The sequence below is a fragment of the Vigna umbellata genome, chromosome 6 (assembly GCF_029865625.1).
Source record: "Vigna umbellata cultivar VRB3 chromosome 6, Vumbellata_1.0, whole genome shotgun sequence".
NCBI lineage: Eukaryota > Viridiplantae > Streptophyta > Magnoliopsida > Fabales > Fabaceae > Vigna > Vigna umbellata.
In genome coordinates this window covers 11,144,097-11,206,625 of record NC_142170.1, presented here as the reverse complement: position 1 = coordinate 11,206,625, position 62,529 = coordinate 11,144,097, and the positions used below count along the sequence as shown (strand labels likewise).

The 62,529-nt window shown below is 32.2% G+C and overlaps 6 protein-coding genes and 1 long non-coding RNA gene across 9 annotated transcripts; 5 read left to right on the top strand and 2 right to left on the bottom strand.

Moving 5' to 3' along the window:
• Window positions 1–1,830: 1,830 nt before the first annotated feature.
• LOC124842690 (high affinity nitrate transporter 2.4-like) lies at window positions 1,831–3,991 on the top strand. The gene is made up of 3 exons (XM_047319231.2): window positions 1,831–2,682; window positions 2,795–2,910; window positions 3,003–3,991. Exons 1-3 carry the CDS (start codon window positions 1,873–1,875, stop codon window positions 3,667–3,669), a joined length of 1,593 nt encoding a protein of 530 aa, XP_047175187.1. The 5' UTR covers window positions 1,831–1,872; the 3' UTR covers window positions 3,670–3,991.
• An 11,237-nt stretch (window positions 3,992–15,228) lies between these two features.
• ABCG3 (ABC-2 type transporter family protein) lies at window positions 15,229–21,222 on the top strand. Its single transcript, XM_047319232.2, has 12 exons — window positions 15,229–15,491; window positions 16,251–16,886; window positions 16,990–17,069; window positions 17,169–17,455; window positions 17,571–17,742; window positions 17,982–18,095; window positions 18,200–18,328; window positions 18,928–19,119; window positions 19,246–19,332; window positions 20,216–20,488; window positions 20,609–20,716; window positions 20,839–21,222. The coding sequence occupies exons 2-12, from the start codon at window positions 16,415–16,417 to the stop codon at window positions 21,097–21,099; spliced, it is 2,175 nt and encodes a 724-aa protein (XP_047175188.2). The 5' UTR covers window positions 15,229–15,491; window positions 16,251–16,414; the 3' UTR covers window positions 21,100–21,222.
• Window positions 21,223–21,658: 436 nt separating this feature from the next.
• LOC124842686 (phosphatidate cytidylyltransferase family protein) lies at window positions 21,659–29,514 on the top strand. 3 transcript variants are annotated; one of them, XM_047319226.2, is made up of 14 exons: window positions 21,665–22,083; window positions 22,151–22,263; window positions 22,376–22,564; window positions 22,777–22,881; window positions 23,324–23,394; window positions 23,490–23,570; window positions 23,645–23,856; window positions 24,505–24,694; window positions 25,579–25,644; window positions 26,855–26,943; window positions 27,053–27,167; window positions 28,229–28,280; window positions 28,359–28,459; window positions 29,126–29,514. In XM_047319226.2, exons 1-14 carry the CDS (start codon window positions 21,848–21,850, stop codon window positions 29,237–29,239), a joined length of 1,734 nt encoding a protein of 577 aa, XP_047175182.1. In that variant the 5' UTR covers window positions 21,665–21,847; the 3' UTR covers window positions 29,240–29,514. The 3 variants fall into 3 exon arrangements, with proteins under 3 accessions (XP_087949230.1, XP_047175182.1, XP_087949229.1); XM_088093103.1 differs by having other exon boundaries at window positions 21,847–22,083; window positions 22,156–22,263; XM_088093104.1 differs by lacking the exons at window positions 28,229–28,280; window positions 29,126–29,514 and having other exon boundaries at window positions 21,659–22,083; window positions 28,314–28,455.
• A 10,202-nt stretch (window positions 29,515–39,716) lies between these two features.
• Window positions 39,717–40,281, top strand: LOC124842693 (SAUR-like auxin-responsive protein family). Its single transcript, XM_047319234.2, has one exon. The coding sequence runs from the start codon at window positions 39,753–39,755 to the stop codon at window positions 40,158–40,160; it is 408 nt and encodes a 135-aa protein (XP_047175190.1). The 5' UTR covers window positions 39,717–39,752; the 3' UTR covers window positions 40,161–40,281.
• Window positions 40,282–43,441: 3,160 nt separating this feature from the next.
• On the bottom strand, window positions 43,442–47,909 carry LOC124842683 (ABC transporter F family member 1-like). Its single transcript, XM_047319223.2, has 6 exons — window positions 47,675–47,909; window positions 47,353–47,571; window positions 46,185–46,258; window positions 45,876–46,086; window positions 45,550–45,784; window positions 43,442–44,880 (listed from the first exon to the last, which is right to left on the bottom strand). The coding sequence occupies exons 2-6, from the start codon at window positions 47,560–47,562 to the stop codon at window positions 43,823–43,825; spliced, it is 1,788 nt and encodes a 595-aa protein (XP_047175179.1). The 5' UTR covers window positions 47,563–47,571; window positions 47,675–47,909; the 3' UTR covers window positions 43,442–43,822.
• A 940-nt stretch (window positions 47,910–48,849) lies between these two features.
• On the bottom strand, window positions 48,850–50,688 carry LOC124842694 (uncharacterized). Its single transcript, XM_088093380.1, has 4 exons — window positions 50,423–50,688; window positions 50,113–50,282; window positions 49,891–49,984; window positions 48,850–49,811 (listed from the first exon to the last, which is right to left on the bottom strand). Exons 1-4 carry the CDS (start codon window positions 50,592–50,594, stop codon window positions 49,267–49,269), a joined length of 981 nt encoding a protein of 326 aa, XP_087949506.1. The 5' UTR covers window positions 50,595–50,688; the 3' UTR covers window positions 48,850–49,266.
• A 10,208-nt stretch (window positions 50,689–60,896) lies between these two features.
• On the top strand, window positions 60,897–61,790 carry LOC148196789 (uncharacterized). The gene is made up of 2 exons (XR_015780417.1): window positions 60,897–61,376; window positions 61,534–61,790. It is a non-coding gene; the product is annotated as an uncharacterized LOC148196789 (long non-coding RNA).
• The last annotated feature ends 739 nt before the right edge of the window (window positions 61,791–62,529 follow it).

Below are 62,529 nucleotides of genomic sequence, written 5' to 3'. Positions count from 1 at the left end.
AGACCAGACGGGAGATCCAAACCAAAATCAGAGATCCAAACCAAAAATAAAAAATCAGAGATCCATTTTGACATTCACCTGCAAAGAAACAGAACCAAAAACCAAAAATCAAAAACCAAAAAACGCAGAAAAGGGTTTCCACCATTGCAACCGCCGTCGCGGGCTGTCTCGCCGCACCGTCGTGGGCTCCCGCCGCACCGTCGTGGGCTCTCGCCGCACCGTCGCGAGCTCCCTCGCCGCGCCGTCGAGATCTCTCTCGCCTCGCCGCGCCGTCGAGATCTCTCTCGCCTCGCCGCGCTGTCGGAGCTCTCTCGCCTCGCCGCACCGTCGCGAGCCGTCTCGCCTGGCCGCACCGTCTCGCCTCGCCGCACCGTCGCGAGATGTGTCCTCGTCGCACTGTCTCGTCTCGTCATCGTCAACGCCTCGTCTCGTCAGATCTCGTCTCGTCTCGCCTCGCCGCACCGTCGCCGCACCGTCGCCGCACCGTCTCGTCTCGTCACCGTCTCGTCTCGTCTCGCCTCGCCGCACCGTCGCCGCATCGTCCTGGGGATGCAGAGGGAGAAGTCATCTGGTGAGAGAATGATGGAGTTGAGGGAGAGGGGACTGGAGAATGGGAGGGGTTGGAGGAGAGGAGGGAGGGGATGAGGGAAAGTGAAACGTGAAATGGGAAATGGAAAATGAAACATTTAGAGCAGAAGTGGCTCACTGAAAAGGTGCAACACATTACGCCTCGATTCTGTTATTAACCGAGACCGTAGCTCTTTCTGCCCTGCTTTACTGGAAAACGTGCAAGTTCTTGTGCCTCGGTCCTGTATCAACCGAAGCAGTATCAGATCCTTATGCCTCGGTCCTTCATCAACCGGTGTTGTAAACGTTTTATGCCTCGGTTCTTTGTATACCCGAAACATATAACTTCATCTTAATTTCCAAACTGCCACCGCGTGTTTAAATGCTTCGGTTTCTACAAAACCGGGACATATATCACGAGTTAAAAAGGTGTTTTTTTACTAGTGATAGTTGTATTCTTCTCACCCTTAAATTATCTTTGCGTCAATCATTTTATGACACACTAGGGATTGTTTTTAATTTCCATATTTTTGGGTAAAAATATCTTTGTTCCAACTACTTTTGTATAACATTATAAACTAATTTGATAGTAAAAGTTTCGGTATCGTATCTGTTCCATTCTCATGTGTCTTATTCTTGATTTGATGGTATAAATTGTGAAATTTCTTGGTTAAAATCATTAATCCCATTTAATTCCTCCTCAATCTACTCCTCCTCTATATAAAATTTCTTTCCCACATCTTATTATTCAACTGCTCATCCGTGAAACTAAAGCTTGCCTAGCATTTGAATTATTATACATTTTAGATAATTTGTGTACCAAAATGTTAACGAATGAAAACTTTTTTACAATTTTTTTTATGTATAATTCGTAATTGGTTCATTTTAAATATACGAAATAAAATACTTGTGTAATTTTACCGACCTCAGTTGTTACCTCATCATATTTACGTTCATGCATCCCAATGAAAACATGCAGAGGCGTGTAGCAGCAGGAAAGTGGTATGTTTTGTTTATTTATCTATTCATTCAGTATCAACATGAGATTCTTTACCTTTGGGATATACCATGAGGCATTTTCGCGTTACACGATGCAGATGTTTGCGGCGAAATGGATCACTGAATAAATATTACTTTTTTTAAGAGTTCCACTCTCCTTGGGAATCCACTTGCCACGTAGCATACTCTTACACAGTCAACTCCTTCCTCACTATAAAGCCACACCACACTCCTTCCTTCTTCTTCACAGCATCAACACTTCAATTCCTATTCTACCTCTTCATCCGCCATTGTTGTCAATATCAAATGGCTGAGATTGAGGGCTCTCCTGGAAGCTCCATGCATGGAGTCACAGGAAGAGAGCAAACTTTTGTAGCCTCAGTTGCTTCTCCAATGGTCCCCACCGACACCACAGCAAAGTTTGCTCTCCCTGTAGATTCTGAACACAAGGCCAAGGTTTTCAAACTCTTCTCCCTCGCCAATCCTCACATGAGAACCTTCCACCTTTCTTGGATCTCCTTCTTCACCTGCTTTGTCTCCACCTTCGCAGCAGCCCCTCTTGTTCCCATCATCCGCGACAACCTCAATCTCACCAAAAGCGACGTTGGAAACGCCGGCGTTGCTTCAGTGTCCGGAAGCATTTTCTCTAGGCTCGCAATGGGTGCAGTGTGCGACCTCTTGGGTCCTCGTTATGGCTGCGCCTTCCTCATCATGCTCTCCGCCCCTACCGTGTTTTGCATGGCCTTTGTGCAAGATGCTTCTGGGTATATAGCGGTTCGGTTTTTGATAGGGTTCTCCTTGGCCACGTTCGTGTCGTGCCAGTACTGGATGAGCACCATGTTCAACAGCAAGATCATAGGACTTGCAAATGGAACTGCGGCAGGGTGGGGTAACATGGGTGGTGGAGCCACTCAGCTCATAATGCCTTTGGTGTATGAACTTATCAGAAGAGCTGGGGCTACTCCCTTCACTGCTTGGAGGATTGCCTTCTTTGTTCCTGGTTGGTTGCATGTCATCATGGGGATCTTGGTCCTAACTTTAGGTCAGGACTTGCCTGATGGAAACCTTGGAGCCTTGCAGAAAAAGGGTGATGTAGCCAGAGATAAGTTTTCTAAGGTTAGTGATCCAAAAAGATATTTTCAACATCCTTATAGGAAAAATTATAAAGTTATGATTGGTGATATGGCATAACAAATTATGAAGTAACGAATTTCAACTATTTGTTCAGGTGCTATGGTATGCCATAACAAATTACAGAACATGGATTTTTGCTCTTCTCTATGGGTACTCAATGGGAGTTGAATTGACAACAGACAATGTCATTGCCGAGTATTTCTATGATAGGTTAGTTCATTCATGCATCAGTTTAATTGCTGTTCTGCAACAAATTGGTGTTTGAACCTTACATGATGAACTAATCAATTAATATGAAACAGATTTAATCTGAAGCTGCACACTGCTGGAATCATCGCTGCCTCGTTTGGAATGGCAAACCTAGTTGCTCGACCCTTTGGTGGGTATGCTTCCGATGTTGCAGCGAGGATGTTTGGAATGAGGGGAAGATTGTGGACGCTTTGGATACTCCAAACCTTAGGAGGGGTTTTCTGTATTTGGCTCGGGCGTGCGAATTCTCTTCCTATTGCTGTCTTGGCTATGATATTGTTCTCTATAGGAGCTCAAGCTGCATGTGGTGCAACTTTTGGTATCATTCCTTTCATCTCAAGAAGATCTTTGGGGATCATATCAGGTCTTACTGGTGCGGGTGGAAACTTTGGGTCTGGCCTCACCCAATTGATTTTCTTTTCAACCTCGAAATTCTCCACTTCCGCAGGTCTCTCGTTAATGGGAGCTATGATAGTGGCTTGCACTCTTCCTGTGACTCTTGTTCACTTCCCACAGTGGGGTAGCATGTTCCTACCTCCCTCAAAAGATGTCAACAAATCCACTGAAGAATTCTATTACACCTCTGAATGGAATGAAGAGGAGAGGCAGAAGGGCTTGCACCAGCCAAGTCTCAAGTTCGCTGAGAATAGCCGATCTGAGAGAGGAAAACGCGTCGCATCAGCCCCAACACCTCCAAATACAACTCCCACCCATGTCTAACTTAAATTGAAACTTCATCAAAGACAATTCCAGAACAGTATTGAGACTTCAAATTCCAATATAAGTGAAGCTTTTTCTAATAAAAGACCTTGTGCTTAGTTGTTCTTAGTTGTGCTTAGTGCCATACCATAATCAATATATCTTGATGCAGAGTATTAATAGTATCATTTGAATATTCCAGAGTTGAAATGGAATCAATCAGAAACAAAGTTGATACTATATATCATATTATGCAACTCAATTATTGTTCAGTTTTTTAGGACAAATTGACCTGTCTTATTTGGTGAAGCATAGAATATATATGCCACGAAATATTTAATAGCAGCCAAAATTTATGTCAAGAAAATAATGTAAAACTCTCTTGTAGAGCTTTCTATTATTCTCTTTACTTGGTTTGTACGGTAAGTAATAATAATTTTCATATGAGCATAATATAGAAATTATTTATTCAAGTCAGAGGTGACTCATCTTTGCTGATGGGTGAGGAAAAAGAATGGTGGCCAACTAACAAATCTTTTGCTATAATTATCGATATAATTATGGAAGATACTTTGATATATATAAATTTTTTACATTCGACATTATTTTTTTATTATTTTACTTTTTTGTAATATATATAAAATGAATGTAAACATGTGTAATCTTAATATTATTTTATAATACCTGGTCATTCAGAATAAACATATTCATATTTCAAATATTAAAATTAAAAATTTGACAAAGTTAGAAATATGTATTTAAGTTAATGTATTGGCTGATCCAAGCCCAAGTTTGAACAGACATTATTGGCCCAAAATGATCCCCGGCCCAAAGAAAGAAAGCCTACATTCCTATAGTACAACACATAGATAGGTAATGGTGATTCATTCTAGATTTTTTAAAAGAAAAAAGGGATTTAATCTAAATATAGATATAATAATAAATTGATTTAAGTATGGTAATAGTAAATCACTAAAAAAGCATTTCCATGGTTAATGCATTCTAGTCAAATTCATTAATAAGAAAACCATAAAAAGCTATTATATAATAGTTTCATAAACATATACATCTATACGAGTATTATATATATACTATGACTTAATTTTTTGAATTGATTTCGTTTTTATTTTTGAAATTACCTTTTACGAATTACATTGAATGGATTGGAATCATGAGAACTACTCAAGAAACAACTTTCTGAAATAACGTGAGGAAGTAAACAAAAACAACACGTCAGTTGAAAAATTTAATAAAACATGTCTCTACACAACAACATCTCTAATTGTAGTGGTTGTGATTAAATAGCAATGCTACAAAACGCAGCATTAATTCCAGTTAAACTATGTTGAATTTACTTTGGTTATATGAAGGCTTGAACTATTACGCCATAAAGATAGCAGTGAATTTGCAAGGTGCTTCACCCAACACAACAGAACAACCTTCAAAAAATTACACCCATCTAACCAATCCCCTATTATTTATTACGTTGCGTTTACAATGATTTGTTTGGCATACCTATCGCATATCTACTCAATAGGAATTTTTAATTTAATGATGAAATCAATAAAATTATATTTGTATAAAAAAATTATTCAAGGAAGAGTAAACTCGTTTGAGTAATTTTTTTAAGATGTAGATTGCTACCATTTTACCTTGGTTAATATAAATAAATCAAACCACACACCTTTAAAAGACTATATACTAAGCATTTCACAAGGATGGCCTATATATAACAATTGTTTAATTTTGCAATTTCTAAAAAATAATACGCTCTTTAAAGAAATTTTACAATTTTCATATAAATATTGAAACAAGTATTTATTATAATATATATCATAAAGTATTTATATATTTTGTTGCGCATTTATATTTACTTGTTCATTTTGTATTCATAAAGCTTAAATTAATAAAATTATTTATTGAAAAGTTCAAGTGTGAATCTATGACATTGAGAAAAATGATGAGAATATTTAGTGGATGAAGACTCATAAATATATTGTACTAAATTTTTTGGTTGAAAATAATGTTAATCCTCTTAACTGGGTTATGCTCTTACTAATGAATTATGACTTATCACTGTTTGAGTTTGTCCTTTTTTATATTTAATTGCAAACTTTTAACCATAGTTTAAAATACACAACTAAGATTATAAATAATCTTTTCATCCAAAAAAAATATCTAAAATCTTGAAAAAAATGTTAACTTGATTAATTTTTTTATTGGAATTAACTTTATTTTTATAAAAGAGTCTACCTCAATTAGATATAAATTTAATTTAATATAAATCCTACTTTACAAATTAATCTTATAAAAATGAATTAAATTAAAATTTACTTTTTAAATGATATCATAATAATTTGATTAAATTTACTGTGATACTTACTTTTCATATGAATATTTAAAGATTCACTGTTAAAAATATAATAAATTAATTTTATAAGATTAAATTAAACTTAAAATTCACGTAACAATATTTTAAAACAATTTGATATTACACACGAAATCTTTCATATATTTGTTTGTATATCAATTGTTTGACTTTTAGTTTTATACCATATTTACATGTAAGTTAAATAGATACTTAACTAATGTAGAAGAAAGCAATGAAGAAAGAGCATTGATTAATATTTAAAAATATTGATTAACCGTATCAAAAGAATAGGCCATGTGTATCATGTTGCCCGTGAAATCTATTCCCACAATTCCACCAGACCACTTAATGACTATTATAATGTTTTACGAACTATCATGTTTTTTCAGTTGGCGCATGCTTTTGAGCTTTTCTGAATTATTCGTGAAAGAAGAAAAATTCACCCTCCAAAAACATGTAAGACATTTTTTTTTTCACCAAGGAGTGTCAATAAATATCAATAGGTAGAAGAAAGGAAAAGGAAAAAAAAAAGTGTAATTAAAACATGACAAAGATTCGCTGAGGTTATTAGATTCGGAGCGGGAAGCAGTGACATGTTTCGCGTGAGGAAAGTAAATTTGGGCTCTGCATATTTCTGAACCATTTGTCGCTTTAACGCAATAACCAACCCGTGGGGGTGCCCATTTCTCAATAAATATGTAACCTATAGCAATATTTTTTTCAAATTTTATATAATCTTTTTCTATATTTAATAAATAAAGTCTGAAGTATTTTTTTAGGGATGCTTTCTTCTTAAGTTAAATTATAAATTTATTATAAATTAGATAAAGGTTTTCTTCGAATATTTGACATATTGAAATTACTTATCAAGTTAAAATAGGCTTGTATGCACTCGATCGAGGATTTGTCATTGAAGCACCCTCACGTGGAAATTGAATCTCTTTCATCCATTTAATGGTTGAGAAATTTATTGAGTTTGCGAATTATAAATAAGAAAGTATACGTGGAGGACCATGTATGTATAAGGTTCTGTAAATGCTTCTGGTAGAATCTTAATTCCATTTCTTTTCAGTTTTGGATAAAGGAGTAAAAGTGCAGGAGCAGGACACGACCATGTCTATTACATTTCGAACCAAACATCACCAATTGTTCCCACTGTTGTTAATATGAAAGTTGGATATTTCATTTAGGAGGGTGAGAATCATGGGAAGCTGGACTTTGATTTTCACCACATATATTTTTTCTTCACATCATTAAATATAGCCAATTTATTTTGCTGTTAGGTTGGACATTCCTTCGTTCGTGCAAAATATATTTTGTCATAGTGATTATTTATATTTATTATAATTTATCATGTATAAAAAGTAACGTGATAACAGTAAACAAAATAATATTTTTTATACTAGTTATAGAATATAATACATATAAAAGTGGATGCAGTGATATTTTGTAATAAAAATAAATTTTTTTACGTGAGTTCAAGTTTAATTGATATAGAAAATTGATGGAGTAGCATTTTGTAATATATAAGAAACTTTTCTATACTGGTTTTAATTATAACTAGTAGAAAGGGAATGTGGTAACATTTTTATAATAAATGAAAAACTTTTTTATATCAATTATAGTTGGTATAAAAGGTAATTTTTTTATTTTATTCTTAATTAGGATACATTAAATTTAGGTATTTTTAGTTAAGTCTATATTCAATTTTTTTCGTCTATTATTGAGTATTTAAAAGTTTTAATTTTTTTTAACGGAGTCTTTTTTGTTTACATTTTATGTTAGTCAAGTGATGTGGTTGTTACGTTATTCTGTCATTTTATTATTTTTGTCTCTATATTCATAATACAAAATGATATTAGAATTAATATAAAATGGTGAATAACTTTTATTATTCTTATTGAAAAAGGTTATTGGTAATGATGTGGTATAATAAAAGAATATAACGATCTCATTATCCAACATAATTTAAAAAAAAAACTAAAAATTAATAATATCATTAGGACCTCATGTCTTTAAAACAGAATAAGGAAAAATAACAATCATGGATTCTTTAATAGAAAAATAGAAAACTCAACTAAAAAAAATATGAACACTCAATAAATTAATAAAATTTATTAAAAACTCAATTGAAAATTAAGTATATAATATATAACCACACAACACTCATTTTATAAGAGAATATTGTGAGTATAAATTAATCCTAAAATCGTTTCTAATAGTTATTTTTAAAATTCACCTAAACTTTACTTTTAAAAATAACATTAAAGTTAATTTTAATTAACAATCTTATTTTTATTAAAATACTTTTCTGGATGATATGTTAATAACTTTTTTAACAATTTTTTGATAATAGATTATGTGTTATTATTTTATTGGTTTGTATATTTAAAATAAATCAAGAACCGGTTGTAAAAAAATTGTCAAAAAAAGTAGTTAAAAAATATTTTCTTATTTTTTTTTTCATTTCAGTGATTTGAGTCTATTGAAAATTAAAGGAAAATATTTTTTTAACAATTTTTTTTGACAAATTTTTTACAATAATCTATGTGATATCTTATGATTGGTCTGTTTCAAATATACAGACTATACATAATCTGTTTTTAAAAAATTGTTAAAATATCATCGTACAAAATTAAATGAACATATATCAAGGATGTGAGAGAATAAAATTTTGTAAACATCATGCAGTTTTCCATATCTTTACTAACAGGATTATTTATTCAGAATTTGTTTGTGGTAGGGGGCAAAGCAACCAACCCTAAAGAAGATTGTTTTGGTTTTCTTATTATACACCAACCAATTTAATGTGAGCTACGACTAACTTTCTTAATTGTCTTCAATTCTTACTGTGACTCATCAACCGCCATGAAGAAAAAACGCAAGAAACTTTTAACTACACCATTACGCAGCCATTAATGTTCCTTAAATGCCTTCTCCAATTGCTTGACAAAAACCTCTATTATTTTACTGCCACAAGATTTTTATCATCTCATACACATTAGAAGTTTATAAATTTATAACAATGGTTTGGTGCAATAAGATGAACTCACGAGCTTCCTCACTTGCTGCACAGACCAAAGGTGCACCCACCTCGCCAACTCATCACAGCCCCGAATAATAGCGTACCAATGACCTATTCACGTGCCTATTTAAGGCCCTTAGATTGCAACCCTTTGCACCATAAATAAAACCTCTTCTTTCTTCATAGTCTGAAATCAAAGAGTGAGAATCAAGCTACAACTTCAAAAAAATTTAAATGTCTACTACAAAGTTTTCCCTTCTTGCCATTATTTACCTTCTCCTTTCACTGAACTCTCTTGGCACAACCATGGCTGGAAGAATCATTCCTCCCAGTGCTCCAAGCACAGTTACAAGGCCACTGGTTTCCTCGGAAGTTGAGAACTACGTGAAGCCGCAACTGAATCACAAGCAGAAAGCCCTGCAAGGAAGAGAAGTGAAGGGTTGCTTGCCTAAAGGTTCAAGGCATAACTCTGCTCCCAGCAGATTCGTCAACTACAAGACTCTGGGCTCTACTGGCTGTTCCAGAATGCATTCTGGGAAACCTTGAATTCATGATTCTTGATGAGTATTGGAAGAACAGTTCTGTATATATATGGTTTTCAATGTGGTTCAAACATGAAAGGTGAGATGTGAAAATCACTTCTGATGAGGGTTGCAATTTTGAACGATGTTATTATATATTGTATACATTCATGAGACATTACTCAAACATCGAAGAAAGAATTATGATGTTTGTTTTGAGATGCTTAGGATGTAATGCTGAGTGATCTGTTTCTAGGATTCGGACCATCGAATGAAACTCCGAGATAGCTGGTTATGGTAGTGTTGTAGTTTTGTAGAAATATAAACACCCACGTTTAGTGTGATCTGTAGTTCAATTTTGTATTATGAGTGGGATATATATTATGTTTGTTTTCAGAAAACATTTGCCGCTTTCATTGTTCTCACAGACAACTAAAAAAAGTTTACGTTATTTTAACGTTGTTTCTTGTTTTTAGAATTTTATATGGAAATGATAAAATGAACAATTTGAAAACGGGAAACAAAGTGAAAAAGGTGAAATTTTGTAATTATTATCACTGTAAAAGGTTTTCTCAAACCAGACAAGCCCTGTAGTTTTCTCAAACAGAAAACGATTTTTAAAGTAATCAATGTAATTTGGACTTCCATCCTTAAGGTAAAGTTTAGGTTATAGAAGATACAAGAAAGAGTAAGTAAATGATTTGAAGAGATTTAAAAATATTAGCTTTTGAGTAAATTGAAGTTTGTAAAATTTTATCTTATTTGTATGGTAGATTAAAAAAAATATTTTAATAAATAAAATTATACAATTATTATTTTATCTTTAAAACTAAATATAATATAAATTTAAATATAAAAAGTGAAAATGATATTAAAAATAATTACAATTTAATTTAATCTACGAATGTCCCTAGTAAAAGTAAAATTAAAATTTTATTTATAATTTTTAAATTAAATTTTATTAAAATTAAAATTTTATTTAATTTATATTATATTATATATTTTTTATAATTTTATTTAGATTTTATTTTAAAAATCTTTAAATTATTGTTTCTTTAAAATATTACCAGTATCCATATATACGTACAAATTTTAAAATTTTACAAGTATTTTTTATAGGAGTATTTAATATATAACATCAAACTTTCGTTATGGATCGAGTAATAGGTAAACACTACTATATATGCCTAACCTAATATGTTATTATTCCTAATCACACCACTGCCGTCGTCCCATTTTCATATAACTGCTGTCGCAGATAAAGAAGAAGAAAGAAAAAATGTTATATAAAAAGAAAAAGAAAAAAGAAAATGCTAAACAAAACTTATTTCAAAAAGCTTTTTCCAAAATATCTTCTTGTGTCCAGAACACATTTCATGTGTGAGTGTTCCAGAAAATTCATTTATGGAAGAATTATATACATTCATTCCAAAAACTTTTGAAATACATTTAATATATTTTGAAAATTTTGTTCAAAATATCTTATTTTCAAATTCTGTTTTAAGAACTTTATATAAGAAATCTTATTCCGAAAATTCTATTTTTATTTTTAAGTTTTCAAAATATAATATTCAAAAGTCACTTTCACATAAAATAAAATAGTTATTTTGAAAATTTGAGGTGAGCCCGAAGAAATTGGGGATGCAGAAGTAAAAGCCCTCCGTGGATCAGCAAGTGGTCAATAAGCCCAAAAAACACCGGAAAAAAAAAAGAAGGTTCGGCTGAATACAAATAATTAAAAAAGGTTATACCATAATACCATAACAAAAAAGATTTATTTAAATTGCAATATGTTTAAATGTTGTGCTACAAAAGAATATGTTTAAATGCATAAACAGTTCCTTAATGTTATATATATAATAAAAATAGTAATTTTATATTTTAGAAAACTAAAAATAAAAGAAATGTCAACAAAATTAAAAATAAAAATAAGTAATGGTGAAAATATATTTAAACCATTTAAATTCCGCGTACATTTAGTTATGATAAGTCAGTGCTATCATGCACTGCAATGATTGCTTGTCATAATTTTGCTTAAAATATAAGTTTGTTGCCATAAAAGCTTAGCGAATAAGGGTTGGAATACTTTACGAAAAGAAAAAAGAAATAAACTCGTCCAATAAATTATGATTATCAATTAAGATAATGAATCGCGGATATAATTAACGTGTCATATGTCACGGATTGAATGGTTTTTTTCTTAATTAATACATATACTTTATATAGAAAATTTTCTCCCGAACAACTTTTGAGAAAATATATATTTATAAATTAAAATTACTTTAGATAAATACTAAAATAAAATTTTAAAATTTATATGAGAAATTTCGATAAATTAGTTTATACATGAACAGACTCTAACTAAAGAAAAGTTATTTGCATCTTTTTTGTTTTATATTTCTTTAGCAAATCTTTATAAAAGAATTTATTTGAATATGTTTGAATCTGCCTGATTTTTCAGAATGACATCTATGTAAAACAATATAAAGAAAGATTATCTATTTATTTTTCATCAATTGAAACAAGCTTATTTATAAATTAAAAAAACTAGATAAATTATACAAAAAAGTTAGTTAGTATATAAATTACTTTTAACTTATGAAAAAAACATGAAAGAAAAATTATTCACTTTATATTATTAACAGTGTAAAAACACCTTATAACGTCAGGCGTTCAACATCCCACTGAATAATCAACGTTAAAAATGAAAATGAACAGTGACATTTTTTGTAAATAAATGCAATTACTAGACCTCGTTTATAATTGTAATTCGACGTCAATTTGTTATAATTGGGTAAATTTTGCGAAAATGTTTGGCGCGAAAGTGAAAATGTATTTACTTATGAAGTCGAATTCCCTAGAATTAGACGTCAAAAGGATGTAAAACGTCGAATGGCCCAGCCTTAAACGTTAAAAGGTTAATGAATTCAATAAAAAATTGTCCAAGAGATTGAAAATTCATTCACTCTATCTTAGCGCACGATACTCTCTTCTCTGCTCAAACTTTTATGGAACGAAGTTTGGCGACCATCACATGTAATTTTTTTTCATTTGTTACAAATGCATATTAATTAACTACTTTATGTATGCTTTTCGTTTGTTTTGATTGATTACTTTTGTGTTTTTATCCTTCATAGGCGCATTCTGCTTTCTCTCTCACCGGTGACAACACTTTATTTCGACAAACCCACCTTTCGAAGGTTAGTTTTTGTTCGTTTTGAAGAACTTATTTGTTGAACTTGTTTGTTATTTTTTTTGTTAAACTTGATTGTTGTTGTTGTTTGGTTGAACCTATTTGTTGTTGTTGTTTGATTGAACTTGTTTATTATTTGTTATTGTTGTTTGTTGTTCATAATTCATGCTTTATAAATACCAAAAACTGTTTTTCTGCTTTTATGTTGGAAGTTCCACATCGACTAGAGATAAGGTCAATTCATAGTTTATAAGCGGGTGCAAACCTTATCCTACAAGCCGATTTTGTTGGGTTAAGTTAGGTTTTAAACCCACTTTCTAATATTTCAGATATGGGTTATAAAAAATGATCACAATTAATTAAAAATAAAATATAAAAAATTGATTAATGCCGAATATTGACAAAATTATACAGTATTTTTGTACCAGTGATACTTGCCCTTTCTAGACCCTTCAATATGTTTTCACACAAAACATTTTCAATAAGATATAATATATATATATATATATATATATATATATATATATATATATATATTATATATACATATATTGTCTAAAGACGACATTAATTTTTCTGTACATATTCCTTTTAAAAATAATTTTCTCTTTATTTACTCTCAATAGGTAAAAACAAATAATTGTAGTTTGTTTCATTTTTTTCATGAAAAAGTTAGTTAATGTAATTACATATATTTTTCCTGTTTAGTTCAACAAAATTTAAAGAAAGGAAAGACACTTTAACTTTTTGCACCTCATACTTCTTTTTAAGGTATATCCAAAATGTATAAGTAAAATTTGTTTCTGTCTGCCCTTTTTATAAATTCTATTTATTTGTAATTCGCATATTTTTTTTATAACAGTTATTGCTATTAGTAGATGGTAGATATGAATCTTAGAACAATGATCCTTCGGGTAGAGAGAGATGGACTAAATTATAAAGTTGTAGTTTTTTTCTTTATTTGTTGCTGAATGTAATTTCATAATTTTTTAAACGAAATGTTTCAGTTTGTGGGTCAAGATTAACAATTTTCTTTTCGACTTTAATCATATGTTATTATTTGCCATTCATTTCATTTTTTTTACTGATGGGAGTTTATTTAGTATTTTGATATCAAAATCAATATATACTTAATATTTAAATATGTATATTAAATGCAATCAATTATTAGAATATTTTTAATTTATATTTATAAATTTTAAAGTAAATTTTGAATTAACATCAACCTACCTAACTTGTAATGATGATGTTTTTTATTTAATATAACCATTTTTAATTCTAAACCATATTTAAAGTCTTACAAACAAAACCATTCAATTCTTAATTCATATCATACACGAGTGAAAGATAGTTTTACTCTAATAAATAAACATATTTTTTTGTTGTGAATAAATTAACAATAACAGGTACAGAAAATCTCTTATTTCAGACAACTAATAACGTTGAATTTATTTGAAAACAGAAAAGAATAACATCTCATTATTGCGCTAAGGAACAAAACGGGCACCATAAATGCCTAGATTTTGAATGTTTTATCTATTTATTAATATTTTATTTTATTTTTCATTATTAGTATTCATATAATATTGTTAGAGTTAATGATAGCATCCAACGCGTTGGTGGGTTTGGAACTAGTTGGTTTTGTTACAATTTTACTTTCAAAGGTATTAAACAAATGAAATGTTTTAATTGCAGTAATAAGAAAAATTATCGTCTACATAGATGCATGTATAAATGGGTGGGCTAGTTGGTATGATATTTGTGTATTATAAATAGTTACTTGCACCTTTTATTGTTTATTTAATTATAAAGTGGATGACAACATAAACCCTACAACATACGACAGTGATCCATTAAATAAAAAAAAATTGTATAAAAACAAAAGGTACGAACGAGGGGTTTTATATTTTAGTATTATTCTTTAATGAAGCCAAATAGGCTACAGTTTCATTTGCCTCATCAAATATGGGACTCGAAGTATAATATTATTGTACAATATTAGAATAAAATCTAATCAATATAAAAATAACATTAAGAGTTACGAAGTACGATGTTTTTTTATTAGTACTCTAATAAATTTATTTCAGTTAGAATAGAGAAATTTGGAAAAGTGAGGGAAAAAAATAGATTTTGTTTGTAATGTTCAGGTAATTAATGTGATTAACTACAATTAAGGTTGAAAAAAAAGAATAATAAGTTTACTTAAATTTGTAATGGATGAGGAGACTCTTAACACGGAGGCAAAGTCTAACGTGGATTCATAGTAACGATGTTATTATTACCGAATCTGTAGTAATAGGGCGGAGTTAACAGGTGGCACGCACTTATTGGCTGTTAACAAAGTGGTAACCTAGAATTGTAGTGCTGGCACTTGGAAGCGAACATCATTACACACAACACTTGTCTTAACAAAAAGGAAAAAGAAACACCATAAAAGAAAAGACAAGAAGGGAGAAAAATAGTAAAAAGAAAAAGAAAAATTAGAAATGAACGAAGATAAAAGGAAGAGTGTGTGTGTGAGAGAGAGAGGGTGCGGGACACTGAGATGCGAAATACAAAGGAAAGAAAGAAGCAAAGCAAACAATACAAAAACAAAACCGGGTTCGGCGGGTCAAACTATATTCTTTCTCTCATTCTCGCATAAGCTACAAGGAGTGTTGTAGTTCATTCCGTTTCTTCACTCTCTTTCTCTTTCACATTCACTCTCTCACCACATGCTTTGCCTAGATCCGGGTATGTACAATGTTGTTTGTTCTCTATCTGTTTTTTTAAGCAAGTTTGGGCTTGTTGGTCTCCATTAAGGTTGAAGCTTTTCTGGGGTTTTCTTGGTTGGTCGATGTATCTTAGTAGTAAGTGAGGGGTCTTTCTTTCTTTTTTTTTCTCTTACCTTCTTTGTTTTTTTTTGCTTTTTATATGTTTAGTGTGTCATGTGAAGTTTGTTTTTTGTGTGCTAAATGGTAAGTGAGTAATGTGAAAGAGGTGTCTGTGCTGGGAGGAGGGGTTTGTCTTGAAAGAAATACAGAGTAAAAAAGGTTTGATTTTGAAGTTTCTTGTTTCAATTTTCGTGGAGAATAGATATGGGTTTTTTGTTTATGGAGAAGAGGTTTAGGGCATGCTTTCATTCTTTGCATTCCTCATTAACCCTTTTACTTGTTATGGTTCTGTCATTTTTTCTATTAGGATTGTTTTTAATCTCATTTTTCCTGTTTCCCCCTACTATTTTATTTTCCTTGAATTATTAGTAACTTTATCCCATTTTTCCTGTTCTGTTTTCCTATTGCTTCTTTTTGTCTTGCATTATTAATCATTATAGCGAGTTTCTATTCCATGAAAATAGCCAGACACTTTCGTTCATTGCATTATCCAGGCTGTCATTGTGGTGGTGTCTGCTTTGTTTATTCCATAGAGATTAGACTAGAATTGGGATTTGCCCTTAAATTTTGTCCATTTTTTTTTTCTCCATATAACTTTTATTTGTGAATTGCAAAGCAGGTTGCTGGTAGACAGTGTTCCGTGTGTGCAGAAAATGTTGTGCATGAGAGATGTGTATTGCTAGCAGCTTGAATGCACAGTTGAATGAGTATGACACTAAGAGAATTCTGCTGCTTTGTGAATTATGTTTAAATTTTGATTTGAGGTAAAAGTAACTGGAAATTATGGAAGAAATACAGTCTCAATCAGATAATTATAGATCTTCATCGTCATCGGCGAGCAGCCCCGCGAGTAGGGTGCCATCAAGCAACTTCTTCTACCTGCGTAAGCCTGGTTCACTCAGGCAGCCCATCTCCTTTGAGGATTCACCCGAGTGGGATGATACTGATATTGATGTTAGAGTTGAGGAAGGAGTTGACTCTATTAATGTTGCAACTACACCAGCTTCTCCTTCTCTTTCAAAGCTCAACAGTGGGTCCCTGCCATCGCCACGTCTACCGGAGGGTGCAGTAATTCCACGGAAAATTGCCGGCGCTTCTGTTGCCTGGAAAGATTTGACCATTACAATAAAGGGTAAACGGAAGTACTCTGATAAGGTTATTAAGAGTTCAACTGGTTATGCCCTACCTGGGACTATGACTGTAATTATGGGGCCTGCTAAATCAGGGAAGTCTACCTTATTGCGAGCCATTGCAGGTCTTGAAGCACGCTTCCTTTGTCCTTTTTCATGAAGCATTTCATGATTGTACACTGAATATCTGAATTGCCCTAGCTAAAATGGATTTTCTCTTTACTTCAGGAAGATTGAACTCTTCTTCCAGGATGTATGGTGAAGTGTTCGTGAATGGAGCAAAATCACAAATGCCCTATGGGTCTTATGTGAGTTCAGTATCTCATTGACTGTTTAATATAGGATCTCCATTGTGTTTATGGTAGTCAATTTGGTTGACCTTATCTGCCTATCCACTTTCCTTTCAGGGTTATGTGGAGAGAGAAACCACTCTGATTGGATCCCTCACTGTGCGGGAGTTTCTGTATTATGCAGCCCTTCTTCAGCTTCCCGGTTTCTTTTGTCAGAAAAAAAGTGTGGTAGAGGATGCTATACATGCAATGTCTTTAGGTGATCATGCAAATAAACTCATAGGTGGACATTGTTATATGAAAGGGCTTCCTAGTGGGGAGAGAAGGCTTGTTAGCATTGCCAGAGAGCTTGTAATGCGACCACGAATTTTATTTATAGACGAACCTCTATATCATTTGGACAGGTGTTTATCTTAATTCATTTGATTCTTTTACTGTAATAATTCTCAGTTGCTTGATTGTGTTCTATATATTAAAGCCATTTTTATTAACTTTTGCTGTTTGTCTATGTTTTTTAAGTGTCTCGGCACTTTTAATGATGGTTACATTGAAGAGACTTGCAAGCACTGGTTACACACTTATCTTGACCATATATCAAAGCAGTACAGAAGTATTTGGCCTTTTTGACCGTATATGTCTACTTTCAAATGGAAATACACTCTTCTTCGGAGAAACGCTAGCTTGCTTGCAGGTAATTTCTATACATTCTCAAATCTTGCTCGTGTAATTTGATTAGTTGAGTTAGTAATCCTTTTTGTACCAAAAAATATTTAAGGGCCTTTGTTTTTATGTCTTATATTTTGTATAGATACTAATTTATTAATGAAATTTGATCGAAGATTGTCAAAATCTGTTTTTTTTTTCTAATCTTCTTTCAGTACATGAAATGCATATCTTGTTACTGACTTTTTTAATTTTATGTTGATGAAGCACTTCTCAAATGCTGGATTTCCTTGCCCAATCATGCAAAGTCCTTCTGATCACTTTCTACGTGCAATTAATACAGATTTTGACAGGATAATCGCAATGTGTAAAAACTGGCAGGTGAATATTTTTGGTGAATTAATGATTGATGTGCCCAATGCATTTTGGAAGTTTCATTTGGATTTCTTATGATGCTTTATTAACATTTTCACATCATATAATAGGATGACAATGGGGATTTTTCTTCTGTAAACATGGACACTGCTGTTGCAATACGCACCCTTGAAGCAACGTATAAGTCATCAGCAGATGCAGCTGCTGTTGAAACTATGATTCTGAAACTCACTGAGAAGGTATATTGTAACTGCTGAAATAGAAACATTATACAAGTTAGATCTTCTGTTAATTTGGGCTTGGAGTTTCACCATAGCTCTCTTCCTTTATACATATAGTACAAATTGCCAATTTATTGATTTTAGTACATTATTTATGCGTATAATCTGAACAATCGTTAGAGGTGGTTTGAAGTTTCAGATGCAATTAGTTAAAATAAGGAAATAGATTTTTGACAGAGTGAATGAAAGATTTACAGTTTAGGCAAATATCGTCAATTTGGAACTAATAGAGAAGGAAACCGAGCTTCCATTGTGGGGCATTTTTACAACAAATATTTAAGCCTTTAGAAATATGTAATCTGAGGCTTTCTGCGTATTCTAATGGATAACTGGAGATTATGTTTCATTGAAGACCATTTAAAAGGGCTTGTTTTGGCAGATGGTTTTGTTGAAGTATGGAATTTTGCTTTTCTTATGATAGCCTAATTTTATTTATTCTGAACAGCCGGCATAATTAAATTCTTTTTCAGGCTTTATTCAGCACTACTGCATACAAAGAGCAGTTGTTGCTGGATGTTGAGTTTTGGAATCATTTTAAAGCTTGTTTGATTTTGCAGGAAGGTCCAGTTCTCAAAAGCAAGGGTAAAGCTAGCAATGCCACTCGGATAGCAGTTTTGACATGGAGATCTTTATTAGTTGTGTCAAGGGAGTGGAAATATTACTGGCTCCATCTTATTCTTTACATGCTTCTCACACTGTGTATTGGCACTGTATTTTCTGGTCTTGGGCATTCTCTATCTTCTGTTGTGGTGAGGCTTGACATGACTATTGAATTTTTTTTTTCATTGTGCCCCTCTTAGAATTTATATCTGCCAGAAGTTCTAGACAAAGTTATGACACATTGGAACTAAGTTTTAACATCTGTCAAATTGCAGACAAGAGTTGCGGCAATTTTTGTATTTGTATCATTCTGTTCCCTTCTAAGCATTGCTAGGGTGCCTGCACTAATGAAAGAAATAAAGGTAATTTTGTGCTTGTTTCACTTTACTTCAATTCATTAGTTTCTTTGATGTGCTTAAATTTACTATGCATACAATAATGATTGTATTGGTCTATACTAACTGGTGAGAAGTTTATATATATAAAATCACTGGCTTAAATGTCATGGTAGAAACATCGTAGATCTTCTACATCATAAACCATGCAGAGTGTAGTATTTGCATGATTGTGAGAATATTGTACTGATCGATTGTATTATAGTAAGTTGTGCATTTTTCCTAGTAGTACAGTTGATTGCTAGTATTAGTAGTATCTCTTTGTATGTTTAATAAATCAAGCACTTCATACTCCCCGTAACTTCAACTTTAACTAAGTAAAATCAAGAAAACATTGTAAGCAATACGAACATGTTTGGGATAGCTTAAATTATTCATTTCAGCTACTTCTGTTGGAAAATAAAAAACTAACCTCAAATTTCCCAACAACCTTTTTCTCTTTCAGCTTCGTACAGACCCATTTTTGTAATTTACTATGTAAAAGCTGATTTTTGTGTTGTATCTAAATGAAATTAATTATCTTAAAGTGCTTTTCAGGAAATTTATTCAAACAAAAACTAATTCTGATTACAAATGATTATTGAAATAATCCAACTTTTGCAGTTATCTCAAAGCACATCCTAAGTAGTAAGAATTGGAACAAATTTTTGAAGTAAAATTAGGTGCTACTATTTATGTTGTCCCTTCAGTGTGTTTGGCAGAACTAACTCTTCGCAGTAGACTCCAAAGAGAAAAAGGTGAAAAAGAAGATACAATTTACATGACTATTTGTTGGTCGACAAGACATGTCTGCTTTAAGGATTGAAATATGGATTCTTTACAGTTTCACTCAGTAATTCTTTTTTTGCAGATATATTCCTGTGAAGAATCAAACCAACACTCCAGTACACTGGTTTTTTTACTTGCGCAGCTCTTGTCCAGCATTCCGTTTCTTTTTCTCATCTCCATTTCATCAAGTCTAGTCTTCTACTTCTTGGTTGGGCTGGAAGATCAATTTAGCTTGTTAATGTACTTTGTGCTCAATTTTTTCATGACTTTGCTTCTGAACGAAGGAATTATGTTAGTTGTGGCTACCTTGTGGCAAGATGTATTTGGGAGTGTCTTGACACTGTTGTGCATTCATGTGAGTTCCATTGTCTTTTATTATGTAAAGCAATAGTTACATGCTACTCAAGGTCATGATTACACAAGAACTTTGGCCGTTTCCTGAACTAGCTACTGATGCATATGTTTGCCATTTCAGGTGGTCATGATGCTTTCAGCAGGCTATTTTAGAATTCGAAATGCCTTGCCTGGACCAGTGTGGATGTATCCAATGTCGTATATATCCTTTCACACATACTCTATTCAGGTAAAAAAAATTCTGGGTTTCAACTTCTAGAACTAGGAGGGTAAACCAGAATATGACATTCAAAAGATCCAATCTTTTTCCTTATATGGGTATTTATTGAAATTCTTGTGACTATTTGGCAGGGGCTATTGGAGAACGAGTACCTAGGCACCTCCTTTGCAGTGGGGCAGGTAAGGACCATATCTGGGTTTCAAGCTCTCCAAAGTGCGTACAATATCTCCCAAGACAGTAATTCGAAGTGGAAAAATTTGTTAGTTTTGTTTCTTATGGCAATTGGTTATCGTATTTTTGTGTTCATTTTATTATGTTTCTTCGTTGGGAGAAAAATATCCCTGCGTAAATGTTTCAAGTGTAATAGGGATACAACAGATCATACAAGTTGATGGGAACGGAACGATGTTCAGCCATTTACATTGTATAATTCCTTTTGATCCAGTTCTGCTTGTCAACTCTAGTTTTGTGAATTTACCTTTGACTAATGAAGAGAAAATGTGGTATTATTATTACCCTGGTCTTTAACTCTAGTAATACGGTATTTTCGTAGCTTTTGCTTTTATGTTTTTCTCTTTAGTGTTATAACATTAGAGCATACGATGTTTATTATGGGTTTCAGCGGAGGCCACCAATTCAGATGTTACGTTATCCTAAAGGTTTTATTTATTTATTTATTTTTTATACAAAAATAAAACTTGCGAATTTTACAATTTGATAAGGATAAAATAGAAAATTTCTTATTTAAAAGGTGCAGAAGAAAAATACGGGGTGCAAAAAGGAATCCTTTTTTATGAATGATTATAGCGGGTCAGGTGATTTAGGGCCTCCAAAAGCCCACGAGCCCACCATGACTGATCGACCCAAAGCCGAATAATCCAAAATCCCAGTAAGTTCCTAAATGGTAATCTAATCTATGGGAACAACAAAAATAAATTGCAACCTAACATTTGAAAATTAGAAAGTTGGTTGGTTTTAACGGACGATTAATGAATTAGGAATATGCATTATCATATTTGAAACCGCGTAAATTGACCGTGACGAATTAATGCGTTTTGAAGAGAGAAGAGAAAAGGAATAGGAATCAGGATTGGGAATTTTGCTTCTGCGTGGGTTTTGTTTGTTTCATTCTTCTCCTGTATGCGTGATCTCATTCTCTTCCCGCGTAAAACCCGATTCTGGTGGCGTCCTTCCATGACGACGTCGTTTCTGAACGGCGAGAGAGCGGTAGCGGTGTTTTTCATCGGCATACTCGTCTATTCCCTCCCTCTCTCTCTCCTCTTCCATGGCGTCGCTCTCTCTCTCCTCACCCTCGCCTCCTTCTCCCTCGAAATCTCTTTCGACTCTTCCAATGCCCCTTCTCTTTTCCCCACCAGGTAACCTTCCTGTCCCTAATTCTTGTATCTCTCTCTTCATTCACCGGTTAATTAATTCCCTTTTCAGGCCAGGTGCTTCGTCCGGAATTTTGCTTGGCGCCGTCACTCTCCCTTCTCTTCTTCTCTCTAAATTGGTACAGCTGTCGCGGGGATTCTCACTTGCTCAACTTCAAATTCAAGGTCTTCATCCTAATTTCTTTATCATGATCCATCCCTGTTGCTTACATATTTTGTCACTACTAGGTAGGAGTTGCAATTTGCAATTTCGTGATGTGTAAATTTTAATTTATAGAGATTCAATATCTGACATTGCAATACTGGGCCACCTCTGCCAGCGCCTGTGGCGTCGTTTTGTTCCTTGCCTTTGCAAGACGCCGTTCTCCAGTTTCCCCTTCACGTTGGGGTTCGAGCCTTAGCTTATGCTCCATTTCCCTTCAAGTTCTCGTTTCTGTTGCTGCCCTTGCTACCACATCTCAAATTGGTATGTCATTGTTTGGAACTGCGAAATCAATATTCCTGTTAGCAACTAGCGTCGGGGAGTAAAATAATTTTATTTGTTGACGAGGAAATTAACAGTTTATATTACACGCACATGTTAAACAAATGAGATTTTTTTTTTACTTGGAGTAGCCAATTCATTATAGATTACGAATGCACTTTCTGCTTAAACTTTAATTGCCTTTTACTTTTCAGGGATGCATCCAGCACTGAAGCTGGCTTGGGTCTTTTGTCATGGATTGGCGTCTGTGAAGCTAATTCAGCATTTCCTCAGAACTTTTCCCTCTTGTGCTTCCATTGGTATTTTTATTTTACACTGACGGCCTTAGTCACCTTTTCTTCTTGGTGTTTAGGATTTTACTTTCGTCACAACACAACTAATATGATATTTAAAGCTTCATCAAAAGATGAAGATGAAACACCTAAATTTGCAATTGATCTCTTTTTATGTTGATTCTTTCATGTAACTATGGAAGTTTTTTGCCACATATGATCCATGTAGACCTTGTATATCAATCGAAATTGGAAAATAATCATTACAAGTAAACAGGTTAATGCAAATGTTAGTCTGATCTTTGTTTTGTTTGTCCTTTGTTCAATAGCTGGGTTTATGTGGGATATGTATAATGTTTCATTACTGTGAGTAGGTGTTCGCATCTCACCATAATTGCATAGTTGATTAGAAAAAAGTGTGTTAAATTTTTCTGCTCTTTTAATAATCATATTTTCCCCTTATTACCAGGAGAAGCATTTTTGGTGACTTCCGGTATTGTGCTCTACTTTTGTGACATGTTGTTACTTACTACTAAAAAGGTCAGTGCTTCTTAGCGTGATAAGTTCCTAGATGAACAACACACGCATGTATATATGTATGTGCATAATTATCGGTGATTACATTGTTTGAACAGCTACATGGACTATTGGTCTCATCAGAGTCAGTTACTACAGAACATGAAATAAGTAGAAGTGAGATAAGCATTATAATTCAGGTATTGGTTCATAAATTATAAGTTTATTATTAATAGTATAACACGATCTATTAAAGTTGTATATTTTCTCGTAGGGGCTTGTGCTTGGTCTTCTGGTATACCCAATAGCTTTGAAATATTTTCTCCAAATATGGGAGTGGTCTATAAATACATCTGCTGGAGCAAGAAGATACTACGAGATTGGGAGAACTGTTATTTTTCTTGCTTCCCTTGGATTTGTCCTGATTGTGATTGTACCATCATGGATGCAGTTCGTGAAGGAGTTTCGTGTGCATCCTTTTTTCTGGTATCACTTCAATATCTGATGCAAATGGATTCTTTTAGTAACTTAGCTGCCTGTTACTGATGTTTACAGATGTCATCTGATATAACATGGAAGTGATATTAAAAGGATTCTTGGAAAGTAGTTTTATTAATGCTGCAAATTGGAATGATTAGGATATAGTTAATTTCATGCCCGCAGCTCTGGTGCATACTTATATGTAGGTGATAAGGAAATGTAAGCTGCTAATTCCAACTGAAACTGTGGAATGATGAATGTTGTCATATTATTTGGTTCCACTGCATCCACACTCAGTGAAGCATACACATTTCAACCTTTTATCTAGTACTTTTTTTTTAATATGAATGTATGTTAAAATTCTGATTGCAATTCTCTGAAAAATGTGGTTTACTATAAAAGCAGGCTAAATTTTATGCCTTCCTATATCATATCCACATTAGATTGTTTGGAGAAAAGTTACTGAAAGCAGAAACTGAATCTAATAGAACTAGATTTAAAGTTCCAGACAATTCAAGTAGAACCTTATTCAGACTTGTTAAAATTCAATTATGACTTTGATGGTAGTTTCATGTTCAAATTATTTTGCATGAAACAACTGCAGTTATTTTTGTTAAAGTACTATATATTCACGTTTGAAACATGTCATTGCAGGGTGATTTCCTTTATTTTCTCGGAGCCATCCAAAAGGCTGTCTATGTGTATTTACTGGATGTGTATAATTTGTGTTTCTGTTTTGCGATTCTATAACATCTCCAAGAACAGTAAGATTGAGAGAATTCTTTTGAGGAAATACTACCATCTGATGGCTGTCTTGATGTTTTTGCCCGCCCTTATCTTCCAGGTGATTTGGGACTAGAGAAAAAGGGATTTTTCCACTTAGTATCCATTATCCATTTTCTTTGTACTTCACTTGAAAGTAATAGGAAAATGTACTACTGCAAACACTCCCCCGACTGTTTACCTTATTTCCAAATAGCCACCCTTAACCTTCAAATCTGGATGAAAGGCCTTTATCTCTCTGAAGCTTGTAATAGATCCTTCCATATCTCTGAAGCTGTTCATTATGACTTTCTCATATTGATTAATACATATGATGGTCTTGAATTTGTCCACGTTATTTTAAAAAAAAAATCCTCATTTTAGTTTTTTTTTAAAAAATTATTATAGTTTCTATTTTTTTTGCATGTAAAAAATAGATAAAAGGTAGTCATTTTTCTATATATTTCTATTAAATAACATGGACAAATTAGAGATTGTAATAAGTATTAGCAGGCAAAAGGATCTGTTAGTAAGTTTTAGAACACTTAAGGGCCTCTCACCTGATGTTAAAATTAAGGTGACTCATTCAAAATAATTGCAGGTGGTGTCAATGCATTTTCTCACTTGAAATCAGACCCACCACTATATATATATATATATATATATATATATATATATTAATCTCACATTTATCATATAGGTTCTCTTGTTCTTCTTCTAAGGATTTTCTTAAATAATTCTTTTACATGTAATATAGTGTTAGTTTTCATTTTACGGTTGTTGAGAATATGACGGGAAATAATGATCATTCCAAAATGTAATTAAAAGAGTTTATGTACTTTTAATATTACACCTGCATTATGGGGGCCACCACTAGTTTAGGTATATATTTTTGTGTTGGTCATTGGTACTACTGTTTTTGATGAGTTCATTGATACTAATGTTTGTCTGTTCTATTTCTTTCAGCCGAAATTCCTTGATCTAGCTTTTGGTGCGGCTTTGGCAATTTTCCTAATGTTAGAAATTATTCGAGTAAGTAACTTGATATACACACAACTTAGGACTGGGAGTGGCAATTTCATATTTTGAAAAGAATGATGTGTGTTCATTGTTTATTGTTGATCATGTGAATAATGAAGGAGTAAAAAATTGAATTCAAATACTTAAGATTTGAAGAACTACTATGAAAGAGCACCCCTGTTTAAGGAGTAGCTTTATGAGGCACATGGTAAATTTTTTGGGTCCTTGAGATGTATGAGCAGTAGTCCTTGTTTTCATGACATATGTATGGTTACTAATTAGGAAACATTCTGCAAAAACAAATTTTCCAAAAAATGTTGTGAATGAATACTTGAGCTCAGAGCTCTGGATTTCTTGAAAACTTACTGCACAATTATGAATGTGATTATTTGAACTCAAGAATAGTATCGTGTTGTGTTGGCAAAGAATTGCAAAAAGTATACATATAGCACATTATTTCTTGCTCTGTTCTGACTTATTGTAATATTATGTAGTTCATGGTTGTTAGAATATAGGAAAATAGGGTATCATATCCTATTTCCTTGTCTTATCATGATTTATTTATCTAGTTTTTAGGATCATGATTGATGTAAATTAGTATTAGTGTTCTAAGTTTGTATGGACGTGTCAACACACTGTAATATAAAAATTTAGTATGTCATTCTCTTTTTTCTCTCTTTCTCCCTCCATACCTAAAACCAGTAATTTTCACAATGTATCGTCAGGGCAACACCAGTCTCCATGATTTATCTGCTGAATGTCACACAAAAAACTGAAGTTCTCTTTAAATCCATATTTTTTCCTGAGGTAGTCGTCTATCAAGTGCCATATCCTCTTTTCAGCCAGTCCTCTGTTTTCACAGTCAATATAACTATTGTTTTGCATCTTCTCAGACCAGCTTATGATTAGTATAAGTAAAAGTCAGTGCTCTAGTTTTTATGAATATAGCAATGCATTGCATTCTCTTTTATCTTCCTTTGTACCTGAAAGCCCTTAATTTCAACAATGGTTAATGGAAAAAATTGAAATGTCTGAACTTTAAAGGCTGATCCCTTTTCTTCTTAGTGTTATCCTAATGCTAAACTCTGATATATTGCCTGTAAATTGTCTTTGTTTTCTGAAGTATTTCAAAGCAGGCTGATTGGTGTACAAACTTTATTTAGATAGAGATAGAGAGATAGACATTTCTTGGTTTCTTTTATATTAACACTGTTTGACCTAGGTATGGAGAATTTGGCCCTTGGGACAACCAATAAATCAATTTATGAATGCTTTTACTGATCACCGTGACTCTGATCTTCTCATTGTCAGGTATCATCCCTTTTTCCATTGTAACTCAAATTGTATAGCATACAGTTTATGATACAGAAGAGCTACATTTAGTTCCCTTTCAAGATTATATCTTCTGTTGTTTGTGCAGCCATTTCTCACTCTTACTGGGATGTGCCCTTCCTATTTGGATGTCTACTGGGTACAATGACCGACCTCTAGCTCCATTTGCTGGAATATTAAGTCTGGGAATTGGAGACACGATGGTAAGTTTGATTTTATTTTTTGGGGGTATGTATACGCACTCCCTGAACTTCTGAGCTTTTGCAAGTAACTAGCACAAACTTCTAAATTAAAATGTTGTAAAAAGGTGAATTATTTTTTCTATTAAGAATTGGAAAAAATGGCTTTGTATCACAGTCCCTATGGTCAATGTGGTGCATACATGCAACTTTTTTGGACCACTCAACAATGTTCCAAGTAACCATAAATGCAAGAACCTGAATCAATCTGGAAATTGATTCTGTTGGTCTGATAAATTTCTGAACAAGGAAGTTACTCCTTACATTTTCAGGAGTCGTGATGATTTTTCATAATGACTAAGTTTGAACTTTTTAACGAGGAATTTGAATACTTAAAAAATAATTGTAGAAAAGGTTTTCAGGTGTCTGAGGGTTGATGATTGTGTGGATATCATTTTATGTGATGGAGTCATAGGCTAAAGAAAAGCATTAACAAAATATGTTTTCTTCCTATACATTTTATTTACAGAAACAAAAAAAATGGAGTTATTCTGTTAGAGGTTAATTTTCTCTGTAGTTTGTTGGTTATTTTAATCCACTTTTATGTATTAAATTTGAATGCTCGTTTTTGAATCTCAGTCATATTACATCTTTTTTGTAATGCCACATGTCTTCCGTATATTATACTCATATTTGTCCTTTTTATAAGAAACAAATGGAAATGTTAAAAACAGTCATTTGCTTTTTGTAAAAAGGATTAGAGGTAGTAACATACTCTCAGCTTTCATATTAAGGGTCTGTTTGGACGATATTTTCCATAAGGACTTCTAGGAGAAAAAAAAAATTATGTTGATTTCTCTGTAAGTTAAAATAAGTTTATGCATAAACCAATTTGTAGAAGTTCTCTGATAGTTTCTTCAGAATTCTCTAAATTTTTATTTTTATATTATGCGTAAGTTTATTTTAACTTATGGAGAAATTAATTTCATTTTCTTTGTATTTTTTTCTCTTCTAGAAGTTATTCTGGAGAATCTCATATAAACATACTTACTAGTTTATAGTAATTGATTCTGTGATTTGTTTAGGCATCAATGGTTGGTCACAAGTATGGTGTTTTGAGATGGAGTAAAACTGGCAGTAAGTATTTTCGTTGTTAATTATTTTTATCAGAGCCTTCCATTACGGGATGTGAAGTGTAGCTTTCTCATTTGACAGAGAAAACAGTTGAAGGTACCGCAGCTGGTATAACTTCTGTACTAGCTGCTTGCTCGTTGCTTCTTCCACTCTTAGCATCAACTGGATATATTCTCACTCAGGTGACTCTCTCTCTCTCTCTCTGATATTTTTCTAAGTAAACTCCTTATTAGTAAAGTTGACGACCTTTAAGTGTTGTAGAAAAAACTTGATTTTGCTGCATAGCTGATCTCCCGGAACCTCTTTCTGATATTTTATTTCCTTGATAACATATGAGCTATCTCAGTTCGGTACTTCCGGTCCATGTCACTCTTTGTGTAGATGAGGTGTCCCACATCATTCTTATTTCACATGGCCCTGGTACTTACAAGAGCACCAAAGCTCTCAACGTAGTACATTTTGTTACACTGGTTGACATTTCTTGCATCAATGAGTTAGGAACATACTGGCCGGCCATTATTCACGCATGTAGTCCAACTGCTGCATTTGCATAATGTCTTAAGGGAGTACTTGCTCTCCTTTTTCCTAACTCTATTTTCTCACCACGGGCAACAACCCCACGTATAAAGGGAGGGAAAGTAATCGAAAACTAACATTATACTATAGGGTAGTTTCGTCCTGTAGTGTCCCCATTTAATAGGGAAAAAGTACACGAAATTGTCATTTATCGGGCAGAAAGTGAAATGAATAAGGCTAAGTGAGGGAAACCTACTTTTCTAGAATAATATTTTGGTTATTTTGGACTGTTGAGTTTATCTTTGATGTATTTTTTTACTAAATTTTTGCAGCATTGGTTCTCTCTTCTTCTAGCTGTGACTGTAAGTGGTTTGTTAGAGGCCTACACAGCACAACTCGACAACGCATTTATACCTCTTTTTTTCTATAGTCTTCTCTGTTTGTAGGCATGAGCAACGGCGAGGTTCTGCACATATATATTGTGTCTGGACACATTGTTTTGGCAGAGGTCAGATAACTATTAACCAATGTAATTGTATTTGACAGTTTAGGGTTGTGGATACCTAGTTAGGATTGTATCTCTACAGAAATGATAGGTATACGTGTTCATTTAAAGGGTTTATACCCAACACACAGCAAAATGTATGCAGGAGGCAGTTTAACATTTTTTATGAAATCATTGTGAGGGCTCATCGAGAATACTTCATTTCTTTTACATAAAGAGACTATTCTTTTTGTACGGTTATGCCTCTAATCTCCTTACAATGATAATAACATATTTTGTTGTATGATGCACTGTACAACAAATAACAATGCAGCTGAACCACCCATCAATCTGAAAATATAAGCTTGGCCAAAACGTTGTAACTGGATATTGTCACTGATGTTACCTTCAACATTTGAAAATAACATCCATATAAGCATAACACTTTACCTCTAAGTATCATATGTGCATAACATGTCTTGGACTATTTGAGCGTAATAGTTAGTGTCATTCCTCGGAAGAAATTCGTTGGTGCAAGTATATATATATATATATATATATATATATATATATATATATATATATAGAGGGTTAAATATGGTTTTCGTTCCTTAAGTATCACACGATTTTGATTTTAGTCCCTATTCGAAACTTTGATTGCTTTTAGTCCTTATAGTTTTGAAACTAGTACTATTAGTCCTTAAAATTGGACGGCGTTAATTTTTGTTTGATATGGCTAACGACGATGCCACGTCTTATGCCAGCTGTCGTGTCACGTTGATTGTTTCATTTTTCAAGTTGAACCTAACTTTTTCATCTACGGTGACCCAGAAGCTTCCCGTCTCTGCCCCCTTGCCCTTCAGTAGCACCGTGGCCAGGAATGTGTCGGCATCGTCGTCGTCCACGACAACCTCTTGGTAGGCATCAACAGAATAAAATTGCATTAAGTTTAATTACTTAAGCCATTCCCAAATTTAACAGGGCTCGCTTGATCTTGTTTGAAGTGAAACATCCACATTCAGTCCAATGTGGCTGAAGTTCCATTCCATCCAAACGACACTGTCCTCTGATCTTCATGGTCCTTGACTTACCAATCACATGATCCACATGTTATACCAGTATATATTAGGTCACTAAAAATCATCACTCACCACTCTCCTCGAAATCTAAATAACTAAAACCATAAAATTGGACGCCAAATCTAAACTAATCCCTGTGAAAAAAGTTCCCATCTTTCCCACCGTTCCAAACACAACAATTCAAGCCCCCCAAAACAAAACCCTAACAGCAGCACAATCACTCTCTCCAGACAACATCACCCCTAACTCCCAAATCAAGCTAAAACCAACAACTACACATACAAAAACAAATTAAACCTAAACCTAACAATTTTCGAAACAAAACAAACCGAGGTACAGTACAGCTTTCCATCAATTACGAATACAAAAAGCAGAATAGAAAATGAAGTCAAGAAGAAGAGTGGAAGCTGAAAAACAGCAAGTGCGACAAACTGCTCGAGCTTGAGGGTGAGTTGATGCCAGAGCTTCTTCTGGTACAGATCCGTGAGCGAATTGTACCATTCGGCGAGCTCAGGGTGCGCGTTGCGCAGCGATTCCAAGTATTGCAGAGCAACCATTACGATTGACGCAAGAAAGAAACCCAAAATCCAAAATATAGAAACTTTATACTGGCCACGGTGACTATGTCGGTGCCTTCCTGACCACGGTGCTGGAGGGCGTGGAGGGCGAGGGGGCAGAGACGAGAAGCTTCTGGGTCACCATAGATGACGAAGTTAGGTTCAACTTGAAAAATGAAACAATCAACGTGGCACGACAGCTGACGTGACGTGGCATCGCCGTTAGCCATATCAAACAAAAGTTAACGCCGTCCAATTTTAAGGACTAATAGTACTAGTTTCAAAACTATAAGGACTAAAAATAATCAAAGTTTCGAATAGGGACTAAAACCAAAATCGTGAGATACTTAAGGGACGAAAAACATATTTAACCCATATATATATATATATATGACTGTGATGTTGAAGTAAAAATCAAATGTAATTATTGCAAAATTATAAAATTCATTTGTGACATTTTTTATTACATCTATCGTAGAAATATACTACACAATCATTTACGCGTAAATATAATTTTTCTTTTTTACATTATTAACATTATTAGCAATAAACCATACAAAATAAATTATACAAAATAACAAACTATGTTAGATAATTTTTAAAACCAGGTTAATAAATTATAATTAACATTAAAATCAAGGATTTTCCTTACCAAATGTAATTAATGCTATATATATATATATATATATATATATATATATATATATATATATATATATTGTTTTCCTTACATGTATCATGTATTTTGTTTTTTCCACCACTGAACTCTCTAAATGACTAACATGAAAATTCTTAATTACACTTTAAATACTAGTGCTAATAATACTAAACAATACAAATGGATCAATTAAAAAAAGTTGTCCTATTAGAAATGATTGAAAAATCCTTGTCTAAATATGGATTTAGGTAGAATAGAATTAAAAAAGTTGAACGTATAAAAGAATAAAACTTATAAACATATTATCTTATGATTTTGAATTAAATATAGTATCATAATACATTATCATAATCTCTTATTTATACGTATTGACGATTATTAATGTAGAATTTTTCTAATAAATATTTGTTGAAAGACCCAATAAAATGTAGATTGTTATAATACGTAATCTAAAATTTTAGATTTGAAGTCGTAATTAACATTCATTATTATTCCTGTAAAATAACTTGGTTGATGATATGTGGTGTTAGAATCAGAACCAAAGTGTGGTTGTAATTTACATCACATGCTTGGTGGTGGCAGTACCAATTCATAATTTCTGACATTGTTTGGTTACTTTTCTTGTTCGTTATTGGGTAGTTTTCATGTTCAGGGCTTATTTTCGATGTGTTTCTACCTGCTGCAGATTATATGTGTGTACGTACCCAATGTCTTTTTCTTCTTTAATTCTCGTCTTCATCACCTTTCCTATAATTTACTTCACTCCTCACTTTTACTTTAAACACACATAAAATAACAAATATTTTTTTCATTTCAAGCAAAGGAGATAACTAAGAATATTAATCTATGAGAGTAGACAGCTATTAAATCTTTCTATTGCACTTTTTTCATTCGCATTTTTAATGTTTTCAATATTTAAATCGGTACAGTAGTCAGTCGCTTTCTCCTAATAAATAAGAAATCATGGAAAATAGCTTTGAAAGTGACATGACTTCCACCATAGAAACTACTGTCGAAAAGGCTATATGATATAATTTTTGAGAAAACGTTATATGATAGAAAGAAAGCAACTGATAAGATTAATGAAACCACAAATATTATTAAGAATTATTTCTTATGCATAGTAAATCAAATGCTCGTATTAAAAGTATTATTTAGTTTAGGAGAGTGCTTATTTATTTTGAATATTTTTTAATATTTCAATTCATGTTTAAAAAAGTCTATAAATTAATTTTTCATGAATTACTATATTTTTATACTCACTTATTCATTCAAATATTGTTTACATGTGAATCTCCTTTCATTGTTTTCAACAAACTCAATGATCAATTTTCAAAGTAACTAAAAACAACTTAGAAGTAAAATTAGTAAGGATTTACTTGAGATAAGCGATGTTCAAAAGCTGAATAGATTACAGTCACGATCGCTTTTCATAATATTAAAAAGAGAAAAATGATTTTATTAACATTTTGTTGAAAAAAGATATAAGAAGGTGAATATAAAAGATGATAAAGCCAGCTATATATAGTAGTGTTAATGGTTGTTTGAGGACATAGATTATTGCATGATGAATGAGAAAATAGTAGGGTAGATAAGTACGTGAATGTGGGCATGCAACGTATTAAAGAAACCAAAATATATCAATGTCTGTGTCTGAGGCATGTCCACGCCATATCATGCATGCATCACAATCTCCCTATAATTATTCTCACATTCATAATTTTTTCTTTTAAACACTAACTAATTAAATAAAAGAAATTTTATTCCTTCATCTATTTTAATTAATCTTTTGGCAATCGATTTTGAGTCACCATTATAACTTTTGTATAGAATAAAGTTGTATATATATACTTTTATATTTTTGAAGACTAATAATGTATTAAAAGTTGAAGAAGAAAATAATGACTAAGTTTGCCGTTTTAGTAATTCTAATACTTTAGGATGATTTTTGTTAAATGTTTGTGAAGGCACCAAAATTGTATTATATGCATTTCTTGAGAGAAGGATGGTTGACTTGGTCCAAAATTTATCTACAAGACAAGCCATTTATAAGAGTGAGAGAAACTTAGTAATACTTTTAACACTTCGAATTCACAACCTTTTTATTATAGTTAACAATTTTATTGTAAAAAATAGTTTATTAAATTTGTATTTCATTGAAAATTTCTATTTTTTAACTAACATTTGTATTGATTTTACAAAATTCAATAGTAATGTGTTGCGTACATTTTATATATTGTTTCTTAATGATAAAAATATTATATTCCTTTTAACAAATTTTAAAAAAGTATAAAAACAATACCAATGTATAGCCTGTAACGTCCCAGCACAGTAGCCAAATCAATCCCTTTAAGCTATCCTTCAACTGTATAGTCTCATACCTATACAGTCTCGAGATACCTCTCATTCCGGTGTATGTTCGATTCGTCCATGTGCCCCTTCCACCGGAAGCCTGCCATCTCCGCCCTCGTCAGTGCCCGGGTGTCACATAGCGTATGGCCGAGCATTCATAATAACTAACATTGTATTAGTTAGAACCATACAAGAAAAAAAAGTAAAAGATGAAATGTATAAAACATCTACATTTTGATACGCTAGAAATTCAAATAAAAAAGGTAAAAATATCACTCTTTCAAAACATACTTAATTATATTGTTTAATTTAATTGTCTTTTGATTTTAAATTTTTATTTTTCTCTTATTTCTCTTAATTTCAAAATATTATATTATATTTATATTTATTTTTTATCCCTTCTTATGATGTTGTTTTTACTACTACACATTCTTAATATTAAAAAGCGCGTCATCATAACATATACTTCTTCAGACGAACTTTTTTTATATACACTTTCTCAAAAAGAATATAAAATTAGTTTTATTCCATAAATTAAAATTGGTTTAGACATAAATAACTTAAAACAACTATTTTTATATACTTTTATTTTTTAATAAGTTATATAAGTTCGTTCTAATATATAAAAAATATTTATTGAGGTTTTCGGACAAAATCTTCAGATACATATTCTAATTTAGTAAATTTAAAATGAGAATATTGTAAGTGTTTTATAATGAGTAAATGGTCCTCACAGAATCTAACCGTAAGATCGAGAAGTGTATCTATAGCCACAAGATTTGAAACTGTACTCATTCAACTTCTTCATTTTGGGTCCAGTGGACAAAAACGTGTACCTTCAATAAGACAATACAATATAGGCGTGAAAACGAGTAGTCGGACTCTTTTTCTCCATTCTATTCACGGATCGGACTCATCTATCACCAAAAAAAAAGTTACAAAACGAATTATGATTCGTCCTCTGATACCATGAGTGATGAGTCAGTTAGTCTGTTATTTTTTATTTACTTTTTATTTTTAAAATTTGTTTGGATATCTATTTAAATAAATATTTAACACATTTAGTTATATAAATATTTCTTTAGCTTTTAATTGATTATTAATATTTTTAATTAGATAAATTAAAATAATTATTAATATTTACATGTTAAGTTATTTTACTATATTAATAACTAGAATTTAATTGATGAGTGTTAAGTGTTAATAATTTAAATTATAATAATATTTTATATTTATATTTTTATAAAAATATAATCTAAAAACATTTAATCTTTTAAATTATTTTCTTTAAATTGAAAAAAGTGGGTCAGGAAGACAAAGACACGTTAGTTTGTCTTTAGCTCACCAATTTGAGAGGTTAGATAGGATGAGTAAAAATAGGTTAGCTAGTTAAAAATTTTAAGTTAATCTATCCCGTTTTGGTGGGTGGGTTAGTTGGTTCCTGGCTCACAATCTATTTTGACACCACTAATAATATATATATATATATATATTAATTTGTATTATTATATTTTTTGTTATGTTTATTTTTTTATCTTTTATTGATATTTTTATTATTATCTTTTTAAATAATAAAGGATTTATCAAATAATTTTGAAAAAATAGTATTTTATCTTTTTCTTATTATATTCTAGATAATTAGTTTTATTAGATAATTTTGGAAAATATAAGTATTTTGATTTTGTTTGTGGAATATTGTGTAGATAAGTGAAAATTGATTGAAAAATATATTAAGAATTATCATTAGTTAAAATTCATTCAAGTACAATTTTCAAACTCAGTCACTTTGTCTCATCCGCTCAACAACATGTGCATTGAGAAAGGCTTTAAATAGACGAGTCATATGTTAAAATACAACAATCGCACCATAGATACTCATCCCATCATGCCACAATCCCTAATAGACACTCATCCCACAATACCCAATAGACACTCATCTCACAGTACCCAATAGAACTCATCCCACAATACTCAAGAGACACTCATTCCACAATACCCAATAGACACTCATTCCACAATACCCAATAGACACTCATTCGGATGATACGTTGATGAACGGTCACGGGAGGTTATACACTTGTGATGACTTCTACTTCTTCTTACAAATACACTTCTAAAATACTCCATACCATCCACAAGGTTAGTCCTCAACACTATGTCAAAAACCGACACATAGACCAGGACCTCCTGCCCCTCTCACAACCTAATTTATATTTGATAATTTGATTGTATAATTTATATAAACTCTCTATTTCACTTTTTAATTTTGATAATTGAATATGAAAATTTAAATAAAACTCAATTTCACTAGAGTGAAAATTTTCATATATATATATATATATATATATATATATATAATAATAATAATAATAATAATAATAATAATAATTTGTTTTGTATAATAGTTTGTTCAAAACAATTATATATTTTCCTTAAAAGGTTGTGACTAGTTTTTTCAAATGCTACACTTAAACCATCAAACATTCAAGATATACTAGAAGTTGAAGCTTTTATTAAATATATTATTAATATATTTTCTTATGATTTTAATATCTTAATTTTCCATCATGAATTAATTAAATAGTACTCTTTAAGTATTTTTTTATCATTAATTAACATGACATGCAATTGGCTAGATCTAAAATTTTATGCCCCATTCTTTTTAGGATATTTATGAAACAGTAATAGATGATATTTTTTCATCCCTTCTTTTATCAGCAAAAATAAATATATCGAATATCGATAGTAGGGCTCATACAATAAAATAATAAAAAAAAATTGAGAAGATTATAATTTAACACATCCACTTGTTATACCATACATGTCCAAAGACAATCATGGTATTTACTCATTCAAGAAAGACATTCTTTATTAGAAAACACATTAAACAATCTATAGACTATTTTATTTGTACAAGTATGCAGTAAAACTTCCTTTACTTGTTCTATTGGTATAATTAGAGTTCTTACTCAAGACACGTTTTTTCAGTGGTGGAATGGATATCTCTAAAACAGGGCTTCGTGAACAAAAAAAAAAAAATCATAAAAAAGAATTCACGTGTTTTCGGTATTATGTTAAAGAGTACTTATATTTGTACATTTAGAGTTGTCTACAGTTCATGTTGCAAAGATGATTAATTCCAATAACTTTGTAACATTATTAATTACCCAGGGGTGGGATAAAGTTAATCCTTATTAGACATTTCAATAATTTCATCTCATTGCTAATCACGTATCAATATCCAATCACATTCATGCACTCTTGATTATTTATGAAATAAAATCATCTTGTTCTCTTTAGTTAAATTATATTTTCAGCCATGAGATTTAAAATTGTACCTATGTCTGTATCTGACTTTCAAATATATACCACGTGCAATTCTTTATCGCAGTACCAAATTCTGCCCTCTTTCTATATTTTAGTGTACCACACCAATAAGACAAATAAGTAATAATATACATAAAATTTTATTTATTATATAGATGGTTATAACTTTCAGATAGAATTACAAAAAAAAAAGATATATATATATATATATATATATATATATATATATATATATATATATATATATATATATATATATATATACAATTTTAGTATTTTAATCATTGTAAATTTTTGTTTTATTTTCCATCCCATTAATTGTATAAATTATTATTTTTTATACTACTATAATAGAAGTGAAAATGAGTTTAAATATTATTTATAAACTATTTGAGTTTCAACTGCTAAAATTTTGAATATGAAATCATAAGTTTAACAAACAATAACATTTTGAGGAATTTTAATAATACTTTTAAAGTAAATTTTAAACTTAACACAATTTTATAAAATAAATTTGAAATGCGAAAATATAAATTTATAATTGATGTGAAAACTATCTAATAAAGTTTTAGAAGCTCCACATTGTGAAAAATTAGGTTTAAAGTTAGGACGAAGTGATGTATCACAGCTGGATGCAGTTCTTGAGATTTGGCAAACAGTTCCTTAAGAATGAATATGGATGAATGGTTTGTGTCATTTCTCTGGAAGCTTCCTAGTTATTGCTTCACACATTCCATGCACATATGCCCTAGACTCTCATTTATGGATCAAAGGTAAAACTTGCAGTACAAAAACAGAACTACAGATGTAACATGAGCACATGGAATTCGTACGTTAATCTGTCATATGTATGAATACAACCATCTGAGGAAGAAGAAGCTGAGTCAAAATTGGCCAGATGAAGAGAATCAATTGCTACTCAGCTCAATCATACGCTTGCCCAGCATTAACAGATAGATACACAGCAGCCTTATTAAAGACAAATATCTAAGAACTGTCCTTTGGATAATTGACAAGGTAATAAAATGTTGGAAATTTAAATTTAAACGTGAATATTCTTAGTAATCATATATGTGTGTGATATTATTATCGCATTATAAAAACTTGATTAAATGCATTACAAGTAGGATATATAAATAATTTTGTAGAAGAAAAACAAATCAAGATAATGACATTTTTCACGACCTTCATAAAAAATGTCAACCAGAAACATTTGAATAGAAATTTGAGAGTAAAGTTTTCATTTGGAGAGAAAAAAAGAGATTTGAGGAATTAATGTGAAAATCAGTATATAATTTTGCCACCATATAGTAAAAAAGAAAAAGATCAAATAATAACATGTGGCACTATTTTAGTAATTAAATATGTGTAAATATTATTATCTCATTAGAAAATTTTAATTAATTATATTATGAGCAATATATATAAATAATCATGTAGAAGATAAAAAAATAATAAAAATAGAACATAACAAAATTAGTTAAAAATATGTAAATGATAAAATGAAATTTGGTTTCCAGAAAATCCAGAAAAATTATAATAATAGTATGTTAATATATAAGTTCTATATTAATATAAAAGAAAGTTGATCATGAAAACCTATAAAAATAGTAGTGTAAGGTTAATCTTTTATAAATTTAACTTATGTCTAGTTAAATATTTGTATGTTCCGTGAATATCTTCGTAATAAGATAACCAAAGGGTTTGGACAATATTTAACAAAAAGAGGATTGAATGGATGTTCATTCAATTATATCAAAGGAAATTTTGTAACAATTAATACTATAAGGTAAATATTTATTTTATTGGGTATACGTACGGTTTTTAACTAAATAAACATAAAAAAACATTAAATTTGCTGACTTATTTATCAAATTAATTAGTTTGATCTAAGTTGAATTTATTATGTGTTAGATCATTCAGTCTAACTGCAGTGTTGTCTATTTTCTTATCCAATTATACGTAGTAGAAGGTTTTTGCATTTTAAAGATAAAGACGATGATAACCGATAAGGAATTGTGATGGAAAAAGCTCTGGCGAGTGTCGTCGTCGTCGATGCTAAAAGAAATAATTGAGATTATTTTCGCCATTTCTGAAACGAATGTTAAAAATAGAAAGATATTTTACAACCGTTAAGAAAAGAAGCAGAGTAGGCAAAAAATAGAAAGTGTTAGCATAATGATGGAAATGGTAATAGAATTATGGAGAGGAAGATGGTTAATAATTACGTAGTTGGAATCCGACACGACCAGCGAAAAGGGACGTTGCATGGTATGAAAAGTCCTGTAACACTGCACCCACATGCGCTGTCTCCCCTTCACCAATCTAACACTCTTCACGTTTTCTCAATCTTCATCTTCAGCTACCGTCCAAATAACCTTATCTACACTTTCACAACACCTATATATAACATGCTTCAAACACTCCAACAACCTCAAGCAAGTCATCAACAACAACCATCAAGTTATTACATTGTTAACAACCAAAACAAACATTGTCAACATGGCCAAGCTCAGTGTAAGAAGCAGCAAGAGAAGTGTCAGTGACATTGTGAAGTTCAAATTCGTGGAGAAGCTCCAGAAGAGACTCTTACCAGGGAGAAGCAAAGAAGGGTCTGTTTCAAACTCAACGTATGTTCCAGAGGATGTGAAGGAAGGACACTTCGCTGTGATTGCTGAGGGTGGAGAAGAACACAAGAGGTTTGTGCTGCCACTCAGTTGTTTATCCAACCCTACGTTTTTGAAGCTGTTGGAGCAAGCAGAAGAAGAGTATGGCTTTGATCATGAAGGTGCTGTCACCATTCCTTGCAGGCCCAGTGACCTTGAGAGGATACTGGCTCATCAATGGCATCATCAAGGAACTCAAACTTCTCGTTCAAGAAAAGCTCACAGAAAATCCATCGTTTTTTAACCAAATTTTATCATTAAAAAATGATGCTGGAATCTTTGGTTAACTTTTTTTCCTGCACCTCTGGTCAAATTCATTTGACTGTCTAATTAATTCTTCCACCAAGACCTAATAAAATCTTCCGGCTCCAGATTACTCGCAGAATGATACTTCGTTCATCTTCAATTTTTTGATTAATTTAACTTTTGTTTTAAGGATAAACACCTATCTTATTACTGCTTTATTTCAATCACGACCTTATGCAGTTAGGATCATCAGACTTCACACTATAAGAATATTCTACATATCATTCAGGTTGTCTTCATTGATCCTATACTACGAACAGTACACTAATATTAATGTATAACGTTTTCTATCTTAACAAAATTACGCGCCCGTTTGTGTAACTTTAAACGAAACATAAACCATATTTGTTTGTAAAACGTACAAGTCCTTCAAACATAAATGTACATTGGTACAAAACGACACGGTTGTATTTGTTTCTCCATTGTCCAAAGGGGACTGAGTCAAATTCTTAAACTGGTGTTCAAGGGGTTTTGAAAAGTAAAAAAATGAAAAACAAACTTGTCTTTCAAACGTGTGAACTTCATTGCTTTGTTTACGGCCAAATAAACACACCATGATTGTAATAATAATAATACGATGATTAGGAAGACAAGAACTAGAACTCAAAACAAGATATGACATATGAAATTTGTAAATTATGAACAAAACATGCTATGATAATCTGAAACTGCTGGGTTTTTTGATGAAATATCTTCAACTTGTCTGTGCTCCAACCAGCTAAGATGCACTTTTTGGCCACTCTACTCCCACCAAGATAGAAGGTGTTATTATAATTAGGGACATCCTTACTTACAATGAAATTATGGCTGCGACCAATGATTCTGCTGCTTGTCGAATGACTTTAATGCTATGCAATGAAATTTTTTTGGCATTTATATTCATGTATAAAGTTGCAATTTGGGATGGTACCAGCTGTCAATGTACTATGAATAATGCAAAATTCTCAAATTAGTACTCTGCTTTGTGCATCATAATTACACACTCTCAGACTAGTACTCAATTTTCATGAAGGAACACACCATGCCTATTTCGTTTCTTACCAAAGACAGATACTTTGTATGTACAAATTTTAGTTGTATCTATAAATTACTTTACAAATATGTTCTGAATCCTTTTTCTATTTACTAATCAGCCTCGAATGCAAAAATAATATATAATAGTCTCTATTTACTAATCCGGTTTTACTATGCAGATTAGAATAGATTTTTTTTTCTTTTAAAAAAATTAAATATTTTTAATCTCTAAATTTGGATGAAAAATTGAAATTTATCACTTTTTTTAAATTTTTATATAATTTAGTCTTCAAATTTTAAAAATGATTAAAAATATAGTTTTTTTTTATTTTAAATTTTTAGTGTTTTAAATTGGTATTTGAATTCTTTATACGATTTGACATATAAATCAAATGTCAATTTAGAAGGATGGTCAATATGTAAAAAAGAATTATATCTAAAATATATTAAATTTTTAAACATTGTCCAATTTTAGTTTTAAACATTCAAAACAGTCAAAATTAAGGTATTTGTAAAAAGTTATATATAACTTCTTAAAATTTTCATGTTTAACTTATACATAAATTAGTATTTTAAGTTTAATTCATTACAAACTCATTTAACCTTTTTTTTATTTTTTAAATCTTTATAAATATATTCATCTCGAAAACATATAAATAATTATTGTTTTGCTTAAATAACATGTAAGTACAAAAATCGTCTTATTTATTTACGATTTTATATTAAATATGATAAAAAAAATTCATACGTGTAGCTAAAGAATAACTCAATTATAAATATGTTTTGTAAAGTTATCTAAGTTTGTGTTTGTTTCTGATAATTTACTGTGCATACAAACAGAAGAGTGCCTAAAACACGAGTTTGTTTAAGATGATTTGAACGAAATTGTGAGTTTACAGTATGCAACAAAGGAGTCTTCTTCACTATTGCGATGAGAAAATAGGTAAAAGACACGTCACACATGATCCTTTTATGGAAGTTATTAACGTAGAAGAGAACGAGAAAATAGATTTTGCAATTATAAGAATTTATTCTCCTTTTTCTATGTTTTCAAGAGAATCGATTTTCCTTTTCCTTATATAAAATAAGGATTAATTCTTCTCTCATGTTTCATCCAAAATCAATTTTTATCCGTGTTTTTACACCCATGTGTAATAAAGTTTTCTCTACTCACAACTAATGTTTGTAAAGAATGTGATGTAGTGTGTAAGTCAGAAAATCGATTATGAAACTCATTCTCATAAAATAGTGAGTTTACATTAGATAAAAAGAAAGGAAATAATAAATAATAATTTATATTAGATAAAAAGAAAGAAAATAAATAATAATAATAATATATCAAGAAAAAAGAAATAATCTTATATTTTAACTTATTACAAAAAAATATTATCCATCCGAATCTACTCAAATACATTCACTCATTCTTCTTCAAATCCATCTTCTCATGATTTCTCATATCTCAACATCTTTTCCTTGATACAACCAACTTTATTTTCACTCCTCTTTTCTCTTAAGTCCACACAAATTCAATCTCCCAATTCAACAAAAATGTGGTTTTAGGTGAAGCTGAGTCAGATTATGCTAAGTCATATCATAAATTTATGAACTCTTTTAGGACTTGTCATCATCAGCATGGGTAAACAATAGTGGGGGATTTTTGTAAACATGTGGTGAATAGGACGTTTAGTCTAATCAGAAAAGTTCCAGTATTTTGAGTACATCTTGTACTCAAATAAATAAATAAATAAATATAAATAAACAAAAATGTAGGTCATCACTTTGTAGTATACGTTTTGTTTCATTAAACGTGTTCCATGCTTAACTTTCAAGCAGCGGTTGGCAAGTGACACAGATCTATAACTCGTACTTTATTTATAAAATTGGAAGAGAGAATTATAAAATAAAAAGTAAATTTTTAGGGAAATAAATGAGGGCTGTGGTGATGTTTTTTTTGGAACAATAATTTTATAATTCAATGTGAGAAACCAAATTTACTAAGGGAGTAGCAAAAATAAACAAATTAGTCGACATAATTAAACTTAACTGGGGGAAGACTTACAAACTTTCTATATACATACGAAGAACATCTCTACTTGAAGAGTTTGTACAATGCGCATGGTCCAATTTAAGTAATGACTATTGGATATTTTTAATTTATTCAACTAAATTTGTAAAACCTTGATTAGATAAATTTGAAAACAAGGCTTATAGATATATAGTTTTATATAATAATTTGTGATTAAATAAATAATCAGCTTATCCAAAGGTATGAAGTTACTGGCGTGTACATAATGAGAAGAGGTATACGAAACACGTTTATGGCTGCTATGGAATTGGGAGGTAAAGAATTATTAGGAGGAAGTTGGGGGAAAGTAGTGGCATAAATGATGAATGACATAGACCCAGGACAGAACATACCATTCATAACATAAGCCGCCGCGCACTAGTAGAAATATGTAGTAGTAGGTGTAGCGTCCTATGATGGTGGTCAGCATCCATGATTTCTGAACCATAAACTATCTCAAACCTCAGGTTGTAATATAAACACGTAATTAGACAGTAGTGATATCAACAATTTTGTTCAGTTCAGTCAGATAAACCCGCCTTTGATCTTAAGTGCTCCTTAAAGTCCATGATGTCACCTTCCCATCTGGTCACAGCTTGATCAGCGCACACCCATATCTCGTGGGCCACTTGATTTATGAGCCTAAAATCATGACTAACAAGCACCATGCCACCGTCCCATTCATTCAGTGCCTCAGCCAATGAGTCAATTGTTTCAATATCTAAATGGTTAGTTGGCTCATCCAGAAGTAGCAAGTGAGGCTGTCTATAAGCTAACCATGCGAATATCACGCGGCTCCTCTGCCCGTCAGATAAATTCTTCATCGGCATCACCTGCGCTTTACCCGACAGTCCAAATTTACCAATTGCTGCTCTCATCCTCTCCTCCTCATTTCCAGGGTATTCTTTTATCATAAACTGTAGAGCAGACAATTCCAAGTCTAGCTTTTCAGCCAAGTGCTGGTGAAATTGTGCAATTCGAAGGTGATTGTGCCGTCGAACCATGCCATCCACAGGTACCAGATCGCCAGTCATTAGCTTCAGTAACGTACTCTTCCCAGCACCATTGGGTCCAACCAGAGCAATCCTAGAGTCTAAATCAACCCCAAAGTCAAGGTTCTTGTATATCAGATTATCAGTAGTGTAACCAAATGTCACCTCAACAAATTGGAGGACAGGGGGTGGAAGTTTTCCCACGTCAACAAAGCGGAATACCAAAATTTTGTCTCTTACCACCTTCTCTGTGAGTCCACCCCGCTCCATTTTTGCTAGAGTTTTCTCTTTACTCTGGGCTTGGCGTGCAAGTTTGGCTGATCCATGACCAAATCGAGCTATATATTCCTTCATGGAGGAAATCTGCTCCTGCTCCCATTTGTACTGCTTCATCTGATTCTCTTCAAGCTCAGCACGTGTCTGAACATATTGGTCATAATTCCCAGTATAGAGCTTCAGCTTCTTGTTTTGCATGTGGATGATATTTGTGCACACACCATTAAGGAAATCCTGAGAGTGTGAAACCACAACCAGAATGCGGTCAAACCTTTTCAAATTCTCTTCTAGCCACACACAAGCCTCCAAATCTGCAAATATATTTTTAAGAACCTATGAATCAGCAATTATTCCAGGACCAAAGGTGAAACTTACTGACAGATGTAACTAAAAATCAAGAGCAAGAACATCTAACTCAGGCTAATACACAGAAAACAAATAAATTTAATTTACTTTGAAAATATAACAAATAACATCAATGATGGATGTAGTTAAGATTGTATTATATCATTTGCATTAGCAGAATTACAACCACCATAATAAAATGATAATGGAAAGCAAAGGGTTGACAATTTCTCAAGTAAAATGTAAAATGTAATTCGAATTTAAGAAAGATCAATGAAATTTGATTGACATTTAAGAGTGAAAACAAATGGATCTGACATTCACAAAATCAACCATGTTGATATAAAGTATCTGATGACCTATTAGCCTACCCTGAAGCAATCATGCTATGGCAATCCTTTTTCTATACACTAAAGTAGGCACCAAAGAAAATTGCTCTGAACACTATACTCAGAGGCCTACCCATGGGTAAACCAGGAGGCTTCAACAAATTCAGGGCTACTATTTGATAGACATAATTTATAAAATAGATAAAGAATCTGCAAGGCCCTTCCACTTTAAATCACAAACGATGCAGAAGAGAGAATTATCACACCAGCCACAAAAAAAACCATTTTTCTAGGAAGGAGGGATACCGAGATGATTGGTTGGTTCATCAAGTAAAAGAATGGTCGGGTTCATAAATAAAGCGCGAGCTAAAGCTATCCTCATTCTCCATCCACCAGAAAAATCACGGGTCTTCTTTGCCTGCATCTGCTTGTTGAAACCAAGACCAAATAAAATTTCAGCAGCACGCTTTTCTGCAGTTGATGCATCTAAGGCTTCCAATCGTTCATAAACACGTTCAAGTGTTTCACCACCCCCATCATCCTGGACCCAAGACCACCAACAATTAAGTGAGTGAGCCAGAGATCCAAAAAACAAAATGTGGAGCAAACAGATTTGATACTACTAAACATACCTGAGCTGCCAAAGCTTCAGCTTCTTTCTCCAATTTCAACCTTTCCTCATCACAGCTTATGACAGCCTCCAATGCAGACATGTCAGAGGCTTCAATTTCTCTGGTAAGGTGATAAATATCCATGTGATCTGGAATAGGTAGCTCTCGACAACCTATTGCCGTAAGGAGGGTAGATTTTCCACAACCATTTAATCCGAGCAAACCATAACGTCTGAAAAGGAATATACGGTAAGCATAAACACTGAAAATATTAGTTGTGAATAACAGCATCCTAACAAAAAGCAGAAAAAAATTATACGGATGACATACCTTCCATAATTTAGCTCTAATTCAGAGTCAACTACCAAATCATGTCCATGGAAAGTAACTGAGAGAGATTCTATCTGTAATTACAGCATAAATATGTCAATCAATAATGATCATTGTAAAGGTGTAAGCAACTACCTACACCTAAGGCACAAATATTTTAGCACATAAGATTACAGTGTTAACCTTCCTGTAAAAATTCGTTATTGGAGAGTGTTTTCTTACATGAATGAGAACCAAGTTCTTGACCAAGGCAACATGGTAGTATACCAATGCTACCAACTAAGTTGTTTGGCTAGGCACTCATGCAAGAAAAAAGTCAAAAGACCCACTAAACTGGGAATGTCTACTACATTTTAGAACTCAATTGGAGGTATAGAAAACATGTATTAATAATTAAAGTTTTGCATTGATTATCTCCTACCGCTCTTCTATTTCTAGGGAAGAATGAAGTATACGCGTACAAAAAAGTAAGGCAGAATGGTTTTGTATGAGATTGTACATCACCAACAGATATGACCAAATTACAATATATAAGCAGGTCAAAATTTTTCACAAGGAGATTAGTGTTGTAGGGTTGACTTAGGCCAAAACCCACTTTCTAAGAACTTTCAATTATAAATATTAAGGCATTTTTTCTTAAAAGCCAAAGGGAAACATTGTGCAAAAAACAATTGATGACTGAGACTCCAGAGAATGAAAAAAATGTTAAATCTAAACTACGATGATTGGATGTTATCTTTGCCATCCATAACAGCATAACTTAAGACAAATATCATCAATATATTACATGGAGCGAAATGCGTGGGCACCAAGGTATTTAGGTAACTGAGGGCATCAAGGTAACTACGCAAGAACTTTAATGTGCAAGGAAATGTATTAGTATCCTCTAATAGAAAACAGGAAATAAATCATTGAATTATTTAGAAACCCGATACTTGGTTCCAGACTCTTCAACATTTAACCGTTTCAACCGAGAGTTACATTATCTAAATCAACGGGTTTCCTCAACAGTCAAAAGAAGAACGTCACAAATTATTCTAAACTCAGCCTCAATCAACAGAACTGAAACACCAAATGCACAAACTCAAACTCCACATTATGATAGTAATCAACAAAGTTAACAACAAAACAGAGTATCCAACCGGTGGATGTGTAACACTGTACTCACCCTAATATCCCTAGAAAGAGGATGAGAGCAGAGGACGCCGGTGCAGGTTCGATCGGAAATCTGAATATCCCCAATTCCGTCGGCGAGCTTGTCGGCTGGCTTCTCGGAGGTCGAAGTTTTGGAAGAAGCAGCTACCGCTTTGCCACCTCTCTTGGCCGCCGCCGCCGCCTTCTTCTGTGCAGCCTTCTTCTTGCTTGCGTCAGACACCATCTTCAATATCTAATCTCCGAATAGCAACGATCAACTAGGAACTTCGAAAGAGAAAAAAGAAAACATGTATGCATGAATAAGAAGGCGAAAATCAGAGGAAGGAAATGCAAACCTTTGATGAAAGAGCCAGAAGACGATAGATCCAAATTCCTCCGTTGGATTGATGGTATACCGTGAAAGTGTAAAATTCTGATGAAGCGAAGGCTTAGGGTTCAAAGCTTCGGGTGCAGGGGAAGAAGTAGAAGTAGGAGTAGGAGGTGAGGTTTGGTACGTATAGAAGTGTGCGCTTCCACGTGTCCCCTCCGGAAGGACTTGCCTTAACCCTTTCCTTGCAAATAATATATCCTCGTATAAAAGTGAATAGAATGTTGTAGAAAAATGCTCCACCACCATTCATATTTTCTGAGTCCTGAATTTTTTACTTGCGAACATCTTAATCCAAACAAAGCCTTAGTAACACTTTTTTCTTTGATTATCTATCATTAACTATTTATATTCAACTCTTTCCGAATTTCAACCATCCAACCAAGATCATTTTCCTACCATTTCACGATCATTTTTTGCATCGACAAAATAACTTTTGAGTGGAACACAAATTATGAAGTCACATTCCACATCACAATAACTTGAATATGTGTTTAGTTTTCCAAATTTGGGATAGTTTAATTTTTTATCTTATGAACTTAATACTGCCTTGTGGTGTTTCTATGGTCAGGAGTTAGAGTTGATGCCACTACTTGCATATCCTCTGTTTGATATAGAGCATGACTGAATTTCTCACCACATTATTTTGGCAATATCCATACCCATCTGTAGTTTTTCTTCATTGTGAAAAATGGATAAAGAAAAATCCTAATGAAACAGCACAAAGTTAATAGGATTATAGAAAAAAAAAATCATGAATTATATCAATAGGAATATGTTCCGAGTTTCATTCCCAAAAGTTTTCAAAAAACTTAGATGAAGAAAGTGCTTCTCTTAACCTAAGAAACAACACAAAATAAATAGACACTTCTGCTATAACGCTTACGATGACAATATGAATCAGGTAAGCTACATTGATCGGTGTCATAAATGTGAGTGAATATTCTTTGTAAATCATAGGAAGCAATTGAGGACAAAAACAATACGGTTGGTCTCAACGAGTCGTTCTCAACATTTAGAAATGAAAACTGTTTACTTTAAAGTCCAACAGCAACTGTTAGGTAAACTTTAACCAAACACTTTCTCAAATGCAGGTCCATTAATCTCAAGATAAACCTGATTTCTTGTGTGCGTAAAGTTGTTCTCATTACCTCAATGCAATTGCAATACAATGGGAGTTAAAAATATAGGCTAATGAACAGGACAAGTTATACAGGTAGAAAGTACAACTGAGAAACTACTAGTATAAGGAAAATCGAGTGCACCAGCATCGTCTCTGTCATGATACTAATGCCTATTCAACGTGAAAAGAAAAAAAAAATTGGGTCATAGCTCTTTCTTTTATCATCTCACTTGCATTATATACTATAATAACAAAGCCTGAATAGGGTGAACAATAACAGAGTCTATCAATCGCAAAATTCTCTCTATGCTATCCACACCTGGCTCAAATGAAGGGTTTTCTTCTTAAGTTGAAAAATAGCGACTCTTTTGTACCCCAAGCTCGTAGAATCACCTCAAATCCATTTCTTCGAGTGTCATAAAAATTTCAAAGCTTCATCACATAATGTGACAAGCATGGGGATTTTCATCACTGAACATCTCTGATGCAGGATAATATTGCCCCACGTAGTAGTAGTATTCACCATAACCATAACCACATGCGGGTACCATATAATTGTTATTGTTTTTTTCAGTTTTCGCCTGACCTTTACCATCTCCCTCGTTATCCTTATCATTATCTCCTTCATTACCACCTTTTTTCTTCTTCTTGGTGGAGCCACTCCCTCCTTTGTCACCTTCTTTCTGACTTTCATTTTCCTTCTTCTTCTTCTCCTTCTCATTTTCCTTCTCCTTCTCCTTCTCCTTCTCCTTCTCCTTCTCCTTCTCCTTTACTTTCTCCTTCTCCTTCTCCTTCTCCTTATCCTTCTCCTTCTCCTTCTCCTTTCCCTTTCCCTTCTCCTTCTCCTTCTCCTTCTTGGCAGGAACCACCTCAACCTTCCTCCTAAACTTCTCCGACAACTTCTGCACCAGAGCTGTCACGTCCATTGTGCCCTTAACCATCACCATCCCCTTCTCCCTATCTGTACTCACTTCCTTAACCCCTACAACACCTCCAGCACGTGTCAAAAACAAAGACAAAAGTAAAAACCAAATCCAAAAATAAAAAGAAAAAAGAAACACCTTTGAACTTCAACACAGCCCTGCGAATCTTATGGGAGCAACCTTGGCACGGGCAAAGATTAAGCACCTTCAGCACCGTTGTTGTCACCGGAGCCTGTCACATAAGCCAACAAACCACCAAAAATAAAATAAGTAATATAATAATAATAATAATAATAATAATAATAATAATAATAATAATAATAATAATAACTAGCTCTTAAATTAATATAACACTAAAACCTCTTTGTCTTTGGTTTTCTTTTCGTTGTTTTTGGGCTTGTTTTCCTTGTCCTTGTTGGGAAGAGAAGAGGCAATATCAACATTCTTCTTAGTCTTCCCAGAAAGCTTGTCCTTTGGTTTGATGGGATCAAAGCTTTCTGTCTTAATCTCCGGCTTCAAACACTCCACGCCTTCAACATGAATCGATTTCAAGGCTTCAGTTAAGTCAGATAAGAAAACAACAGTGAATAAATAAACAATACTTGTAAAAGATTAATTAAAATATTTGAGAGGGAAAAACATGTTTGTGTTCTTGATCAAGATTGGGAACCTCCGAAAGCGTGTAGGCATTTGATGATTTTTGATGCGCATTCGTCACAGTGCATGTCGATCTTCAAGACAACTGTGGTCGGATATGACGACGTCGTTTCCTCGTTCTTCTTTGCTCTCTCGTTCTTGTGGCCATAATCGTTCTTCTTCGCCTGTGTCTGTGCGCAATTCATAGGAAGAGGTTAACATATAACAATGTACGTAGAAAAGAGGAGAAGGGTCGAATTTCAACCTGACCCATGAAACTAGCAAACAAATCTCACAATAACTGACTGATAAATTTTGGAGTGGTGGAGATGGAAATGATACAGCACCTATATTTATACAAGTGGGTCCCACCTTTTGCATCTTAATAATAGTAATTTCGGATTTTGGCATTGGGTTGGATCCTTTTGTTCTCTCACCTTGCACTCTCACACACTATTCTGAATATCATTTTTTAAACAATTATTTTTGTAGATGAAAATATCAAAATATATTTATTATCTAAATGAAACACAAGCATAATTTGATGTCAAACCAGTCTATAAGAAAATTATGACAATTAATTTTAAATAATCATATCATTCAATGTTCATTAATTATTTAAAAATTATTACAATCAAATATAATTAGATATTTTAGATATTATATAATCAAATATATTATTTTCTATAGTCTTCAATATATACTATTATATATAATATTATCTTTTCTCTAAAGGATATATCTTAATTTAAATTAATTATAAATACATATAAGTTCATAAAACATGGATAAATTATTATTTGACAAAGAAAACCTTGAATTAATTTTTGTTTAGATTCATCCCAAATTCATGGACTTTTGATCATTTTTAAATAAATTATTAATTATAATGTTTAATTGAGTAATTTGACTTGTATTATTTTCTAACTTAGTGTTTATTTGTTTGACCATTGTTATGAAAAAATAATCATTACAGGTTATTTCAAGCAGAAAGAGAAAATTTATTTTGGTGGGTATTGTTGTTCTAATTTATCTCCATTTTGATGGAAAATTCATGTATTGATTAAGTACGATAATCATAATTAATAATATTCAGGAAGTATAGAAAACTATTCACGTGTAGCAAATCAAAGCAATGTTGAGCATGAAGAAGTTTTTGTTGCTTGTATAATGACAAACCTTACAAATAGAATGAGTGTCAGAAACAATATAAGAGTATTTATTTTGAAGAATTTGTAGTTTATCAATAAAAGGATACCCAAGGCGAGAATGCTACAAGTTACTAGTTTTATCGTGTGAAGATTCATTTGTACATAAATGAACAGAAGCACGAGGAGAAACGTTAAGAATGTATAAACCAACTTGAAGATTAATCAAACCAATCCTCTAGTTGATTTCGGGGTTTTGTATATCACAACCAGAATGAGAGAAAATGAGATTACAATGAAGAGATTGAAATGGTTTGAGAAACTGAAATGATGTTAAAAGAGAAAGCAGGAACATATAACATTTTACAAAGTTGAAATTTGTTACTGAAGATAAACAATGACAGAATAATGAGCTAATATAAAATGACCATTGGACAGAGTAATAGAAACCAGATATATCTCTTTATAAGAGGGAAAATTAGTTAAGGAGATGCAAATGTGGTCTGTAGCTCGAAATATAGAACCCAAATATTAGAAAATTGAGCCTTAGTAGAAGAAATGATATTGCATGGAAGTGAAAAGAGCGTAAAAAGGAGCCAACTTGTTTAAGTTGTACTTTAGAAGTCTTAGGATTGGAGTTCTTGAATAAATTTGCAAGAAGTTGATATTGTGGAGGAGTGAAACTTATGCTTTTTTACAGAATCACGATCTATTTCCTCAGCAGGTTCCTCTTGAATAGCAACATTGTTAATTTGATTAATTTTGCTGGTGTGGAATTTATGTCTAGGGGAATAATCATTCTTTTTGTAACAAATATCAATGGTATGGCTAGATTTATTGCAATAAATATATATTTTTCTAGAAACATTGGAATTCTTGATAGTTTTATTATTTTGAGTAGGAAAACCATGTTTTCTATAACATCTATTTTCAGTATGTCCAAGTAAGTGACAATAGGTGCATGTATTAGGATTATTAAATGTTGGGGGAGGTGTGGAAATATTACCATGAAGATTAGTAGCAACATGGTCTACTATCATATTTAGTTTTTGTTAAACAATAAGAGAGAAGATCTTGGAAATAAAAGGTGTGAGCTCAAGAAAAAGAACATGAGATTTGATGTTGGAGTAGTGATCATTTAAATCTCTTAAGAGCTACATGACATAATCTTCACGTTTGCATTGCATTGGTCAAAATCTAACCACCTTGTCTTAAATGACTCAAAGTTTAGTAAAATATTCTTTAACTAAAAGATTTCCCTAGGAGAGAGTTGTTGCTTTCAACTATAAATCCGAAATATGAGCGAGATCTCCTTTATATTATTGTAGATTTGTAGTGCTTTCTCGTATAGAAGGTGAGACAAAATGAACTAGTCATGAAACGATACCAGGTTAGATAATTTGCATGTGTCTTGGCAAGTTGTAAAATTCAACTTTATTTTTTGTCAAAGGAAGACGCTAAGCGACAAACGAAAGTGCTTGATAAACCATACAAGAGAAGTTTACCTGATAAAGAAAAGCTTACCAACATGCTTCTTTTTTTCTTTTTTTGTACCTCGTTACCATTTTGTCATAAGATTTTTTACACATTTTTTACTTATTTTAGTTGTTACTTAAAATTAACACCTTTAATAACTTAATTTGAATTTTTTTTTACATAAAGATTCACTAGTGGAAAAAGTGGATATTATGACGACTTATTATGACAAGTAAAATCCATGTGTCATAATAAGCTCACAAGTGATGCTTTCGTAATCTGGTAAAAAGAGACCTGTCATACGTGATCATAAGTTGAGCGATGACATTTTCGTAATAAAAGTAATACTTATTATAACTGATAAAAGGGAACCTATCATAACAAGTGAAAAGGAAAAACTTATTATGACAAATGAAATTCTCTTGTCATAGTTCAAATCTTGTTATGACAGATTTAAAAAAGACCTATCATAACAAGTATTTATCATCAGTATTAGTTCACCACCTGTTATAGTATGTTTAAATCTCTAATTTCACTATTTTCAGTTCATTCCATACATCTATATGTTTCGCTTCATGAACATCCTGCAAGTCGTTACCTCCACGCCGTTGACACCATTGCCTATACACGTCGTTGATGTCATTGCCTCCCCATGTTGTTGTCCCCCAAACACCATCGATGAAAGACGTTATCACCTCCCACCGCTTTGTGCGTTATCTATGTTTCATCCTCTGTTCACAATGATCTTTGTGTTCTCTACTTCCGTTTGGACAATCAGGTTTTGTCTCTTTCTTTCACTTAGTTGTTTGAACTTCAACGAAGCCATACTTTAACCGCATTCTCTAGGGTCGCAAATTTTGATAACCCATTTTCCTATGATCTCTGTTGAACTCCATGATGGTGTCTATTTTTCCCTTTCAATCACAAGAATGCTTTGATTAGACACACAATTTTGGTTTGGTCCATGATAGTGTTTTAAGAAAACAAGTCTAACTATAGTCACCCTATGAAATTAAAGCACCAATGAAAAATATTGCTCACCAAAAATACTCTCCTTGTTGCCATTCAATATTTGTTTCATGTTAATGGTATTGTATTATGATGCACTTATTAATACATTCTAATCCGTATTCCTTGATCATGAGTTGTGATCCACATTGACTTTAACAAGGAAATGACTTCACATAATCTCATCTTGGTTAATTATATCTAGAAATCAATTTAAAATTTTGGAATAATTGGAATGATACAGATGGTAATTGAAATGACAGACCCGCACATGCATGTTCTTGTTACTGCAATGCTACAAGATACAAAGAAAGAGGCTTCAAATTATGGCTCCACTGTTAATTTCAGTGCACTAAACAATGTGAGGTTTTTATATAATAATACATGGGCTTGGACCAAGCTCAAAAATTGGCCAGAGTAAAGGAAGAGTAGACAAGGGGGTTCTGTTTGGGACAAAGAGAGCACGAGTCTTATGCTTTTACATGGGTCTACTTCGTCTTTCTTTGTCTCTCATTCAACAGGTTTTGTCTAATTATAAAACATTTCTATAGAGGTAGAGTTTTATTAGTATAATATTTTTGTATAATGCATACTGCTTAAAGAAGTTGAAAAAATGTTAATATAATAGATAATGGATTCTTGTTTAAATTATACACTGGAGGAATAAAAGGGTTGTACATCTTAAGCCCACTAAATTAGATTCTAGAAAAGTTTAGTGTTACTCAAAACTGACTTTCGTTATTTTTTTCCTTTGTTCTGGGTTGCCTGGAGAGGTTAAGATGGGATTTAGAAGCCATTAACAGCCTAAATTTGGTTTCTTGTTAGCCATGGGAATATATAATAAACGTAATTCTTAACCCAAAATTCTCTATTTTTGACATCTTTTAAAGAAAAAAATAGTCTTGTTAGCTTTTAATTGTTATATTATGCAAATATCAAATAGTACCAAACGTCATGGAACATCGTATAATTTGCTTAATTAGAGTGCATTTGTATCCTACCCTGTTGTGTAATTTGCCATCCAAACAAGATGTAACTGTATATTATTTGTCAGTTAAAGGGCATAGTTTGCTGCTTCTTTTTTATTATTATTGATGAAAATTGATACCATATCCTTTTAAGTTTTACAATTCTACCTTAAAATGAAGGACAAAAATTTGAGATCAATAAGGAAGACATGTGGTCACAACATGCTGTCGCTCAATGTAATTATTAAATATGGGAATATTCCTATACCTTGAGTAAATGTATTTATTATTATCTTTCAAGTGTTTTACTTAACAATAAAGATTTTGAATTAATAAACCTTAACTTATTCTCTTTATTTACATGACAAAATAAGGCTAAGTTTTTTCCCCTGCTGTAAGCAAAAAGAAAAGTGAATGTTTAGAGAAAAATCAATGGATTAACCATTGATTGAGAGAAAAATCGATGAATTATAATGAAGTCACAATTTATAAACATATGATACTGTCAATTGAGAAATAAGTTGTAACATGAAATTTCCATAAATTATATTTTTGTCCTATATATTATTGTAATACTTGAATTTTGTTCTGCAATTATGTCATGTACTTCATTAGAAGTGTTGTTTTGGAGAAACTGTTAAGTTCGTGGAAGAATGTTTGTGGTGCTGTGTTTAATTTTTCATGCATGTTAGAAATTTATTCATTCAATCATGATTTTTGTCTAATTTTCTATTAATCAGCTAAAGAAATTTCGTTCTTTCAGGTTGACACACAATTGGTGGCATGCTGCGTTTTGTTCGTTAGAGGATAATGCTCCTACACAAAGAGTGATAGAAATATTTGTACATTATTTTAGAGAGTATTTATAAGAGTTGTAGTAGGTTTATGTATATAATTTAATATTTCAAAGATTATTGGAAAATGTAATGTATGAATTTATTTGTTTGAAAATTGTTTAATATGATGAATTATTTAATCTTTATAATTGTTTGGAATTTGCAGGTAATCAAACCAAACGAACCTGACAAACAAACTTTCCATCTCTTTCCAATAATTCAATTTTACTTAATTCCAATCCTTAATAAAACTTTTTTTTTATTCGTATACGTTGATGATATAATTCTTTTGAGTGATTTATTATTTAATATTGTTATATTGAAATATTTCTTGGATATATCACTTCCAAAAACAATGATTTTGACCAAGTATTTATTAGAGTTATTAAAGTAACCTGTCTTCACATTCTCTCAAAATTTTGGATTTCTTTTGTTAATTTCTTTTGTTAAGCCATGTACATAAAATGGTTAGCTATACAAAGATTACTTTTGTATTAATGCTCCACTTCATGTTGTTTTTTATAATAGACTTATTAAATACTTGCTTTATCTTACAAATGCATTTTACTGTCCAAACATTTAAGTTTTTTTTTCCTTTATCTCTTTTATAGCTTGTTTGTAATATAAATTGTTGAGTGACTTTTATCATATTTTACAAAGCTTTTACACTCAACAATAAAAGTTATAAAAGTTTTGTAATATATATATAAAAACATAAACCAGAAACAAGTTTTAAATAAGTGTAAAAGCATATGTGCCTCTGTTGGGCTGACTCTTTCTTTGATACCAAAGAATACATATATGCCCTATTCATGTACACTTAAAAACTGATAAAGAAACAATCCAAACAAAAGTTGGAACAGTGGTGCACAACACAACAATACAAGCCCACAAAAGATATTTGGATTTTTTTTTTAAATGTAAAGAAAACAGTTTTGATGGTTAAAATCTCACACAGAAGATTAAAAAAAAAAGTTTTCTTTTTAATAAAATAAAATGCAAATTTATCTTAATTAAAATTAAAATTTTAAATATTTTGTGTTTAACTTTTTTCAGATTTTTTTTCCAAAAAAAAATTATTCTATTAAACATTTGTCCTGCTTCTCTTCTGTTATTTTTTTTATCTGGAGGAATTTTGTTTCTCTTGTGCTGTATTGTTAAACATTAAAATTTCCATTTTATTTCTTTAAATGAATATTAAAATAATAAATTCATTATACTTAAAGTAATTAATTTAAAAACAAATATCTAGTTTAATTTATCAGCACACTCCTTTTTTTTTTCCATTTAATCTGCAAACTTATAAAGACTGTGCTGTTTTAATTTGGCCTTAAAAGTTAACTTTTTCTGTCCTCAGAAGGTTTAGAAAAAAAAAACATTCCTTATTGGATATTATTTCATCATAAAGTGGTGATTCATTTATAGACAAATGACCATGGAATTTTACTTTCATAAAAGAATTTAATCAAAACAATAAATACGCTTAAGATATTTCTTTAAAAGTATGTTTGAACTTTCCAACAAATTTTATTTAGAAATTTAAACATAATTTATAGCATAAATTTAATACAGAAAAAAGAAACCCTTAAAACTATGTTAACTTCCAACAATTTTTCAATGAAACATAGGTTTTTAACGCGCAAAACTTCATAAATAAGATTTATTTTTTCTAATAGTACTAATTATTTTTATTTTAAATTAAGCATCTATTTAGTCATTGCCAATAAGTACAATTTTTATCACTAAATTGAGTCATGCATGGTTTTTAGTAGTGGATGCACATCTCTAACAATTTTTAATGATAATATGAACATAACATTAAATGCTCATTTAATGGAAATGGTACCATCCTTCCTAATCCAAAGCATGAGTCAAACAATATAAAAAATTTAACCAGAGGCTATTCAAATAAAAAAAAGTTTTTTGTGTTTTTAAAAAAGATAAAGGGTTAACCAAGAGACACCCACTCAAAAATACAATAACAATCACAAATTTTAAAGATAAAAAGACTTATTCTCATATAAATCATTTTTAATCTTGATAAATTATGTAAAATTTCGTAACCAAAATTTATTCTCCAGTAAAAAAAAAAAGCTATCCTATGTACACAAACTAGATGCTAAGTCTAGATATTTTTTGCTAGAGAAACGTGTCATGATAAATAATTTTCAAAAACAAACAAACTGTGGTCCAAGTATACAACCATCTCAGAAAGTTGTTCATATGAGATAAAATAAAACTCTTTTGAAGCATTTAACCTAATAATACATCCAAGACATTCTTATTATATAGTGAAGCATAGTTTGAAATCCCAGGAAGACGTGTATTTAGTATGCAGTGATGCTTTGAACAAAATATGTGGAGAAAAAAATAATGGAATAAGATGATATGCCGCAAATTTTGAAAATGAATGGCTCGCTGTCAACAACATATCTAGTTTAAGGGTAGTCATGCGATTTTATTCTTTCACTTTTCTCTTTTGCTGAATCAAACTTAATATACTAATCTCTTTCTTTATTCTTTAGAAGATCGTAATTAAGTTTTATTTCAACCAAGTTTATTTAAGGTTTAATAGTCCCTACTTTTAGAGGTTTGGTTCAAAGTGATCCTACCTTTTAAAAAAGTTCAGTAAGACCCATTAAGACCCCATAATTCGTTAAAAAATATTTAATCTGATCATTTGCCATTAAAAACATAACGGTGTAAATGTCACCGTGGCCAAACCTGAGTGAGTTGTACAGTTGATGAATACATGGCTGAAAGAATTAAATGCAGAGAGAGAAACGTAAATGGTTGTTTGAAAAATTAAATGCAGAGAGAAAGAAACGTAAATGAATTTTTATGGTTGAAGAGAAAGATATTGATGTATTGATCAGAGAAAGAATATTTCTCTGGACATTACCCAACAATGCATCAGTTTTATACACTCACCTCCAGATTTCATCCTATATCACCCTATGTACTATTCTAATCTACAATAACTCAATAATGATATAATTTTCGAAACCCATAAAACTAGATATTGCACTGTCAGGACGACATCAATATAACTAAAACAAAGAATCATTGCTTATTAACAAGAAAATCGTGACCATTAGATAATCTTTGCACCTCTCTCATCAATCTTTATATCTTTAAAGAAAACTCCTTTAGCTTTCCTAGACCTATTTTATAGACCCAAAATTTAAAACATGCACAACGAAAACCTTAGCCTGTAACCCTTCACCATTCTTATAATCTACCCATGCAACCCTAGAATATCATTTGCATACTTTACCTATCAACAAGGGACATAGCAGTACATGCACAACAACAATTTCATGCAATTGGTAAACAATTTCATGCAATTGGTATTAATCATATTATGATTTCCCCCCAAGGTAGGTACCACGAAAACCATTAAATGTCAATATCAAGAGCCCCTTCTAACTCTCTGGATTCCAACGTTTACACTATACAGGAAGAAAATATAAATTTTCTTCATCTTACCTTGACCCCACATGCATTGAAACTCTTCACTTGCAAAAAGAAAACATGCACTCATACCATTATGTGATGAGAGTACATTACTCAACATTTATACCACTTCCATACATTTAATACCCATCAAACATTCCATGCAATTACAAACTAATAATTTATTATACCCATAAACCCATGTTGGTATCTTTATTGATAACACAACCCATCACCAATGCACTCTATTGTCATATAGCTTAGGGTTGCTTCTTATTTCACACATAAGCCGTCGGAGGCCGCATGTTCTTCCTCCCCCGCTGTCGCCGTGGTTGAGGATACCCAGCTAGTGGCTCCCCTGCGCCCCCGGGTCTTGCCGGATTCCCTCCAGTACCACTGGGATACGTCGGTGCGGTTCTCCACCGGTCTCGGTCCGACAGTGGTGGCTGTTGGGATTTGCACCTAACTTACGTCATTTTAATTTTTTTAAAATATTTACACAGTGCAACCTCTTCAAACATGTCACGTATTCATCAAACTGCACAACTCACTCAGGTTTGGCCACGATGGCATTTGCACCGTTATGCTTTTAACAGCGTGAGTGAAAATGACCAGATTAAACATTTTTTAATCAAATATAAGATTTTACTGAACTCTTTTAAAAGATAGACCAATTTGAACCAAACCCCTAAAATATAACCAAATAATATATTAAACATTTATTTAAACAAAACATGCTTAAAAAATTAATAATAGAAAACAAAAGTCTGAAAGCAACAATTCTCTCTGATATCTGAATGTGGTGGTACAAGTGTAGGGTTTCTGAAGCTGGTTTTGTCTCAACATGAGCCTCATTTTTTACCTTTTTTTCCCGATCAACAATTTAAGAAAGAAGTACCCAGTGAGCTGGTTGGCAATTGATTTTCAGAACTGAATAATGAATGCCTTTTGAGAGTGAAGGCAAGGAAAAGGATCAGGTTTGTCCCATTTACAGACTAGAAATTCAAACTATATATATGCAAAATTCATCACTTTTCCACTGCAGATTTGTCCACAACCTAAATATTTTGTTTCCTAACTATGTCTTTCCTGATTGATTAGTGCCTGTTAATTTGGATTTTTCAAAATTTGCAACATGTAAAAATTCTGAAAAGATTCCTTTTTTAATATTTTCTATAAAATTTGATAGAAGAAATCAGAAAAGATTATAAAAAGATGTTGACACTGTATCTATATTTTGTCAGCTTGTGTTTCTCTTTACACGTTACAGAAAAACAGAATACCCACAAGGAGACATAGTCATGGCAAGTGAAGAGTCAGTCTAATGTCCTAGGTGGCTGTGTGTTATTGGTGGGGTGGTAAAATCCCACGTGGTAGTGATGCTTTACATCACGTGGGCTTAGACCAGCTTGTTGTGTGGCAGACATGCGCACACACCTCTTTCTAGCTAGCTAGCTTTAGATATCAGAACAAACCATAAATGATAATGCAGACACATCCTTATCCACACATAAACCTATCTCTAATCATAGTATTTCCTTTGCTTAATGTTTCCATGCTTTTCCCTCACCCAAAATTACCAAAATACACACTCCTAACATTATGCGGATAAATAAATAGAATAAGCACAGACGTGTGAATATTATCTTTATTTTTTTATTTCTTCGCAGGAAGGACATATGCCATTTATCTAGATAGATCGTGTCTACAAGAATTGGTCCAAAATCTCTTGTGATTTGAGTGAATCAATCTCAACACTCTCTCTCATGATCCTTTTCAACAGGAATTTCTTATTATATAAATGTTAGCCGCATCCAAATTTCTTAACTTGCAATATAGCAAGTCATTTTAACACATGTTGATGCCGATATGTTGCCTTTATCTGCATTTGCACCTGCACTTTACTTGGTTTCTCTATAACATAGGAGAAAGAGAAATATTATATATATATATATATATATATATATATATATGAATAGAGAAACTGAGAACGAGGTGCAGGTACATATGCAGGTTAATGTCATATCGGATTAGTGGCTATGTGGTCAGTAGTAGATACTGTGGTTGCTTGCAGCTGTTTGTGCTTTATCATAAAGGTAAGATATTTCATTTACTCTTCTTTAAACACCCAGATTAACACATAGATTTGGTTTTGGTTTGAGCTCTCCTATCTTCCTGTTAATGTACTGCAATATGTGATATTTTTTGTAGTGTATATCTCTGCATACACTTACAAACACGGTTCTTATGCAGATCCAGATTATGGTGTTATTGAATCCATAAATTTGAAGTTTAGACAAAGTAAGAATGAGTTTGTAGCTCATCTGACACAGTGCTTGTCAGAATTAAGGATTTAATGATATTATATGTGTTCTGGTAACCTACTTCTTCCTTTTTTTTTCATCAACTGTTTGATTTTCCAAGAATATGTTACGGGAAGAGTGAAATTAGGAGATGTGTCCGGTTCTCGCCAAGCATTAATGAAGGTATTATTTTATCTTTGATGAATACCTGCTCAGTAGTGTTAATTTATAGTGAAAGGGTTTTTTAATCTTTCAAGATGGGTTTTAGGGCCTTTTGTCCGAAGGATTCTGCACAATTTATCTGCAGAAAGAGAGAGTCATAGGAAGGGTTTGCGAGTTAGTTACCCCATTTTCCCTTCCCTTTCTAAGCTTATTAAAGTTATGAAATGCAAGTTAAATTAATTCTTATAACCACTTGTTTGCTGTGTTTTACGAAAAGTGGTGGTACTCTCCCTTAGATATTTTCTGGATAGAGAAACGATGGAATCCTCAGATGTTTTCTAGCCTATGGTTGTTTGAAATGGACACATGGTCAATTAACAAGATCAAGTTCTCTCTTATTTTTGAGAATTTTCCAGCTTTGCTATTTATATATATTTGTCTTCTTCTAGACCAAATTCATCTTTCAGTGGAGGAGGAATATATAAAAGATTGATGAAATTAATAGAAACCCTTTGTCTGAGAGAGCATATTATGCCCTAGTGCCAGCCAGTGATATAATAGACTCTCCTAATACCATAAAAGAACCCAATTTACATGTGAACTTGTTGTAAAACATTGAACAGAACTGGCTTACCCATGATAAAATGTGATATATATTGGTTGGAAAATCTAGCTAAGACTGTCATACACATTTAATAATTGGATAACTTCTTTAGGGGTGTGGTTGGAATTGAACCTTCTGGATACACTGATACCAATAAAATTGTTGTTTAGAAGGTACAAT

What these genes read in the sequence shown, in the direction of transcription:
- LOC124842683 (XM_047319223.2), bottom strand. Translation starts at nt 47,562, where the DNA reads ATGGTGTCTGACGCAAGCAAGAAGAAGGCTGCACAGAAGAAGGCGGCG. An exon ending in TTAGAGCTAAATTATGGAAG is followed by an intron (nt 46,087 to 46,184) that starts GTATGTCATCCG and finishes ATTCCTTTTCAG; the next exon opens with ACGTTATGGTTTGCTCGGAT. An exon ending in TGAACCAACCAATCATCTCG is followed by an intron (nt 44,881 to 45,549) that starts GTATCCCTCCTT and finishes ATATATTTGCAG; the next exon opens with ATTTGGAGGCTTGTGTGTGG.
- LOC124842690 (XM_047319231.2), top strand. Translation starts at nt 1,873, where the DNA reads ATGGCTGAGATTGAGGGCTCTCCTGGAAGCTCCATGCATGGAGTCACA. An exon ending in CCAGAGATAAGTTTTCTAAG is followed by an intron (nt 2,683 to 2,794) that starts GTTAGTGATCCA and finishes CTATTTGTTCAG; the next exon opens with GTGCTATGGTATGCCATAAC. An exon ending in GCCGAGTATTTCTATGATAG is followed by an intron (nt 2,911 to 3,002) that starts GTTAGTTCATTC and finishes AATATGAAACAG; the next exon opens with ATTTAATCTGAAGCTGCACA.
- LOC124842686 (XM_047319226.2), top strand. Translation starts at nt 21,848, where the DNA reads ATGCGTGATCTCATTCTCTTCCCGCGTAAAACCCGATTCTGGTGGCGT. An exon ending in TGCTACCACATCTCAAATTG is followed by an intron (nt 22,565 to 22,776) that starts GTATGTCATTGT and finishes TTTACTTTTCAG; the next exon opens with GGATGCATCCAGCACTGAAG. An exon ending in TGCCCGCCCTTATCTTCCAG is followed by an intron (nt 24,695 to 25,578) that starts GTGATTTGGGAC and finishes TATTTCTTTCAG; the next exon opens with CCGAAATTCCTTGATCTAGC.
- ABCG3 (XM_047319232.2), top strand. Translation starts at nt 16,415, where the DNA reads ATGGAAGAAATACAGTCTCAATCAGATAATTATAGATCTTCATCGTCA. An exon ending in CCTCTATATCATTTGGACAG is followed by an intron (nt 17,456 to 17,570) that starts GTGTTTATCTTA and finishes ATGTTTTTTAAG; the next exon opens with TGTCTCGGCACTTTTAATGA. An exon ending in AAACGCTAGCTTGCTTGCAG is followed by an intron (nt 17,743 to 17,981) that starts GTAATTTCTATA and finishes ATGTTGATGAAG; the next exon opens with CACTTCTCAAATGCTGGATT.
- LOC124842694 (XM_088093380.1), bottom strand. Translation starts at nt 50,594, where the DNA reads ATGAATTGCGCACAGACACAGGCGAAGAAGAACGATTATGGCCACAAG. An exon ending in ATGCCTACACGCTTTCGGAG is followed by an intron (nt 50,283 to 50,422) that starts GTTCCCAATCTT and finishes TTCATGTTGAAG; the next exon opens with GCGTGGAGTGTTTGAAGCCG. An exon ending in GGCTGTGTTGAAGTTCAAAG is followed by an intron (nt 49,812 to 49,890) that starts GTGTTTCTTTTT and finishes GAGGTGTTGTAG; the next exon opens with GGGTTAAGGAAGTGAGTACA.
- LOC124842693 (XM_047319234.2), top strand. Translation starts at nt 39,753, where the DNA reads ATGGCCAAGCTCAGTGTAAGAAGCAGCAAGAGAAGTGTCAGTGACATT.